Consider the following 72,089-nt stretch of genomic DNA (forward strand, 5'->3'; position numbering starts at 1 on the left):
AGAAAAATGCTGGCCAAAATATACTGACCCTGACCTTGAACTTTGACCCAAACACTAACCCTGGCACTGACCCAGATCAAACCTTGACCTAGGTATTTTTTCTTTATTTTTTATTTTATATTTTATATTTTTATTTATTTTTCAAAGGATAGAGAGATACAATGTACCTCTCTCCTCCATTCATAGAGAGAAAAAACGGGCGAGCTTCAGTGACTGATCACTGTGATAGCCAGACGCTATCACAGTGATCAGGTACCTGGAATTGGGAGTTCCAGGTCCAGGGGCGGACTGACCATTTGGAAACTCGGGCACTGCCCGAGGGCCCAGGGTCAGTAGGGGGCCCCATGAGATGCCCCTGGTACCTTTTTCATAGGCTTTTTTGAGTTTGGGCAAGGACACAGGGGCCCCATGATCCCCTATTGCCCGGGGGCCCCATGAGTTGTCAGTCCGCCCCTGTCCAGGTCCCGATCATTAGTACGGCACCCGGTACTCACGGTGAGACCCCGGTCTCTGTGCTGAGAGCTCGCCGCGTGCTGTGCGCTCCCAGCACAAAGGGAGATACACTAATGTGCGGCGCCGCAGCATAAAGCCCAGTGCAGTGAGGCCACATATTTGTGTGAGGTTGGCATGAAGGGGTTCATCGAGATCTAAACCCTAACAGGATGACGTTTAGGTTGCTTTCACGCTGATGGTTTTTTTGCTGCGTTTTTTATCTTGCTAAAATTGCAATCCCTTTAAATCCTATATGATTATTTACACCACTTGGCTGCTGTGTCTTTTGAAAAATTCTGCACGCTACATCTTTGGTGCGATTTTTAAATTAAATTGATTGGACGTGATTTTGAAAGGCACACACCTCTCTATAAAAGGCCTCACAGCTGACAATGCATACTGTATCAGAAAAAAGAGCAACAGAACTATAATGAGCTAAAAAAGGCACAAAATAGAATGATCGCTAACAGAATAATAAGAAACAATGGTAATAGACCTAATGGTACCGAGCAAAGTCCATCCAAGGGGAAAATACACAGCTCAGAAAAATGAAAGGAACACTTTGAAAACACATCAGATCTCAATAGGGAAGAATCTCCTGCTGGATCTCTATACTGACATGGACGGGGTAATGTGTTAGGAAGGTAAGGATGCCCCATTGTTTGATGGAAATTAAAATGATCGACCTACAGAGGACTGAATTCAAAGACACCCTGAAAATCAAAGTGAAAAAATGATGCAGCAGGATAGTCCATTTTGCTGACATTTCATTGCAGCAACTCAGAATGGTCCTCAGTAGTTTGTATGGCCCCCACGTGCTTGTATGCATGTCTGACAACGTCGGGGGAGGCTCCTAATGAGACAACGGATAGTGTCCTGGGGGATTTCCTCCCAGATCTGGACCAGGGCGTCATTGAGCTCCTGGACAGTCTGAGGTGCAACCTGGTGGTGGTGGTGGCTGGACCGAAACATGATATCCGAGAGGGGTTCTATTGGATTTAGGTCAGGCGAGAGTGGGGGCCATTCAGTGGTATCAATTCCTTCATCCTCCAGGAACTGCCTGCATACTCTCCCCACATGAGGCCAGGTATTGTCGTGCACCAGGAGGAACACAGGACCCACTGTACCAGCGTAGGGTCTGACAATAAGTCCAAGGATTTCAATGGCAGTCAGAGTGCCATTGTCTAGCCTGTAGAGGTTTGTGTGTCCCTCCATGGATATGCCTCCCCAGACCATCACTGACCCACCACCAAAACCGTCATGCTGAACCATGTTACAGGCAGCAGAACGTTCTCCACGGCTTCTCCAGACCCTTTCATGTCTGTCACGTGATCAGGGTGAACCTTCTCTCATCTGTGAAAAGCACAGGGTGCCAGTGGTGGACCTGCCAATTCTGGTGTTCAATGGCAAATGCCAATCGAGCTCTATGGTGCCGGGCAGTGAGCACAGGGCCCACTAGAGGATGTCGGACCCTCAGGCCTCCCTCATGAAGTCTGTTTCTGATTGGTTAGAGACACTCACACCAGTGGCCTGCTGGAGGTAATTTTGTAGGGCTCTGGCAGTGCTCATCCTGTCCCTCCTTGCACAAAGGAGCAGATACCGGTCCTGCTGATGGGTTAAGGACCTTCTACGGCCCTCTCCAGCTCTTCTAGAGTAACTGCCTGTCTCCTGGAATCTCCTCCATGCTCTTGAGACTATGCTGGGAGACACAGCAAACCTTCTGGCAATGGCACGTATTGATGTACCATCCTGGAGGAGTTGGACTGCCTGTACAATCTCTGTTGGGTCCAGGTATGGCCTCATGCTACCAGTAGTGACACTGACCCTAGCCAAATGCAAAACTAGTGAAAAACAGTCAGAAAAGAGGAGTAGGGAAATAATGTCAGTGACCTCCACCTGTAAAACCATTTGTCAGGGCAGGAGCCGAGGAACGGACAGGCAGGCCTAACAATGTAACGCACTGGCTGACGACAACCACCACCCACAGACCGAAGTCCCTCAGGGCGCGGAGTCTAAGTCCCAGGCTGCCCTTCACCAGGGCCCCTGATGGTGGGGATGGACTTGACGCAGCCAGGAACCAGGTCGCAGCCCCCGAGACACCTCAGCTACGGTAATGGCCGCCGCCAACGGCGTGTAGCTGGTGGAAGAGACAAAAGAGTAGTCAGACAGGCCGGGGTCAACAACAACAGGACAAGACAGTACAGGACAGCAGACGAGAATCACAGGTCACGAGCCGGGTTCAGCAACAGAGGGTCAGATCAAAGGAGAATACAAAGAATAGTCAAGTCACAAGCCGAATCAGATACCAGGAGAGTCACGAGAGTCAGAACAGAGTAATAGCAACACAAAGACACAAGACACAAGTGCAAAGAGCATGTGCGGGCCACAGGCTTATATGTCATCAGCCACGCCCCTCTGGGGGATGGACCTCAGAGACCTGAAGGCATAAAAGGATTCCCACCATGCACAGCAGAATCCAAGATGGACGCCAGCACATGGAGTAACATAACCTCAGGGAAAAGGTAGGACCTTGACAGTACCTCCTCCTCAAGGGCCCCTCCCCCTCCGCGGCTCAACAAATGGTTTCTGAGGAAAGCGGGTATGAAAAGCGCGGAGGAGGGCAGGAGCATGGACATCCGTGGAAGGAACCCAGGATCGCTCCTCAGGACCATAACCACGCCAATGAACCAGGAACTGTAATCGACCGCGCACCAATCGAGAGTCCAGGATCCGGCTCACCTCATACTCCTCATGACCGTCAACCCGGACAGGACGGGGCCGAGGCAGAGAGGTAGTGAAGCGATTGCAGATCAGAGGTTTCAACAGGGAAACATGAAAGATATTGGAGATCCGCATCCCAGACGGAAGGGCAAGGGCATAGGCCACCGGATTCACTTTGCGGAGAATGCGGAAAGGACCGACAAAACGGGGAGCTAGTTTGGGTGTAGGCACCCGAAGATTGAGGTTGCGAGTAGACAACCACACCCGATCGCCGACCTGGTATGAAGGAGCAGGCAACCGTCTGCGATCAGCCTGGAACTTCTGGCGCTGAGCTGAGTCCCTCAAGGCCCTCTGGATCTGCCCCCATGAAGAACGCAGGGCAGCAAGATGGTTCTCCACAGCCGGAATGTCCTGTGATGAGAACCTCTCAGGTAATACCGCGGGTTGGAACCCATAGTTGGCCATGAAGGGAGACATCCCGGAGGAGGAGTTGACCGCCGAGTTCCTGGCAAACTCTGCCCAAGGCAGGAGATCGGCCCAATCGTCCTGATGGTCTGAAATATAACACCGAAGGAATTGGAATTGTGGAATTGGGATGAGACAGTATCGGAGCCGACGCAAAGGCAGATTTCAGAGCCTCGAAAGCTACGATGGCCTCGGATGGCCACTCGTGAGGATTACTGCCCTTCTTGGTTAGGTCTGAGAGAGGCGTTGCCAGCGTGGAGAAGTTCCTGATGAACTTCCGATAGTAGTTGGCAAAACCCAAAAAGCGCTGAATGGGCCGAAGACCATTGGGACGAGGCCACTGCAGAACCGCCGAAGCCTTCTGAGGGTCCATGGAGAATCCCTCCGCAGAAATGATGTAGCCTAAAAAGGCAACTTGGGATCGATGGAATTCGCACTTCTCAAGTTTACAAAAAAGTTTGTTCTCACGTAATCGTTGCAGCACCTGCTTGACATCCTGGATATGGGACTCCATGGAGGCAGAGTAAACCAGGATGTCATCCAAGTAAACTACCACGCACTGCTGCAACAAGTCACGAAGGACATCATTTATGAATTCCTGAAAAACTGCGGACGCGTTACACAACCCGAAGGGCATCACCAGGTATTCGTAGTGACCGGTTCTGGTGTTAAACGCGGTCTTCCACTCATCCCCCTGTTTGATCCGTACGAGGTTGTACGCCGCCCTAAAGTCAAGTTTGGTAAAGACTGTTGCCCCCTTAAGGCGGTCGAACAATTCAGTAATCAAGGGAATTGGGTAGGCATTCTTAGTGGTGATTCGATTAAGACCCCTATAATCAATGCAAGGCCTCAATTCACCACCCTTCTTCTTTACAAAGAAAAAGCCCGCTCCTGCTGGGGAAGTAGACTTACGAATGTGCCCCCGGGAAAGCGCATCCGCAACGTACTCCTCCATGGCCTTATTCTCCGCAACCGAGAGAGGATACACCCTGCCACGCGGAGGAGTGGCACCGGGTTGCAAGGATATGGCGCAGTCGTAAGGACGATGAGCAGGTAAGGCACCAGCGCGTACCTTATCAAACACGTCCTGGTACTCCCCATAATCAGTGGGCAACGCAGAGTCCGAGGAGGCACACAGCACCTTAACCGGCCCACGGATGCACCCGGCCCCACACTGTGGAGACCACGAGAGAATCTCGGCTGTTTGCCAATTGAAGGTTGGATTGTGCATCTGGAGCCAGGGATACCCCAAAACCACCGAATAGTGCGGAGAAGAAATCACCTGGAAACAGGCCAACTCCCTGTGAACAGCCCCAATAGCTACTTCAACTGGCATAGTCTCGTGGGTAACCTGCGGTGGTTGCAGGGGCCTGCCATCTATCGCCTCGAGAACCAATGGGGTAACTCGAGCCTGCAGGGGAATGGAGTGCTGGGCAGCAAACGAGCTGTCTATAAACAACCCGCCGGCCCCAGAATCTACCAACGCCTGGGCCGTCACCGAGCCCTCCGCCCAAGAGAGGACAACGGTGATCAGTGGCTTATCTCTGCGGAACGCCGGGGACGAGGAGACTCCACCCAAGATCTGTCCCCGACAGGATCTCAGGTGCGAGCGTTTCCCGGACGGACCGGACAGGACTGCCGAAAGTGCCCACCAAGACCACAGTACAGGCAGCGACCCTCCCGACGCCGAGCGGCCCGCTCTCCCTCGGAAAGGCGAGCAAACCCCAGCTGCATGGGCTCACCACCAGACAATCTATCCCCAGGAGGCGTGGGAGGAGAGGGAGGAACGGGTGGGACAGAAAACGCAGGTGCCAGTCGATTGGAAGGCCTCCGCAGGTGTTCCTTGAGTGAAGGCCTCTCCCTGAGCCTGGTGTCAATCAGGATCAGGAAAGAGATGAGCTCCTCCAACACCACAGGCAGTTCCTTAGCTGCAATCTCGTCCTTCAATGTGTCAGAAAGACCATGGGAAAACGCAGCCACCAGAGCCTCATTGTTCCAACCGACCTCTGCCGCCAGGGTACGAAACTCTATGGCGTACTCGGTCACGGTCCGTGAACCCTGATGCATGGTCATGAGCAGCTTGGCCGCCGAGGCGGAACGAGCCGGTACGTCGAATACCCTACGGAAGGCATCGACAAAACCGGAAAAATCTTGAATCACCAGGTCGTTCCTCTCCCATAAGGGATTTGCCCAGGCCAAGGCCTTGTCTGAGAGTAGTGAAATTAGGAACCCAACCTTTGACCTCTCAGACGGAAAGGCGTGGGGTATTAATTCAAAATAAATACCCACCTGGTTGAGGAACCCACGACACTGACTCGGCTCACCCCAAAGCGCTGTGGAAGAGGGGCAGAACCAGTCATACCTCTGGGTGCCGCTGATGTAGCCGCCGAGGTGGTGGACGCAATAGGCGGAGAAGCAGCGGGAGAGACCACCGGAGTGACTACCGGCCTAATAGCACCAGGAGCAAGGTGTGCAGTGCGTGCAAGCAGAGTTTGCAACGCCTGAGCGAACTGATCCAACCGGTGATCCTGTTGATCGAGTCTGGCGACTAGCGTTGGGAGCGAAGGCGTGCCTGCACCGTCAGGGTTCATGGCACTTGTGTAATGTCAGGGCAGGAGCCGAGGAACGGACAGGCAGGCCTAACAATGTAACGCACTGGCTGACGACAACCACCACCCACAGACCGAAGTCCCTCAGGGCGCGGAGTCTAAGTCCCACGCTGCCCTTCACCAGGGCCCCTGATGGTGGGAATGGACTTGACGCAGCCAGGAACCAGGTCGCGGCCCCCGAGACACCTCAGCTGCGGTAATGGCCGCCGCCAACGGCGTGTAGCTGGTGGAAGAGACAAAAGAGTAGTCAGACAGGCCGGGGTCAACAACAACAGGACAAGACAGTACAGGACAGCAGACGAGAATCACAGGTCACGAGCCGGGTTCAGCAACAGAGGGTCAGATCAAAGGAGAATACAAAGAATAGTCAAGTCACAAGCCGAATCAGATACCAGGAGAGTCACGAGAGTCAGAACAGAGTAATAGCAACACAGACACAAGACACAAGTGCAAAGAGCATGTGCGGGCCACAGGCTTATATGTCATCAGCTACGCCCCTCTGGGGGATGGACCTCAGAGACCTGAAGGCATAAAAGGATTCCCACCATGCACAGCAGAATCCAAGATGGACGCCAGCACATGGAGTAACATAACCTCAGGGAAAAGGTAGGACCTTGACACCATTCCTGTTTTGGGGGTTGTCTCAATATTGCCCATCTAGTGCACCTGTTGTTATTTCATTAACACCAAAGCAGCTGAAACTGATTAACAACCCCCTCTGCTACTTAACTGACCAGATCAACATCCCAGGAGTTTCATTGACTTGATTCTATACTCTGATTAAAAAGTGTTCCTTTAATATTTTTGAGAAGTGTGTAAATGTCCATCCACTTAGGACAAGCCTCTTAAAAGGAGTAGAAGCGATCTGCAGTACATGCAAATAAAAGAGGAAAAATACAGAAGCGCCTCTAAGTGTAGACGTGATACAAATGTATTATTAAAAGCAATTACGGTTGTCAACTCACATTTGAGTAGTGTAATAAAGGCATATCATATCTGTCACCGGCGGAGAGTCCCTGCCTGTCATTCCACAGTGCGCATGCTTGGAAACGCGTTGCAAGATGCTCAGTGACGTCACTACGCTCAACACTGCGGTCCATGAATGTTCCAGCCCTTGATCTTGGCTCTCCATTATGTTCAGCCGGCTTTCTGTATCCAGACGAGGAGGAATGGTGACGTCAGTGTCTTTTGCAGCGACTTTCCGCTGGCGATGATATGATATGCCTTTATTATTACTACTCAAATGTGAGTTGCCAACTGTAATGCAGGCCATACATGGTTCAAATTCCGAACGATTTTTCGTCTGAAAATGGGAAATGTCATTCGCTCGGTAATCCGATGGTGCCATCAATGATTTCGAAAATCGGCCTACCGAGTCATAAAGTTCACCCCATATAACAGGCGAAACTTCTGTTCCTTCCAGCTCACGGCTCATGCGCATATTCTTTTAGGAAAAACGATCGTACGATTTGACCATCATTGAGTTGAAAATCGGTAATTTTTCACAAATTTTCTAACATGCCCGATCACCGAAAAGTGGAGGAACCACAAAAATCGGCTGGTGCCATTGACCCACTAACAGAGTGAAAATCAGCCGATTATTCTTAGGTCCGATTTTCGGATGAAAAATCAGTCGATTTTCGACCCACGTATGGCCGGCCTAAGGCTCCGTTCACACCTATGCAGTTTGCTTTTTGTCCCTTTTGCATTGCTTTTCGCAGTGCATTTTGCATTTTTCTACATGCATTTTTGAGGTGTTTTTACAGCATTTGGCATTTTGTTCAGCTTTTTTTCTTTTTTTTTTTTTGTTAAAGTAGAATTTCTTTGGTTGCTAGGCAGAATAAAAATGCAAAACGCGGCAAAAAACGCACTACCATGCATTTCAGCAGCTCCATTGAACTCTATTGCAGCACAAATGCTGCTTTGTGCTTTTAAAAAAAGTCCCCGACCCTTTCAAAAAACGCAGCAGCTCAAAAAAGCATAGATATGAGCATGTTCCATAGGAAACCATGTTATGTCATGGACCGTAGTGCGTTTCTGCAAAAAGCACTTAACAAAATGCATTCGTGTGATTGGAGCATAACTGCTTTTAACAATAAATTTGTATCACATCTACACTTAGAGGCGCTCCTGTATTTTTCTCTTTTCCTTGGAAGTCAAAGAAATTGCCTGCAGAGCTCAGAGACCGGATTATTGCGAGGTACAGATCTGGGGAAGGCTACATAAAAAAAAAAAAAAGCACTGAAGGTTCCCCAGAGCACAGTGGCCTCCATAATTCTAAATGGAAGAAGTTTGGCACAACCAGGACTCTTTCAAGAGCTGGTAGCCCGGCCAAACTGAGCAATTGGGGGAGAAGGGCCTTAGTAAGAGAGGTGACCAAGAACTTGATGGTCACTCTGAGCTCCAGAGATCCTTTGTGGAGATGAGACAAAGTTCCAGAAGGACAACCATCACTGTGGCCCTCATCTGGCAGAGGGGTTAGATGGAAGCCTACACGTGAGGAGGGCCCTGATCCTGGGAGCTTACAATCTAAGACATGATGGGATTTTATTTATTTATTCCAGGTACTTATATAGCGCTGTCATTTTACGCAGCAGTTTACATATATATTGTACATTCACATCAGTCCCTAACCCTCAAGGGGTGTACAATCTAAGGCATCTATAGTGAATGCAACCAGAAAAGACAAAACATACTGCTCTCTCTGCTTCTGCTCTATTTCTCACAAAATGTCTCAAATAAATCCTGTATAATAATAATAATCATGAGCATAATGCGGCGCGTTCTACCATTTTTTCCTTCACGCGAAACCTGGAACTGACTGCTCTGGTCCATTTGAATACATGGAAAACGCTTTGCATGCATTTTTGATGAGGGCTCTGGACAGCATCTGGATATGGACCAGGCCAAAAAACGTGTCTAAACGCAAATCCGCATAAATGAGTTTACAAGTGTTTGGCGTTTGAAACGCCGATAAACTCTACTCCTGAACACGATTTTTTGTGTTTACAAGAAAATGCCTTCAAACTCACCTGCCTGTAAACGACTGTAAACGACGATGTGTACATGGACACATAGGAAAACATTAGGGAGAGTTCAGGGGCTGCTGGAAAAAAAAACGGTCAACTGCGCCTAAAGTCAGTTTATCAGCTGCAGAGAGCCTGGCACCGACCAAAACATTCCCCCCCCACTGTGGAGAGAGCATAACACCGACCAATAACCCCCCCAAAGGAGAGAGCTTGACACTGACCCTAAACCCCCTGTCAGGTTTCCATTGCTATCCGGGGCTCCATTAGGGGTTTCCCTGTTATTTCCTGTCCGTCTGCTCAATGTTTTTCTGGACATGACGTGAGGGGAATTCCATCTGAAATACAATCAGAAGTAAAAATGCTTTGTAATGCTGATCATGGGGAAGGAAGTCTCCAGATTTCTGTGTGTTTGCTCTTACTTCCCTCTCCCGAAAGACCATGGTCAGTGACAGAGGGAAATCTTTCTTAGGCTAGGATTAGGCTCCATGTACACGGGGCGTTTGGAAAACTCTTCTGAATGATGGAAACTGACTGCTGGAAAACGTAGGTTAAAAAATGTGTGTTTAGCTGCGTTTGCATAATGCGTTTATGAGCATTTTTTAACCACCTCCCGTCCGGCCGTTGTATATAAACGGCCTCCCCGCACCCTGCTTGTGCGCGCTCCCTGGGAGCACGCAGCATCGCGATCCGGTGCCCGCTGTGTCCTCCGGACACAGTGAAACACCGATCATCAGACGGGACCTCTGTACGAGGTCCCGATCATGTGATCACTGATTGAACAATCAGTGATCACATGCAAAGTAGTAAGCAAGATGTCACTTGTGACATCATTGCTTACTACGTGTGAAATCTGAATGATCACAGAGGTCACATGGTACAGGGCTATTCACAACAGCCTTGTACCATGTGACAAGCTGTGACCAATCACAGCTCACTCAGTAGTTCCCAATGGCTGCAAGAATGCAAACAGAGAGAAAGAGAAATGATTGCTTTTACATCCTATATGGGTGTAAAAGCAATCAGTGTACAAAAACAAAAAAATTTCATCACCCCCCACAAGTAGTACAGTGTCACCATGGTGACACTGCACTGCTAGGGTGACAGTATGTAAAAAAAAAAAAAAACAACAAATAATAAAAAAATAAAATAAAAATGTAAAAAAAATGTTTAAAAATTATAATTTTTGGTTATAAACTAATTTGGCTTATTTTTTTTTTTACTAAAAAGATAACGGAATAAATTTTGGCCAAGATTTATGATTAAATATTATTTATTTGCAAAATTTTATAAGAAAAACTTTTTTCAAAATTTTTGGACTTTTTCATTTACATAGCAAAAAAAATAAAAATCCCAGTGGTGAATAAATACCACCAAAATAAAGCTTTATCTGTCTAAAAAAAATGCTAAAACATTCATATGGGTACAGTGTTGCATGATCGCGCAATTGTCATTCAAAGTGTGATAGCGCTGAAAGCTGGAAATTGCCCTGGACAGGAAGGGGGTGAAAGTGCCAGGACTGGAAGTGGTTAAAGATAACCTCAGGAGACCTTCCCAAATGCACAGAATGCACTGAAAAACTGTAAAAAAATTATTTCAGACATTTTGAGAGAAATAGAGAGAGCAGAAGCAGAGAGAGCAGTATGTGTTGAGATGACTTGTCTTTTCTGGTTGTATTCACTATGGATCCCATCATGAGCAGAATGCGGCACGTTCTACCATTTATTCCTTCACGCACAACCTGGAACTGACTTCACTGGTGTACCGGGTCCATTTAAATACATGGAAACCGCTTTGCATGCATTTCTGATGATGAAAAAAGTCTCTGGACAGCATCTGGATGTGGAACAGTTAAAAACCGCTTCTAAATGCAACGCTTGCAAACGTGGTTAGCCGCGTTTGAAACGCTGATAAAATCTACTTCAGAACGCAAGTTTGGTGCATTAAAAAAAAAGACTGTAAACTCAACTGCCTGTAAATGACTCTGTCAGGGGTGGACTGACAACTCATGGGGCCCCCGGGCAATAGGGGATCATGGGGCCCCTGTGTCCTTGCCCAAACTCAAAAAAGCCTATGAAAAAGGTACCAGGGGCATCTCGTGGGGTCCCCTACTGACCCCGGGCCCTCGGGCAGTGCCTGAGTTTCCAAATGGTCAGTCTGCCCCTGGACTCTGTGTACATGGACACATAGGAAAACATCAGGGAGAGTTCAGGGGCTGCTGAAAAAAAAAAGCTGAACAGCTCCTGAACGTCAGTTTATCATCTGCAGTGTACATGAGCCCTTACACTTGCGGCCCCCCTTAGGCTACAGAGGCAGCGGGCGGGAGTATACACATACTGTAATGGCAGTACCCTGAACCGTGGCAAAAATGATCATCCCTATAACGAGACCTATTCCACTGCTGGTCCTGCAACTGCTTGTGACATGGGGGTACAGATATTTAGGGGTTAAAACAGGCAGTGAGGAGGCAACATAATGCTTCCTCCCTGCCTGTCAAACCCCCTATGAAAAGCAACCCCCCCCCACAGATCGCTCTTCAGAGGGCTAATGCATGTATAAATAGCTTTATATATCAATATTGTACCGCGCTCCAATATATACAACTATGAGTGCTATAATAATTTATAAATGGCTGAAGTGTATCACCAATAATTCAATAATATTCTAAATCCATAATACTTAAATCCATAATTGATATAAATATATAAATAAATTAAAAAAGAATCAATTAATATTTTTAAATGAGTGCAAAAACCTAATAAAAAGTGAAAATATGAAATATGAAAAATGAAATAAAATGAAAAAAATTTAGAATGGGAATGACAGTTCAGTTCATACGAATTGAGATGGTGTTGTAGTTCAATCTAATCTGCGTGGTAGGTCAATGTTCATGGCATGAACCTCTCTCTCCTTCCTCCTCTCCTTTCTCCTCAATACAGCCTTCTCAATAAGGACTTTCTCCTCTAGCTGCTTGACTTATTCCTCCATAGCCGATACATACAGAGAAGGGAAAAAGAAACATAGTGTCTTATCCTGGGTAACAATTGTTTAATGAGCTTCTGATCTCCCACTCACATGGTATAAATAAAAGTAGCGCTTTGTATAAAATATATCCAAATCCTCCTACAAACAGCCTTGCAGGTGTGTGTGTCTTCACTCGATATACTCGCCGTTCCTCTGTGGATGCGTGATGACGTCACCGCCCCTCCCCAGGCGGTACAATATTGATATATAAAGCTAACATCCATACACCTGGAGAGGGTGTAATAAGTACCTGGCGATCTAATATCTAGTTAAGCACGTAATTAATTAATTAGTAGTTCACATATTCATCATTTATAATTATTTTTACACACGGAATCAATTGCTCTAAAAGTAAGAAAACTTCTAGTGGCTCACAAGTATTTAATCAATTTGCATTTTTTACATGTATAAATAGGACCTAACAAAGCCCCAGATAGAGAAAAAAAATCAACAAGATTTATATACATGCCAAACGATCCCCGCAGGATGGATCGGCTCTGTGGATTGGGGAGCATAATGGATCGGAGTCCGATCCATTATGCTCAATCCGCAGATCTGAACCATCCTGTGGTGATCATCGTCATGCAACCTATACGGGGTGACACCAGACCCGCTCCACGAAAAGGTAAGTTGTAAAGCAAGCTGACGATCCCCGCAGGATGGATCAGATCTGTGAATCGGAGAGCATAATGGATCGGAGTCTGATCCATTATGCTCAATCCACAGATCCGATCCATCCTGCGGGGATTGTCGGAGGGGGTGTCACCAAGTGTTATCGCAGCGGGTGACACCAACTCTAGAGACGCCCCTGGTACAGTGTCTGTTTTTATTAGCACTGATCACTGTATTAGTGTCATTGGGATGTCAGTGGCAGTTTGCACCCAATGCAGAATGCCCGCCGCAGTCCCACTATAGGTCGCTGACCGCCGCCATTACTAGTATAAAAAAAAATTGAAATAAAAATTTCAGTCTATATACCGCCATTTGTAGACACACTAACTTTCAAGTAAACCAATTAATTTTCTTTTTTCAGCAAAGACATGGAGCAGAATACATTTTGGCCTAAATGTATGGCAAAATTAGGTTTTTAAAAAATGTTTTTTTACTGGATATGTTTTATAGCAAAAAGTCAAAAATATTGGGTTTTTTTTTTTTCAAAATTGCCAGTCAAAATCGCTTTTTTTGGTTATAGCGCAAAAAATAAAAACCGCAGAAGTGATCAAATAACACTGATAGAAAGCTCTATTTGTGGAAAAAAGGGACATAAATGTAATTTATGTACAGCGTTGCACGACCGCACAATTGTTAGTTAAAGTAATGCAGCGCCGTATCGCAAAAAATGCTCTGCTCAGGAAGGGGGGGGGGGGTAAATCCTCTGGAGGGCAAGGGGTTAACCTTACCAGATGAAAGCCAAACTCTCAGCGCTGCCCACTTGTGATCAGGGGCGGACTGACCATTTGGGAACCCGGGCACTGCTCCAGGGCCTGGGGTCAGTAGGGGGACCCATGAGATGCCCCTGGTACCTTTTTCATAGGCCTGTTTGGGTGTGGTTTGAGTTTGGGGAAGACACAGGGGCCCCATGATCCCCTATTGCCCGGGGGCCCCATGAGTTGTCAGTCCGCCCCTGCTTGTGATACATAAATTGTGCAAATAACACACCACAAAACACAAATGAACTCAATATAAAAGTTCATGTAGGATCCGTGTCCAATGTAGTGTCCTCAGTGCTACACTGGTGCAAGGACAAGACATGGTGCAGTCTTTAAAGCATTAATGTGCAGTTGCTTCTGTATACCTGGTGCAGAATCACCGTGCTCCCCTCCAATGTTCCCACACTCACCTGTGGACTCTTCTGCAAAGCATTGAGAGTCATAAACACTTGGGTTGCAGGTATCTCTGATACACACGTCATATGGAACTTACCTTGGAAATTCCCATCGTAATATTTATCATAGCAACCTTTCTGTTTTTGCTTTCCGAGAAAAGGAGTTTATGCGTCGCACAGCCTCAGTATAGAGCAGGTTCAAAGTATTATTATATCATTATTATTATTATACAGGATTTATATATTATTATTATTATTATTATACAGGATTTATATATTATTATTATTATTATACAGGATTTATATTATTATTATTATTATACAGGATTTATATAGCACCAACAGTTTGCTCAGCACTTTACAATATAATGGGAGACAATACAGTTCAATACAAGAGGGTTAGGAGGCCCTGATCCTGGGAGCTTACAATCTAAGAAGTAATACACTTCTCCACATTCCACCACTCCTCCACTTTAGTAGCAGAAATCAGTGACTGGTTCCACCAGCTGGATGTGACATCAACAGTTGTCTCTTCTGAAGATGCCCTGTGGGAGGAGCGAAACGCGTCAGAGGAGACAACCAGGGACTTTACATCTGGCTGGTGGAACGCGCACTGAGGCAATGCATCAGGTCTTGCATTTTTATTTTTTTTTATCACTTAAAATTTTATTGAATTTCAACAAAGAAGTGATACAGAGTAGTAAAAGCATTTGGGCGGCACAGTGGCTTAGTGGTTAGCACTTCTGCCTTGCAGTACTTGGGTCATGGGTTCGATTCCTGACCATGGCGCCTCCTGCATGGAGTTTGCATGTTGTCCCTGTGCTTGCGTGGGTTTCCTCTGGGTACTCCGGTTTCCTTCCACACTCCAAAGACATGCTGGTAGGTTAATTGGTTCCTGTGTAAATTGTCCCTAGTATGTGTATGTATGGATGTGAGTTAGGAACCTTAGATTGTACACCCCTTGAGGGTTAGGGACTGATGTGAATGTATAATATATATATGTAAAGTGCTGTGTAAATTGACAGCACTATATAAGTACCTGTAATAAATTAAATAAATAAAATTTAGAACAGCTGTAAATACATGTCTGAATAGAAGGCATACAGGTAACAAGGTAACAGGATGCACATCAGTAAGGATTACTGTGCACCCTAACCTGAGTATCAAGTAGGTAAACCACATAAAAAAAAGAAAAAAAAAAGACTACAGGATATACGATACCTCAATGCAGGCCGTATGTTGCCATGATGTGAACCTGGATGGGGATAATCAAATGACCTTCACCAATGATATTTCAATATCAAGCAGGAGCTATCTGAGAAGAGGGTCACTGGAGAGGTCATTTAGCCAAGGTGACCAATTTGCTAGAAATTTGGGGATTGTTAAATGTGCTTTGGATAACATATTCCGTGTTTAGATTTTGGTTAAGAATGGAAATAAGTTGTGGGATATTTGGTGGGATCTGATTTTTCCAGGTGCATACAATAGATGTGCTGCTATCAAAATATGTGTGATAATGGAATGGTACTGTCTAGGCCAGGGGTCTGCAACCTTTAAGACATAAAGAGCCACTTGGACCCGTTTCCGAGAGGGAAAAAAAGACTGGGAGCCGCAAAACCATTGCAACATTTAAAACAAATCCGACACTGCATATATTGCAAAAAACGCTCTGGTCATGAAGGGGGTTTAAGGGCCCAGTAAGCAAAGGGTTAATCAGGGCCACAGTGTATCGTCATAATCACAATCATAGCCTTAGGTCAGTGGTGGGCAACCTTTTTTTTCGACTGAGCCAAATCTCGCCAAAACCACGATTGAAATTTATTTTGAGAGAAACATTTTTAAAACTGAAAATACATCCCCCATATAGTAATTCATCCCCCATATAGTAATTCATCCCCCATAGTAATTCATCCCCCCTATAGTAATTCATCCCCCCTATAGTAATTCATCCCCCGTAGTAATTCATCCCCCCTATAGTAATTCATCCCCCCTATAGTAATTCATCCCCCCTATAGTAATTCATCCCCCATAGTAATTCATTCCCCATATTGTGTGAATTCACTTACCTTTGCTCCGCGCGTTCCTCTCGCTGGGTTCCCGCGCCGTTCTGGTCTTCAGGGTGGACTGTGAGAGGAGAGGAGTTCGTCACGCTGCCCCGCCTACATCCGGGCTGCCCCGCCTACATCCTGACAGCCAATGTTTGCCAGCGGGCGCCCGGCACACAGAAGATCTGCATTAAAAGAGCCGCGGCTTGCCGACCCTATTGCCTGTCACCTGGTGGGCAGTGTGCTCCGGAGCCGCAGGAAAGGTGAAAAAGAGCCGCATGCGGCTCCGGAGCCGCGGGTTGCCGACACCCGGTCTAGGCCATTGGTCCAGGCCAATTCCGAGCAGCTCCAGTTTGGGTGTAAGATCTTTGATTCTTTTAATTAAAGACTGTACATCAATCCAAACGGTCTTGCATTTTTACCTATTATTGCATCTGTATTCAAGTGAGTGTAACCAATTTTCACGTGTCTTCAGAAGAGTCAACTGGTGCCATCACGTCCGGCTGGTGGAACACGCACTGATGCACTGCATCTGGTCTTGTGTTTTTACCTATTATTGCATCTGTATTTAAGTGAGTGTAACCAATTATCATGTGCTTTTGGAATTACACTACGAGGGCCCCACTTGCTATCCATTTTTCATGTGAGAGATACCCCAGTCACTGCATTCTGCTACTATAATGGAGGAGCGATGGAGCAGTACAGAGCCTAAATACAGATGCAATAATAGGGTGTCTTCGGAAGAGATAACTGTTGACATCACATCTAGCTGGTGGAACCAGCCAGTAACTTCTGCTACTATACTGGAGGAGCGGTGGAAAGTGGAGAAGTACAGAGCTTAAGTACAGATGGAATAATAGGGTGTCTTCAGAAGAGACAACCGTTGACATCACATCTAGCTGGTGGAACCAACCACTAAATTCTGCTACTATACTGGAGGAGCGGTGAAAAGTGGAGACGTACAGATCTTAAGTACAGATGCAATAATATGGTGTCTTTAGAAGAAACAATGGGTGACGTCACATCCGACTGGTGGAACGCGCACTGATGCAGTGCATCCGGTCTTGTGTTTTTACCTACTATTGCATCTGTATTTAAGTGAGTGTAACCAATTATCATGTGCTTTTGGAATACACTACGAGGGCCCCCTTGCTATCCTTTTTACACATAAGAGATACCCCAGTCACTGTATTCCGCTACTATAATGGAGGAGCGATGGAGCAGTACAGAGCTTAAATATAGATGCAATAATAGGGCGTCTTCAGAAGAGACAACCATTGATATCACATCTAGCTGGTGGAACCAGCCACTAAATTATGCTGCTATACTGGAGGAGCGGTGGAAAGTGGAGACGTACAGAGCTTAAGTACAGATGCAATAATAGGGTGTCTTCAGAAGAGACAACCATTGATATCACATCTAGCTGGTGGAACCAGCCACTAAAGTCTGCTACTATACTGGAGGAGCGGTGGAAAGTGGAGACGTACAGAGCTTAAGTACAGATGCAATAATATGGTGTCTTCAGAAGAAACAATGGGTGACGTCACATCCGGCTGGTGGAACGCGCACTGATGCAGTGCATCCAGTCTTGTGTTTTTACCTACTATTGCATCTGTATTTAAGTGAGTGTAACCAATTATCATGTTCTTTTGGAATACACTACGAGGGCCCCCTTGCTATCCTTACATTTTTGGCCTGACACCTAAAAAATATTGAAGCCATATACAGCCAGGTTGCATTTGCAGAGAGGGTGGACAATGGCAGCCCGTAATACTTTGAACCTGGCCTATACTGAGGCTGTGTGAAGCATAAACTCCTTTTATCGAAAAACGAAACTGAAAGGTTGTGTATAACTTTAGCAAACAATGAAAGATATTATGATAGGAATTTCCAAAACACTTTAAAAGTATTGAAGCCAGATGCAGCCAGGCAGCATTTCCAGAGAGGGTGGACTATGGCAAGCTGTATTACCTGCCCTGTACTGAGGCTGTGCGAAGAATAAACACCTTTTCTCGGAAGGCGAAAATGAAAGGTTGCATACAACTTTCTTAGGCAAGCATTCACCATGATAAATATTATGACGGGAATTTCCAAGGCAAGTTCCATATGACATATAAATAAGGTGCACTGGAGATGGGACTGATGTGAGAAGACATCTCAGAACAATGCTGCACTGGCTGTTGAGCATCTTTGCCCCTTCACTGAGTGAAGATGAAATTAAAAAGGCCGATCAATGCAAACAGCGAACCCTGAATATCCTCAATGATGCTCTGAAGAAGAAGGATGCAGTTTTGGTGGATAATCCAGCTACATTCACTGACCAGGAAAAGGTTGATGGCTTTCCATTAATCAGCACAGATCTTGTGAAAGACCTGCACAGCCAACTCCAAAAGGTGACATTTAGGAGAGGGAGATTCCAAGGGATGGATGCTTATGTGCATCCAACTAATGAAGGTGGAATTGTATATCTGTGTCCACAGTTTTGGAAACAGCATGAGTTCCTGCAACTCAATTCTCGTCCAGACACCCTCATCCATAGCATCTCAGTGTTACTTGGGTATGGAAATACCATTGAGAAGAACACAGAAAAAGTTAAAAAGTCTCAACAACACAAGCTGTGCCCTATTTCAGCGAATATCATTCATATAGCTTTTTCATTTCTCATGGAGCATACGGGGTCTTACAACTTTGGCTTCTATTCCTGCTGTGGGGAGACATCCAGGGATACCGTGTGTAAGAAATCCAAAATGAGTTCTTTATTACGGTGTTTTTATATCGAGAAAGCCTCTCATTTAGGCAGAGAAGACGGTGAATTGGCTAACGATGCTAAACAACGAACCCTGAATATCCTCAAAGACGCTCTGAAGAAGAAGGACAGCCTGCTGGTAGGCGATCCAGAAGAATTTGGTAAAGAAAAGAACTTTGGGTTGTTTCCATTAATCAGCACAGATCTGGTGAACGATTTGATGGGTGAACTCCAAAAAGTGACATTTAAGAGGAACAAAGATCCAGAGAGTGAAACAAAAACAATTGCCTACGTGATTTCAGGTTCTGGAGATAGAACTGTGTATCTGAGTAAACCCTTTTTTGAGCAGCAGGAGTTCCTGCAGAAGAATTCCCGCCCAGAGACCCTCATCCATGAGGTCTCCCACTTTCTGGGCTACGGACACACCATTAGGGAAAATGAAGAAAAATTGAAAACATCACAACAGCATAAACTATGCCCTGTTTCAGTTCACAAAATTGAAGTTGCATTTTCATGGCTTATGATTCATAGGGGGGAGTACGCCAATGGCTCATATTCCTGCTGTGGGGAGACATTCCGGGACACTGTCTGTGAGAATTCAGCCATGGCACACAAATTAAGGTATGTGTCTTTTGAGCAAATTAGTCCGATCACCAATCTCCTAGACATGTGCATGCCAGAGATGTTAATTTTGTTTCAAGTGCATTCGTTAATTGAAGAATTTTGTTTCATCATATTCGTTATGTTGATCCGATTAGTTTTCTGCATGCGTTACATATATTCATTGGTCCAGGTGGAATTGAAAATTTTTGTAGTGTTTCCGGGGGATTGCTAGATAGTCCGTATCAGGGGTGGACTGACAACTCATGGGGCCCCCGGGCAACAGGGGATCATGGGGCCCCTGTGTCCTCGCCCACACTCAAACCACACGTATTGCAATACATGTCTAAACTGGCCAACTGACATATTAGTGTCCATTCTTATTATCAAGGTCAAAAATCCCAATCACCGCCGTGCAGGGGCGGACTGACAACTCATGGGGCCCCCGGGCAATAGGGGATCATGGGGCCCCTGTGTCCTTGCCCAAACTCAAAAAAGCCTATGAAAAGGTATCAGGGGCATCTCATGGGGCCCCCTACTGACCCCGGGCCCTCGAGCAGTGCCCGAGTTCCCAAATGGTCAGTCTGCCCCTGGTCCGTATATTAGCAAATTGGACGGATTCAGTATATACGGACACTAGTCCAACCCACCAAGAGAAATAGCATGAGCTGATTAGACAATATTCACTGAATCGTGTGCATTCGAATTAACAAATGGGACGAAATTCGGATTCATTTGTTATGCAAACCCAAATTATCGAACATATTTGAAAATTTAATTAATTTAATTTAATTTAATTTATTTCCCCATGGGCCCAAACTATTATTGCATCATGTGACCGCATCTGAATGAAGCAAACGCATTTGTTAACTGCTTCGTGCCTAAGGGTAAAACAAATCTGAATGCCTAAGCACAATTTTGCAACTTTGACATGTGTTAGTAAAACTGTACATATCATCACAACTACCTCAGGTGAATTACACCTTGTTTTTTCAGGACAAATTGGGCTTTCATTTGATGGTAAATGGTAATAGATAGCTCCTGATTTTTTTTTTATCAAAGGAAAACTGGCCCAAAATAGTAAAAAAAAATATTTTTTTAAAATGTATTTTTTGCTATTACCATAACCTACCACCAAAGAAGAGCCCAAAATAAATTCTACTGCTCGTCGCAACCAGGGGTGTCAAACTGGTGGCCCTCCAGCTGTTGCCAAACTACAAGACCCATCATGCCTGTGCCTTTGGGAGTCATGCTTGTAACTGTCAATCTTGCAATGCCTCATGGGACTTGTAGTTTGGCAACAGCTGGAGCGCCGCCAGTTTGACACCCGTGAATTTGCAACGATACCACATATTTGTATGTTATTTGTTGTTTCTACCTGTAGTACAGCCCAGAAACAATAGTGTGCATTTTGCTTTTTTTTTTTTATCCTACCTAAAATACACTGACACTAACTGACACTGATACTACCTTAAAAATGTAAAAAAAAAAAAGAAAAAAATCCTGACAAAAAAAAATAATTTAAAACTGAACCTAACCTTTGACCCAAACACTAACCCTGGCACAGATGTTTTTATTCGGATACAAATAGATACATTGTTGCAACCGTAATACTTTTTCATGTCAAATATAATAGTGGACTGGAATTTTTCTTCTTTTTCTTCTTCTTTTTCCTCTTCTTCTTTTCTTCTTCTTCTTCTTCTTCCTCTTATTCTTCTTTCTTCTTTCTTCATCTTCTTCTTCACCTTCCTCTTCTACTTCTTCTTTCTTCTTCTTCCTCTTCTACTTCTTCTTTCTTCTGCTTCTTACTTCTTCTTCTTCCCTGGATTTGGGAGTTCTGGGTCCCGATCATTACTATGGGACCCAGGGGTCTCAGTGAGACCCCAGTCTCTGTGCTGCAAGCGCACAGTGTGGCGCGTTCCCAGCACAAAGACAGGTACGCAAATATGGGACTCCACAGTAAAAAAGCCCAGTCCAGTGGGGTTGCATATTTTCTTGCGGTCTGCACCAAGGAGTTAATTTTGTTACAACTTTTTTTTGGCTTTGTTGACATTTGTTACCCACTATGGGCCTTTGATTCAGCAATTACTTTATCAGTACATAAGATAAGTATGACTTACAGTATGTCTTTTTTTTTTTTGCAAGACAAACATTGTTTGTAAAAATGATTTAATTTTTTATACAATCTTTAGGCAAAAAAAATCATAACAGAAAAAAAAAAAATGTATAACCTATTTTACCTTTGTTAGTTTTAAAGCAACTGTAGATATAAGTATGCAAGTTATTCTTTGATTTTTTTATGACACTAAAATTACTTTTCGGGTACAAAACATGATAAAGTTTTTGTACAAATTAAAGTTTTTCTTTTTAATTTTGCACTTTTTTTTAATGCATCACTAAACCCCCCCCCCAAAAAAAACACATTGTAACAAAAACAATAGGTTGAATATTAATGATCAAAAAATATTTATTAAATAAAAATACACAGAAAAATGATAGCTAAGGGGAGACGGGAGGAAGGAGTTAATTAGGATTGATAATGGTTAACTAATAGTTCATACGGGCTTAAATAGGAACTTTTTTTTATACTTGTAAGGTTGCTTTAAGTGACATCATACCTAGATTTAGGGCCGGTTCACAGTATAGAAACACAGTCCAGATGCATTCCAGATACGTTTCCGCATGCGTGTTTTTGACATGTTCCGGTGTGTTGTTGATGCATTTTTTTACATGTTCCAGTGCTTTTTTTTATACATTCCAGTTGATTTTTTCCCCCTCTCTTTGTCTTCAATCTAAATAGGGACATGTGTGTTCCAGTGCGATTTTGGTGCATTTTGATGCATTCTGGTGCATTTTCGATGTGTGTTACCGCGTTCCAGTACAGTTCTGTGCAGAAAAAATGCAGCCTGTTCTACTTTTTTTTCTGCAAGAGGAACGCACCGGAACTGCAAGTACTGATCAGGGGCGGACTGACCATTCGAGCACTCGGGCATTGCCCGAGGGCCCGGGGTCAGTAGGGGGTGCCATGAAATGCCCCTGGTACCTTTTTTATAAGCTTTTTTGAGTGTGGGCAAGGACACAGGGGCCCCATGATCTCCTATTGCCCGGGGGCCCCATAAGTTGTCAGTCCGCCCCTGGTACTGATGTGAACTATGGTATGATGTCACTTAAAGCAACCTTACAAGTATAAAAAAAGTTCCTATTTAAGTCCTTATGAACTATTAGTTATCCATTATCAATGCTAATTAACTCCTTCCTCCCCTTAGCTATCATTTTTCTGTGTATATTTATTTAATATCTATTTTTAGATCATTAATATTAAACCTTTTGTTTTTGTTACAGTGGGTTTTTTTTTTGGGGGGGGGGTTTAGTGGTGCATTAAAATTGAGAAAGAAAAACTTTAATTTGTACAAAAACTTTATCATGTTTTGTACCCGAAAAGTAATTTTAGTGTCTTTTTTTTTTTAAAAACTCAAAGTAATTTGAGTTTTTAAAAAAAATCAAAGAATAACTTGCATACTTATATTGACAACCATATCACCTACTTTCTGTGCGTTTTGGATACAGAATAAAGCAACTGAAGCGCATGTAGTGTGAACGGGACCCTAAAGGTTACCCCATTTGATGTGCACACGAACAATACATAGTAAATACAACAAAGAATAATATTGGATCGTGGTATATCCCAGCGATATTCAAGCATTGTTCAGAAGCTTTGTCTACACAATTGTAGTTGCAGCTGTTGTTATGACAAAGTTCCAACTGCCATTTTACCAGCCAGGATTTGGCACCATTAGAGACTGGTGGTTGGCAACAGACAACAGGACATATAACCCGGACACTCCATTAAGGGCGTACCCATGACCAACGTCCAGGCAGATGCAACCCAAAACAACTTCATTTTCTTCTATTTGGCCTGTTACGGTTAGTTAATGACATAAAAAAAAAAATCAATATGCATTAAAGCTCTGTCTGTACTAAGATGCTGTACTCCATTATTAAAAATGATCCATACTTTTGATGCTGTTTCTGCTGTGGGTTCCCCCTATCTGTTCCACCGCTGGATGCACAGCCCTGACAGTACAAGAACTTTGGAGGGACTTCCTCAGAGATGGCAAATAAAAGAAAAAAAAAAAGTGACAGGGCTAAGATCATCCCTTACTGTATCCAAAATATAGAAAAAAAAGTTTTACCAGGGTTTTAACCAGGCTTGCACCGATACCTGAGCATTTCCACGAGTATTGTTCTTAAAAAACTGGTATGGGTGCATCTGTAGTTTTAGAGTGTTACTAAACCCCGGACCCTGCATTCACTATATCTGGTCTCCCCGGACCCTGCATTCACAATATCCGGTCTCCCTGGACCCTGCATTCACTATATCTGGCCTCCCCGGACACCGCATTCACTATATCTGGTATCCCCGGACCCTGCATTCACTATATCTGGTCTCCTCAGCCCCCGCATTCACTATATCTGGTCTCCCTGGACCCTGCATTCACTATATCTGATCTCCCCGGACCTTGCATTCACTATATCCGGTCTCCCCAGACCCTGCATTCACTATATCTGGTCTCCACAGACCCTGCATTCACTATATCTAGTCTCCCCGGACCCTGCATTCACTTTATCTGGTCTCCCCAGACCCTGCATTCACTATATCTGGTCTCCCAGGACCCTGCATTCACTATATCTGGTCTCCCCGGACCCTGCATTCACTTTATCTGATCTCTCCGGACCCTGCATTCACTATATCTGATCTCCCCGGACCCTGCATTCACTATATCTGATCTTCCCTGGACCCTGCATTCACTATATCCAGTCTCCCAGGACCCTGCATTTACTATATCTGGTCTCCCTGGACCCTGCATTCACTATATCCGCTCTCCCCAGACCCTGCATTCACTATATCCGGTCTCCCCAGACCCTGCATTCACTATATCCGGTCTCCCCGGACCCTGCATTTGCTATATCTGATCTCCCCGGACCCTGCATTCACTATATCTGGCCTCCCTAGACCCTGCATTCACTATATCTGGTCTCCCCAGACCCTGCATTCACTATATCTGGTCTTTCCGGACCCTGCATTCGCTATATCTGGTCTCTCCGGACCCTGCATTCGCTATATCTGGTCTCCCCAGACCCTGCATTCACTATATCTGGTCTCTCCGGACCCTGCATTCGCTATATCTGGTTTCCCCAGACCCTGCATTCACTATATCTGGTCTCCCCGGACCCTGCATTCACTATATCTGGTCTCCCTGGACCCTGCATTCACTATATCTGGTCTCCCCTCACCCTGCATTCACTATATCTGGTCTCCTAGGACCCTGCATTCACTATATCTGGTCTCCCCGGACCCTGCATTCACTATATCTGGTCTCCTAGGACCCTCCATTCACTATATCTGGTCTCCCCGGGCCCTGCCTTCATTATATCTGGTCTCCCAGGACCCCGCATTCACTATATCTGGTCTCCCCGGACCCTGCATTCACTATATCTGGTCTCCCAGGACCCCGCATTCACTATATCTGGTCTCCCCGGACCCTGCATTCACTATATCTGGTCTCCCCGGACCCCGCATTCACTATATCTGGTCTCCCCGGACCCTCCATTCACTATATCTGGTCTCCCCGGACCCTCCATTCACTATATCTGGTCTCTCCGGACCCTGCATTCACTATATCTGGTCTCCCCGGACCCTGCATTCACTATATCTGGTCTCCCCGGACCCTGCATTCACTATATCCGGTCTCCCCGGACCCTGCATTCACTATATCTGGTCTCCCCGGACCCTCCATTCACTATATCCGGTCTCCCCGGACCCTGCATTCACTATATCTGGTCTCTCCGGACCCTGCATTCACTATATCCGGTCTCCCCAGACCCTGCATTCACTATATCTGGTCTCTCCGGACCCTGCATTCACTATATCCGGTCTCCCCGGACCCTGCATTCATCATATCCGGTCTCCCCGGACCCTGCATTCACTGTATCTGGTCTCTCCGGACCCTGCATTCACTATATCCGGTCTCCCCGGACCCTGCATTCACTGTATCTGGTCTCTCCGGACCCTGCATTCACTATATCTGGTCTCTCCGGACCCTGCATTCACTGTATCTGGTCTCCCCGGACCCTGCATTCACTATATCTGGTCTCTCCGGACCCTGCATTCGCTATATCTGGTCTCCCCGGACCCTGCATTCGCTATATCTGGTCTCCCCGGACCCTGCATTCACTATATCTGGTCTCCCCGGACCCTGCATTCGCTATATCTGGTCTCTCCGGACCCTGCATTCACTATATCTGGTCTCTCTGGACCCTGCATTCACTATATCAGGTCTCCCCGGATCCTGCATTCACTATATCTGGTCTCCCCGGATCCTGCATTCACTATATCTGGTCTCCCCGGATCCTGCATTCACTATATCCGGTCTCCCCGGACCCTGCATTCACTATATCTGCTCTCAGCAGAGCACTGGTTAAAGGTTTATTATCAGTGCAGATGTCTCCTTTGACAGTTGCCGATGATCAGCAGTACTTTTCTCGCATTGTGACAGCTGATAAGTGGCAAGTGTATGTACATGGTGGTCAGCTGTGATTGGATACAGCTGATTACGTGGTAAAAGGCCTGTGTAATTGACCTTTCACCATGTCATGTGATCAATCACAGCAATCACAGACAGCGCCGGGTGCGGGACGCGTTCTGGGAGGACGTCCCATGACGCCCTCCCAGAACTGGATGACTGTGCCGTAGCCATCATTCGGCAATAGCGTGCTGAGGAAGGGGTTAATAAAACACAAACACATACGTTAAGAATAAAGTTTATGGATTTCTCTCAAAGTAAATCCACGTCGATCATAATGACTCGTCACCCACTGACCTGCATGTGCTGCCCTCCCCCAAACGACAATGGTGTCACCGGAAATAAGTGCACTGGAACAGCGACCCCATTCAGGACATTATATTTCTGTTTTCTTCATCAGATCTCTAAGGAAGATAAACGATGGATCGAGCAGTACTGAGAAGCCATTCGATTTTGCTGAAATAATAAGGTGAGTGTTCTTGTCAATGCAGAGATCTGTAACAGGTTTCTTCCATGAAAAGCTGCAGCGGGGGCAGATATTTTACATTTGTTTATTTATTTATTGCAGCTACTTCTATAGCGCTGTCCATTTACGCAGAGCTTTACATATGTATTGTACATTCACATCAGTCCCTAACCCTCAAGGGGTGTACAATCTAAGGTCCCTAACCCTCAAGGGGTGTACAATCTAAGGTCCCTAACTCACATTCATATATACACATACTAGGGACAATTTAGACAGGAGCCAATTAACCTACCAGCATGTCTATGGAGTGTGGGAGGAAACCAGAGTACCCGGAGGAAACCCACGCAGGCACAGGGAGAACATGCAAACTCCAGGCAGGTGGTGCCGTGGTTGGGATTCGAACCGACGACCCCAATACTGCCAGTCGGAAGTGCTAACTATTTAGTCTTTAAACTGTTTGCATTAAAAATACATAAAGTCTATCGATCTTCATATGTTCTTTCCTTTTTCTTTTTCTTTTGGTTAATGCATAAGTACAATTTGAAACATTATTGAGAGTTATGTATCCCACGTATCTTTTGAAAATCTTTTAATAAATCGTTAATTACCAACAAAAAAATCCATTAAATCGTATAATAAAACATATTGTATTGCGATGTGTTACTTTGTGTCACTTGTATCCGCTTGAAGCAGACTTGTAATGAAAGATCCATAGAGGCTTTCAGTACTGACCTCTCCTTCTGAAAATGCTACTTACCTGGCAGTCATTATCATTCACCTGCTTCAATGCACTTAGGAATATTTAATAAAACCAGAGAATGCAAAATCTCTGCAAAGAAACCAATCAGATTCCAGGTATTATTGTCAAAGTTTAATTGAAAAAGTTGAACTTAGCAGCTGATTGGCTGCCATGCAGAGCTGCACCAGATTCTGAGTGCTCCAGTTTTAGTAAATCTCTCCCATTGTGTTTTTGGTTCATTGGATCTGGCTTTGCTTCACTGTTTTTGCTGAGCGCAGGGAAGTCATCTGAGCTGGAACATGCCCTATTCTGACATTTGGTCCCAAACTGGGCCAATCGGCCCGGCTCAGGGGAACACTTTGGATATGCTGCTCACAGGGTTCAGAGAGACATAAACACACTGTGGGCTCATTTACACTTGCAGTTGGGAGTGGATGAGCCTCCTTTTTATGGTCTCCCAACTGCTGCTCTTGAGCCATGGGCATAGCATCAGGGGTCACAATTGTGACCCTGCTCATGCTCCAGGGGGGCCCATGCTGTCTCCCTGTCACTATGGCGTGCAAAGCAGAATCTGGAGCAAAGCATAAGCTCTGAGCTTTTGGCTCCATTTTCAAGTCCTGAGCTGGAGAGTAGCGGAGGAAGGACAGCAGAGGCTGTTGGGAATGTTGCTAGATGGGAGGGGGCTCAGGTAAGGATTGGGGGGGGGGGGAGCGCTGCACACAGGTTTTTTACCTTCATGCATAGAATACATTTAGAACCACTTTACGCTTTGACAATAAAACCTGGAAGCTGATTGGCTTCTATGCAGAGCTGTACCAGATTTTGCACTCTCCAGCTTTAGTAAATCAACCCCATGGCTGGTAGGTAGATTTAACACGCTGTGCTGCTACACCCATGTGGGACACTTACACTGCAACCTGCCAATCAGATGAGGCTGTCCAAAAGTCAACAATGGAGGCTCCCACGTTGGTCGTTTTTATGGCCCTCATGGTGTTATATTTATGATCTATTCTCTTTCAGACACCTCAGTGAAATGAGTGACTTCAGGAGTTGCTTCGGGATGATGTTGCTGCTTGAAGAGATAAGGTGAGTCCAAATGTAGATGGAAATTTGTGTATATGTTTTTCTATATGTGCAGCCTTCGTCTAGACGTGTGCTTAGATTGACAGGTGGATAGACTTAAAGGAGAAGTTCACCTGTCAGGGCTCCAGGGTGTGACCAGAGGTATGTGACTGACGCAGGAAAACAGTGGGCAGTGGGCTCCGAGTCAACTGGCATGACCGCGGGCACTGGGTCAGACATTGGATCGTCTGGCTGGACAGCGGGCATCGGGTCACCAGGCATCAGGTCATTTGGCCCGACAGCGGGCACCGCGTCATCTGGCAAGGCAGTGGGCTCCGAGTCAACTGGCATGACCGCGGGCACTGGGTCAGACATTGGATCGTCTGGCTGGACAGCGGGCATCGGGTCACCAGGCATCAGGTCATTTGGCTCGACAACGGGCACCGCGTCATCTGGCAAGGCAGTGGGCTCTGAGTCAACTGGCATGACCGCGGGCACTGGGTCAGACATTGGATCGTCTGGCTGGACAGCGGGCATCGGGTCACCAGGCATCAGGTCATTTGGCTCGACAGCGGGCACTGCGTCATCTGGCAAGGCAGTGGGCACCAAGTCACCAGGCACGACAGCGGGCACCGGGTCATCAGGTACCGGATTGTCTGGCTCGACAGCGGGCATCGGGTCACCAGGTATGACAGCGGGCACTGGGTCACCAGGCATCAGGTCATTTGGCTTGCCAGCGGGCACCGCGTCATCTGGCAAGGCAGTGGGCACCGGGTCACCAGGCATTGGATCGTCTGGCTCGACAGCGGGCATCGAGTCAACTGGCCTAATAGGATCATCAGGCTGGATCAGTTCATCATGCTGGGTGGAGGCATCAGGCTGAGTGGAGGCATCAGGCTGGGTACAGGCATCAGGCTGGGTACAGGCATCAGGCTGGGTACAGGCATCAGGCTGGGTACAGGCATCAGGCTGGGTACAGGCATCAGGCTGAAGTGCGTGTGCCGAGGCACCAGGCTGAACCACGGAAGGCAGGTTCTCAGACGGCAGGCTCACCGGTTTGGATACTGGCAGGATGGTATTGGTTGGAAAGAATTTTTGCTTTTTTCTGGTTTTAACTACTGGAGCACTGCAAGTAAACGCAGGTCTGCAAACGAATGGAGCAGCTGGAGACAGAGAAGAGCTGGAGGATGGAACAGGAGAGGGAGCAGTTGCTACAGAGGACTTCTTTACAGGGTTAAAGGCAGGATAGGTGCAGCGAGTGGGAACAGGGTACTGACATGCGGTAGATAGCAGGGCAGGAGGAGCTGTTGGGAATGCAGGAATAGAGCTTTGAGGAAATAGATTAGAAGCTGGACTGGGTTTTTGTAGGCTGACTGAGGCTGGGTGCAACAAATCTGTCCATGTCTGCAGTATGGGTTGAACAAAGCTCCGCTTACACAAAGCCTGTCTGGTCAATGACTGCACTGCGTTTATACAATCTCTTAGTATCTGTGGTGAACATGCAGCATAATGCTCCAAGAAGCAATCCACATCATCCTCTAATAACCATACCAGGGACTCTACCTGGTCGGCACTAAATGGCGGCAAAAATTCATCCCTGCATTCGGGGGTACCAGATGAAACCAACTCCGCACAAACCTGAATCAATGGCTGCACCTCAGAGAATTCTGTGCCCTGATCTACTAGAACATGAGCGAGCCATATACATTCTAGCAGTTCATCCCTGGGATACTCCTTCAGAGTCTGATAAGCATACTCCCTGTCATCAAACACTAGCAGATATAAATACACAACCTCATCAAGATCCATCCTTCCCATCAACAAACCAAGATGGCTTCCCTGTGCAGCCACTTCTGGTCAGGATTGGCCTTGGTGTAATGTCAGGGCTCCCGGGTATGACCAGAGGTGTGTGACTGACGCAGGGAAACGCAGGCTTCAGATATGTTATAAATATAATTTATTAACACTAACAAAAACATAAACGCATTGCAATACTAAAACATACACAGTGCAAACGAACCAAACCACCCACAGATAACAGTACATACAATGCAAGCGTCGTCAGGCAGGCCGGGATTATCAACAGGAGGTCAGAACGTATGGGGTTAAGCAGGAGAATGGTCAGACAAAGCCAGGGATCAGGAGCAGGAGAATGGTCAGACAAAGCCAGGGATCAGGAGCAGGAGAATGGTCAGACAAAGCCAGGGATCAGGAGCAGGAGAATGGTCAGACAAAGCCAGGGATCAGGAGCAGGAGAATGGTCAGACAAAGCCAGGGATCAGGAGCAGGAGAATGGTCAGACAAAGCCAGGGATCAGGAGCAGGAGAATGGTCAGACAAAGCCAGGGATCAGAGCAGGGTCAGCAACGAATCAGACAGGAACAGGAACAGGGAGCAGGAACAGGATACAGGGCCCAGGAGAAACACACACCAAGGCAGAGTCTGCAGGTCTGGCCATCCCTTAAATACATCAGTATAAGCAGTTTCAGGTGTTTAGCTGGCTGCAAGGTTGAGTCTCTGATTGCTGGGAGCACCCGCTGGCCAGCCCTGGTACTACAGCCCATAAGGCAGGTGAATCCCACCATTGCTGGCCAGTCCATTCCTGACATCACCTTCTGGACAAAAATAATAAATGCACATTTGTTTACAGGTAAAAATATGTGCGTTTATTATTTTTGTCTGCAGGAGCCTGGAAAGCATTGCACCAGCGATCAGTAGATCAGTGGTGCCATGCAGATCTCCTGCAGACCTGTCAGAATATCTGCTTGCCGTATGGGATGTATGGGATGTACTGGATGTACGAGATGTACGGGATGTACGGGATGTACGAGATGTACGGGATGTACGAGATGTACGGGGTGTACAAGATGTACGAGGTGTACGAGATGTATGGGATGTACTGGATGTACAAGATGTACGGGGTGTACGAGATGTACGGGATTTACGGGATGTACAAGATGTACGGGGTGTACGAGATGTACGGGATTTACGGGATGTACAAGATGTACGGGATGTACGGGGTGTACGAGATGTACGAGATGTATGGGATGTACTGCATGTACAAGATGTACGGGATGTACAAAATGTACGGGATGTACAAGATGTGCGGGATGTACGAGATGTATGGGATGTACTGGATGTACGGGATGTACAGGGTGTACGAGATGTACGGGATGTATGGGATGTACTGGATGTACGGGGTGTAGGAGCAAGCAGATATACTGACAAGAAGCTTCAATGAACTTCCATGGCGCTCCACATCAGGACTTGCGGAAGTCCATGAATGAATGCTGCGGCCGTGTGAATTGCGCGGTCATGCAGCGCTGCACCCAAATGAAATTTGTGTCCTTTTTTCCCCACAAATAAAGCTTTCTTTCAGTGGTATGTGATCCCCTGGGCATTTTTTATTATTTTGTGCTATAAACAAAAAAAGACCGAACAATTTAGAAAAAACCCAATATTTTTGACTTTTTGCTATAAAACATATCCAGTAAAAAAAATTTAAAATAAAATTTCTTCATAAAATTAGGCCAAAATGGCTGTGCAGGGAGAGAGAGCAGCATGTCCATACTGACAGGAGAGAGATCTGTGTTGTTTACACACAGATCTCTCCCCTCTCGGCCCTGCTGACAATCACCGAGTCCCAGCCAGTACCTGGTGATTGACATATCCAGCAGCCAATAGTAGCGCGGGTAGGATGGCGCTCGCACATCCCCTATGCGGATATGCAAAATCTCATATATTTATGTGACTTTGTGCAGCAGAGCCGCCCTTTAGCAGTATATCTGCTGTGGGACGGCTCTTAAGTGGTTAATAGAACAGCCCTCTGGAACTTGTATTTCTGAACAGCAGGACTTGGCTGATCAGCAGAATGTCTGGGACTACATTTCCCAGGAGAGGTAGCGTGTGGGTGGGGGCATATAAATATCAAAGCCCGAGAGATTGTCCAGGAGAGTGCGGAGGGAAACAGAAGAAGGAGGAAGTGTGCTGACGGCTGAAGCTCTGAACTAGGCTGCAGAGCCAGGATTGGAGGGAGAGAGGGAGCAGAAAGAACCCACTGACCACATGGGCTGCCATGCTGCCAAGAAGGCCACCCAGACAGCAGGAGACAGAGCGGGACACCAAGTCTGAACCAAAGGGCCGTGGGCTGTTTCTGTCCATCAGGAAAGACGGATCGCGGCAATCCACCAAACCACATTGATTGGGTGAAAAAGACCCATTCATTCACTGACAAAGTGAACATGGATAGTTCATCACTTCAGTTATCTACCTGCAGATAGTTGTGAACATTTCATACAGTTACCCCAGTCTCGGCCTAGTTATACCATTGTTGGAATTCACATGCAGTTCAGCTATCATCCAAAATGATTGCAGGGCTTACAGTTATAGTCCAAGATACAGCAGTGCCAATAGAATCAATAAGTCCCCCTCCCTTTCTATAGAGCATAATTCCTACTACTGTTCATTCTTTTGCCTTTGACATCCAGGAGAAGTTATCTCCATAGACATGTATGCCAATTGTTGCTAGTTTGCACTAACTCTTTACCATCAATCAGGGAAGTGTTAGCTCTTCTCCTTTTCCCTCACTATCTTTGATGTGACTATCCTGAAGAACTATCATCCACCCCCTAACGCAACCTCACACCAATTGGGCCCCAACAATCGCGCAGAAGATATTATGGAGCGCTTAAAGGGGACACTGCTAATTATAACTGAGATTTCTCTTTCATTCACACTTAATCCTTGTTATTTAGGTTTGAAGACCAGCAGTGAGCTTATCCGTTATTGATGGCATGGGCCTTTAAGACTAGGTTCACATCTGTGTGGGTGGTGCCGCTGTGGATCCGCACAAAAATCTGTGCATCCGCACCACCCACACAGAGGAATGCGGACCAGCACTGGAAAACGCAACCTTACTGGGAATCGAGGTTCCTGCGCGGGCTGCGTTTTCAAAAGAAGTGCAGGGACTTCTTCCCTGAGTGTCACGGGGCACGGGAGTCCATTCAAATGAATGGGCTCTTGTGCCCGCGCAAAACACGGCCCAAATGGCCGCATATATGTGAACCGGACCTACAGTTGCAAGAAAAAGTATGTGAACCCCTTGGGATTACGTGGAGTTTTGCATGAAGTGGGCATAAAATGTGCTCTGAACGTCATCTAAGTCACAACAATAGAAGAACACAGTCTGCTGAGCATAATACTACACAAACATTAGATGTTGCCATGGTTTAATTGCACATAACATGTAAACATTCACAGTGCAGGGAGGAAAAAGTATGTGAGGCCCTAGCTTAATGACTTCTCCCAGAGCTAATTGGAGCCAGGAGTGAGCCAACCTTGACTCCAATCAGTGTGATGATATTGGATGTGTTGCTGACAGCTGTCCTGCCCTTAAAAAACACACACCTGTTTTGGGTTTACTGGTTTCAAGAAGCACTGTCTGATGTGAACCATGCCTCGCAGAAAAGAGCTCTCAGAAGACCTACGATCAAGAATTGTTGACTTGCATGAAGCTGGAAAGGGTTACAAAAGTATCTCCAAAAGCCTTGATGTTCATGTGTCCACGGTAAGACAGACTGTCTACAAATGGAGAAAGTTTAGCACTGTTGCTACTCTCCCTGGGCGTGGTCGTCCTGTAAAAATGACTGCAAGAGCACAGCGCAGAATGCTGCATGAGGTAAAGAAGAATCCCAGAGTGTCAGCTAAAGACCTACAGAAATCTCTGGCACATGCTAACATTTTTGTTGACACATCTACAATAAGGAAAACATTAAACAAGAATGGAGTACATGGGGAGGACACCACGGAGGAAGCCATTGCTGTCCAAAAAGAATATTGCAGCACGTTTGAAGTTTGCAAAAGAGCACCTGGATGTTCCACAGCACTACTGGCAAAATATACTGTAGACAGATGAAACCAAGATTGAGTTGTTTGGGAAGAACACACAACACTATGTGTGGAGAAAAAAAGGCACAGCACACCAACATCAAAACCTCATCCCCACTGTAAAACATGGCGGAAGGAGCATCATGGTTTGGGGCTGCTTTGCTGCCTCAGGGCCTGGACGGATTGTTGTCATTGATGGGAAAATGAATTCCAGAGTTTATCAAGACATTTTGCAGCAAAACGTACGACCATCTGTCCGCCAACTGAAGCTCCGCAGAGGATGGGTGATGCAACAGGACAATGACCCAAAGCATACAAGTAATTCAACAAAACAATGGCTGCAACAGCACAGAATACACCTTCTGGAGTGGCCCAGTCAGAGTCCTGACCTCAACCCGATTGAAATGCTGTGGCATGACCTTAAGAGAGCGATTCACACCAGACATCCCAAGAATATTGCTACACTGAAACAGTTTTGTAAAGAGGAGTGGTCCAAAATTACTCCAGATCGTTGTGCAGGTCTGATCTGCAACTACAGGAAATGTTTGGTTGAGGTTATTGCTGCCAAAGGAGGGTCAACCAGTTATTAAGTCCAAAGGTTCACATACTTTTTCCTCCCTGCACTGTGAATGTTTACATGTTATGTGCAATTAAACCATGGCAACATCTAATGTTTGTGTAGTATTATGTTCAGCAGACTGTGTTCTTCTATTGTTGTGACTTAGATGACGTTCAGAGCACATTTTATGCCCAATTCATGCAAAACTCCACGTAATCCCAAGGGGTTCACATACTTTTTCTTGCAACTGTACTTGGTTCATAGTTCATGTCTGACGTTTACAACCACATTAACAACATTTCTCTATATGTCACTTTTTCTATACAAGTAAAACAAAAAATGACATTGTTTCCCCCAAGAGGTCCCCCTAATATTACCAGACCCATCAGATCTGGTACAGATTTTAAGGGGGTCCCCCTCAGACCCTAAGCCCTGGTTTACACTGATGCGGTGTGGAATTTTCAGTGTTTTCAGTGCGAATTCCGCACTGCATCAGAATCGCACCCCATTCATGGGAACCACTGCGGGTGTGTATGTTAACAACACCCCGAAACCGGTCTGCAAAACGTGATGCGATCTGAAGAATTGGATCGCATAGGTGTGAATACCCATGCGATCCGATTCTAGTGCGGACCTAAAAAAGGGTCCTGCATGTTTTTGGTGCGGGTGAGGTGTGATTAGAGCCATACATAATGTATGGCTCTGATCGCACCGCACACAAATCGCATGTGATTTGCACAGGAAAGCGGTACGGTTCCTATGTGAATCCATGCGATATACCACATCGCATATATGTGAACCTGGCTTAGTCTGAGCACACAGCCCAGCAGGCCACATGTGCTCAACATGGTGGTGGTGGGGGGGTCCTGGTCGTGTAAGTGGAATAGGCTGGTGACATCATTGGTTGCTAACAAGCATTGAGCTGTCATGTAATACCACTATTATATGTGACGTTCGGCAGGGGCGTCCCTGGGGTTGGTGTCACCCGGTGCGATAACACTTGGTGTCACCCCCTCCCACGATCCCCGCAGGATGGATCGGATGTGCGGATTGAGCATAATGGATGGGACTCCGATCCATTATGCTCCCCAATCTGCAGATCCGATCCATCCTGCGGGGATCGTCGGCATGCAACCTATATGGGGTGACACCGGACCCACTCCACGAAAAGGTAAGTTGTAAAGCAAGCCGATGATCCCCGTAGGATGGATTGGGACTGCGGATTGGGGAGCATAATGGATTGGACTCCGATCCATTATGCTCAATTTGCAGATCCGATCCATCCTGCAGGGATCATTGGCTTTCTTTACACCTTACCTTTTCGTGGAGCAGGTCCAGTGTCACCCCGTGTGGTAGGTGTCACCTGGTGCGGAGCGCACCCCCTGCACCTGCCTGACGTTCGGCTCTCTCCAAACGAGTAAATATTTCTCACCACATTTTCAATGTTTCTCACCACATTCAGTAAAAGTATGCTCTGAATCTCATATTTTAACTTTGTCTTCCTACACCAATGACTTTTTACAGCCTGTTATTCATTATGGAAGATTTCTTGGTTAAACTCAACAGCATCACATCAAAGGCGGGCACTGATCTGGACTCTTCAATGCTCGCACTTCCAGGTGGACACTGAACATATCAGAGATTGGACAAAATAGCTAATGGACGCCTGAAACCCATAAACACCCACAAGAAAGAAAAGTTCTGCCTGCGAAACTCTGCTGCTCCAACTGCTCAACTAAAGTGCACAAAAGTTCCCCTTTTTAATATTGGATGAAATTATGTAACTTGTATTGTATTCCTGAAAACCATACAATTCAGGGCTCTTTCACACGGGGCGGACCCTGTTAGCGGATCCTCTTGCTCAGTGGGGGATCTCTCCACCAATCCCCGCTGAGCAAGCAGATGACAGCTTTGTGTCCGCTCCGCTGCTGCAGAGCAGACACAGAGCTGCTCACTCTCCTCAATGGTTGGATTGAAAATGGACCGCCTGTCCGTTTTCATCCGATCTGACGGACGGAAGGGGAATTGGATCCCTGTCTGTCCCTTTTTGGCGGGTCGGATGTCAGCGGGTGTAAACGGACACATGTCCGTTTATACCCGCGGCTCCATAGAGGAGAATGGAGGCTCCGATTGGGTCTGCCTGAAAAACGGGCAGGTAGACCCGATCTGAACTTTCATGTGAAAGAGCCCTTATACATATGTGTTATATGTAGGATTGCAGTGACCTATGTTCAGAGATCACAATTACATAGATAATTATTGTTATTATTATACAGGATTTATATAGCGCCAACAGTTTGCTCAGCGCTTTACAATATAACGGGAGACAATACAGCAACAATACAGTTCAATACAAGAGGGATAGGAGGGACCTGATCCTGGGAGCTTACAATCTAATAGGGAGGGGCTAGTGGTACAAAAGTTAGTAATTGTGGGGGATGGACTGGTAGGAAGAGTAGAAGATTCCAGTATTAGCTGAGGGCAGGATGGGCTTCCTTGAAGAGATAGGTTTTCAGAGATAGCCTAAAAATGAGCAGAGTAGGTGATAGTCTGATAAATTGGGGTAGAGAGTTCCAGAGGATGGGGGAAGCTCTGGAGAAGTGCTGGAGACGAGCATGGGAGGAGGAGACAAGGGAGCTAGAGAGCAGGAGGTCGTGCGAGGAACGGAGAGTACGGTTTGGGTGATATTTGGAGACAAGATCGGTGATGTAATTTGGGGCGGAGATATAAATGGCTTTATATGTTATTGTTAATGTTTTGAATTTTATCCGTTGGGCAATGGGAAGCCAGTGGAGGGATTGGCAGAGAGGGGTGGAGGACACTGAGTGGAGGCCAGTGGAGGGATTGGCAGAGAGGGGTGGAGGACACTGAGTGGAGGCCAGTGGAGGGATTGGCAGAGAGGGGTGGCGGACACTGAGTGGAGGCCAGTGGAGGGATTGGCAGAGAGGGGTGGCGGACACTGAGTGGAGGCCAGTGGAGGGATTGGCAGAGTGGAGGGATTGGCAGAGAGGGGTGGAGGACACTGAGTGGAGGCCAGTGGAGGGATTGGCAGAGAGGGGTGGAGGACAGTGAGTGGAGGCCAGGGGGGGATTGGCAGAGAGGGGTGGAGGACACTGAGTGGAGGCCAGTGGAGGGATTGGCAGAGAGGGGTGGCGGACACTGAGTGGAGGCCAGTGGAGGGATTGGCAGAGTGGGGTGGAGGACACTGAGTGGAGGCCAGTGGAGGGATTGGCAGAGAGGGGTGGAGGACAGTGAGTGGAGGCCAGGGGGGGATTGGCAGAGAGGGGTGGAGGACACTGAGTGGAGGCCAGTGGAGGGATTGGCAGAGAGGGGTGAAGGACACTGAGTGGAGGCCAGTGGAGGGATTGGCAGAGAGGGGTGGCAGATACAGATTACAAGTACTGGATCAACTGTGGGTACAGGATTGTATACTTCTTTTTTTTCTTTTTAGTTGTTGAACCAGACTAACTATGTAATATAAGTAATATAAGCTGGCCACACACTTTTTGAAATTTGGTCGCCAATTTTGGGGTCTGGGTGTGTCCTTGTGGTTCTTCCTGCTGACTCCTCGCAGCCCTATAGGACACAGCATTGACATTGTGGGCAGCAGTGACAACTGCAACTACTGATTACATTATCTAGCACCTAGATGTGTTGGATAGTAGTGACACATGGAGATTTTTGGAAAACACATTTCCTGTTCATGATATGTGTCTGCTGTACCATGTACATGTATAAAAAAGTTTCCTGTTTTCTTTTGTGTTGCTTTCTTTGTGTGAAATCCCTGCTGTTCCTGCCGGTCCCTCTGCTTTTCGATTAAGAACTGGCAAGACAGCACAGCATGGTCAGATTTCAGAACTCAGCCTGCACAACCATTCAATGGGAGGACCTGTATGCTGCTGTTTCAAGGCGAGGGTTCACATATACTTTAAAGTGGTTGTTTAATTAAAAAAAAAAACCCTGCAAGACCATGGCATAATGTATTAGTATGGATCACATACCTGCACATTATGTGAAGCTTACCTTAAAACGAAGCCCTCCAGGGGTACGCTGTCACCGCTGAGAGGACTTCCATCTTCACCTGGTCCTTCTTCTGGGTTTGTGGCTCCGGCAGCTTGAATGGCCGGGCCATAATGACGTCACTCCCGGGCATGTGCATGGGAGTCACTTTTTATGGCACACAGCTCTTAAGGAACGGCACGGGCATACTACTCCTTCAAAGGTGCTGGTGTCTTACAGGTAAACATCTGAACGGTGCACGTCTAGGAGATAATTCCAGTACATACAAGGTAAGCACATTGGCTAAATGGTTAGCACTTCCACCTGGCAGTACTCGGGTCATTGGTTCAAATTCCAACCACGGCACTACCTGCCTGGAGTTTGCATGTTCTCCCTGTGCCTGCGTGGGTTTCCTCCAGGTACTCCGGTTTCCTCCCACATTCCAAAGACATACTGGTAGGTTAGTTGGCTCCTGTCTAAATTGGCCCTAGTATGTGTATGTATGAATGTAAGTTAGGGACCTTAGATTGTACGCCCCTTGAGGGTTAGGGACTGATGTGAATGTACAATATATATGTAAAGCGCTGTGTAAATGGACGGCGCTATATAAGTACCTGAAATAAATATTTATAAAACTATAAAAAAGTGTCAGCACTCAGTAAAAAAGAAAAGCTGATAGCAAAAAGTGTTCATACACCAAAATAATACATAAATACAATTGTTTGCAGCGATAATAAAAAATAAATAAAACAATAACACCCGTGACAAGTGTGTTAATCAAAAAAGGAATGAACAGTCCAGCAATATCAAAATATTTAATGACAGTCTTCTCCTCTGTAACTTTTCTTCATATAGTGACTTGAATAGTGCTTGACCTCCACCTTAAAGTGTTACCAAACCCACAACAGTACAATCAGTCTGTATATGCAGTACAGCATGCTTGTTATACTCACTGTGGAACCTAAGGGGTTAATCCTCCGCATTGTGTAAAAAGGATGTTAGATCCTGTCTTCTCTGCCCCTCCTCTTGTTCAAATGTCCACCTGATACAGACTGAATTCGTAGTCACATGCACATGCTCAGTTTGGTGTGTGTTGCTAGAGAGGCATTTTTTTTTCTTGGGAGGGCGCATGTGATCAGCACAGGGACAATCAGCACTGTCCAGACAGAGGTCAGGGGTTCTGCATCCTCCACAAGCAGAAAGAAATCTCCTCCTACAAGCTTTAACCAGGTGGGACCTCTGGTGTATCAAAATCCAATTGTACAAAATCCAATACAAAGATTACCTCCTGATGATGTGCATTTGTGCAAAACAGCTGTAGAGAGAGATTGTATTTTGATACGCCAGAGGTCCCGCCACCACTCTCATGTGAGTTTGGCGGCTAAACATGTAAGTGAATTCCTTTTGGTCGGATGTTTTAAAATATGTCCATCATGTTATTGGTTGTGGATATCCGTTTTTAATAAAATGACTACACTATAAGATCTTTTTTTATTGTTGATGGTCTTCTGTGGTCTCAACTTGCTAAGAGTGGTGGAGAGATATTGACTTGTTTGGAGCATTTTTTCTTGGAGCAGGGGTGGACTGACCATTGGGGCACTGCCCGAGGGCCCTGGGTCAGTAGGGGGCCCCATGAGATGCCCCTGGTACCTTTCACATGCTTTTTTGGGTGTGGTTTTGAGTGTGGGTGATGACACAGGGGCCCCATGAACCCCTATTGCCCCGGGGCCCCATGAGTTGTCAGTCCGCCCCTGTCTTGATGGAGAGGAGCTTCATTGTTTAACCACTTCCAGTCCGGACACTTTCACCCCCTTCCTGTCCAGGCCAATTTTCAGCTTTCAGCGCTATCACACTATGAATGACAATTGCGCGGTCATGCAACACTGTACCCATATGAATTTTTTTGCATTTTTTTGAGATAGATAAAACTTTATTTTGGTGGTATTTATTCACCACTGGGATTGTTATTTTCTTGCTATATAAAGGAAAAAGTCCAAACATTTTGAAAAAAAAGTGTTTTTCTTATAAACTTTTGCAGATAAATAAACTTTCTTCATAAATCATGACCAAAATGTATTCAGTTATCTTTTTAGTAAAAAAAAAACCCAAATTAGTTTATAACCAAAAATTATAATTTTTAAACTTTTTTTTACTTTTTTATATTATTATTTATGTTTTTTTTTTTTTACATACTGTCACCCTAGCAGTACAGTGTCACCATGGTGACACTGTACTACTTGTGGGGGGTGATGAAGATTTTTTTTTTTTTTACACTGATTGCTTTTACATCCAAGGGTTAAATATGCGCATAGCAAGCTTATTAAAAATATTTTACAACACAACATATATATATACACACACAATAGGAAAATATATATACATAAATATTGAATTACATATATGTATCTGTGTGTACCTTTTGCGGTCCAAGGTGCCACAAAATGAAAAGGCACTAGAAAACAAATGGTATGTTCAAAGATTGATGGAGAACCCTAGACTGGTATGTCCTACAGGCCCATGGGTAGACCATTACTGGGAAGGAATAGTGGGCTAAAAAGGAGGAAAAAAGGAAAAATCATATATAAAATATAATGACAAAACAAATCCACATATGTAACTACCAACAAGATCATACCGGTTACTCAACATCACCCCACATAAAGGCAGTGGATTAGGTATATTCAAGTAAATATCAGGAGTATAAAGTGACAGCAAAAGCCCCTAGTGAGAGAAAATATCATACAAGGCTTACCTTAAACCAGTGTTTCTCAACTCCAGTCCTCATGGACCCCCAACAGGTCATGTTTTCAGGATTTCCATTATTTTGCACAGGTGATTTGATCAGTTTCACTGCCTTAGTAATTACCACAGCTGTTTCATCTGAGGGAAATCCTGAAAACATGACCTGTTGGAGGTCCATGAGGACTGGAGTTGAGAAACACTGCCTTAAACAGTAGTGAATTGTTGAATGTATGGGCCAGATGTATGTCTATATGTCCGCACTAACAAGAGGAATCAGGGAAAGCAGGACATCAATCCCTGAAAGCAAATGCCATGCAATAAAAAGAACCATGTGCACCAAACAATGCTTCCAACACCAACACAATGCAATAAAGCAACCCAGAACTCCATTAAGGTAGACTCACCATATAAACCTGAGGACAGAGTGCACGTGCCGCATGGCCTCAACAAGCAAACGGGCAGGAAACCCATTCAGGAGCTACCCCTTATATTTCCCTCCCTCGGTAGGTGGTACTAACTGGTGGCTGCCCACGCCATCCGGGTGGGAATCAAGAAGAGGATTCCAAAAGCAGGGTGGTGTGGGAAGGCACCTGCTCAGTAGAGTGAATTGGCTGCTCCCTATGCCATCCACACAGCCGCACACTTCCGGAAAGCACTGTGGACTGCATACAGTTGACCAGAAGTGACACGGCTTCAGAATGACATCATATCTGGGTCAAGCAACAGAATTAATCACTGGAGCACAAATAGGAAGTACAACACATCAGCCACGAACCAGGATCTACGACCCTGCACCCCACATAAAACAATAAACCAGACCCAATGGTTGAAAACACGTGGTTGCACACGCCAACCACAAAAACTTAGTCCCCAATCATAATACAATGGGACTGAAATTGATCCAATGGGCAGAGGACATGGGCTGGCAAAGAGGACATCCAGATGTCCTGTCCTATGTTATACCAGTGAAGGAACTGCCTACCAAATAGAATCACTCCCTTGGTGGCCCCGAACATTGCATAATCACGCTTGCTTGCAAATGAGAAACATCTCTGTAGCCCCACCAGCAAAATAGAAACTCCATCTGAAAAAGATAAATGGTGAGAAGCGGCTTGTCTGACATGACTCTAAGACAAATCAAAATGTAAGGTTGGAGTTGATATACAGTTACTTGAAAAAGTATTCATACCCCTTGAAATGTTCCACATGCTGTCATGTTACAATCAAAAATGTAAATGTATTTTATTGGGATTTGATGTGATAGACCAACACAAGTGGCACATCATTGTGAAGTGGAAGGAAAATGATAAATGGTTCTCAACATTTTTTTACAAATAAATCTGTGAAAAGTGTGGCAGCATTTGTATTCAGCCCCCCGGAGTAAATACTTTGTAGGACCCCCTTTCGCTGCAATTTCAGCTGCAAGTCTTTTTGGGGACGTCTCTACCAGTTTTGCACATCTAGAGAGTGCAATTCTTGCCCATTTTTCTTTGCAAAGTAGCTCAAGCTCTGTCACATTGGATGGAGAGCGTCTGGGAACAGCAATTTTCAAGTCTTGTCACAGATTCTCTATTGGATTTAGGTCTGGACTGTGACTGGGCCATTCTAACACATAAATATGCTTTGATCTAAACCATTCCATTGTAGCTCTGGCTGGATGTTTCGGGTCATTGTCCTGCTGGAAGGTGAACCTCCGCCCCGGTCTCAAGTCTTTTTCAGACTCTAACAGGGTTTCTTCTAAGATTGCCCTGTATTTGGCCCCATCCATCTTCCCATCAACTCTGACCAGAGCACCTTCTTCCACATTTGCTGTGTCCCGCTCATGTGTCTGGCAAACTGCAAACGGGACTTCTTATGGCTTTCTTTCAACAAAGGCCAGATTTGTGGAGTGCACGACTAATAGTTGTCCTGTGGACAGATTCTCCCACCTGAGCTGTGGATCTCTGCAGCTCCTCCAGAGTTCCCATGGGCCTCTTGGCTGCTTCCATGATTAATGCTCTCCATGCCCGGCCTGTCAGTTTAGATGGACGGCGATGTCTTGGTAGGTTTGCAGTTGTGCCATACTCTTTCCATTTTTGGATGATGGATTGAACAGTGCTCTGTGAGGGTTCAAAGCTTGGGATATTTTTTTATAACCTAAACCTGCTTTAAACTTCTCCACCACTTTATCCGTGACCTGTCTGGTGTGTTTCTTGGCCTTCATGATGCTGTTTGTTCACTAATGTTCTCTAACAAACCTCTGAGGGCTTCACAGAACAGCTCTATTTATACCGAGATAAAAGTACACACAAGTGGACTCTAATTATGTGAATCTGAAAGCAATTGGTTCCACTAGATTTTAGTTAGGGCTATCAGAGTAAAGGGGCTGAATACAAATGTATGCTACACTTTTCACAGATTTATTTGTAAGAAATGTTGAAAACCATTTATCATTTTCCTTCCACTTCACAATTATGTGCCACTTTGTGTTGCTCTATCACATAAAATCCCAATAAAATAAATTTAAATTTTTGGTTGTAACATGACAACATGTGGAAAATTTCAAGGGGCAAGAATACTTTTTCAAGCCACTGTATATATGGTGAGGTTGCATATACAGCAGTGAGGTGAGGTGAAAGAAATATACGTATACCGGGAGGTCACCACCCTGAGTGAGAATATAAGAGAGAGGGAGAAAAACAGGGAAATCTAGGATGACCCATCGGTATATGTATAGATAGATAAAGACAATAATACAGATTTAAATGTATAAAATTGCATTACAGTTTTTATTCAAACAGAAAATAAAAACAAATTATAGTAAAAAGATCATATTATACAAGTTACACTTGTTGGTGAAAAATTACGCGATTCGTGGTTGCAACCGCTTTTTCAGACTTTTACGCTCAAGTGTGTCAAATATTCATAACATCTCTATAGGTAGAAAAAATATATATGAGATCCACTTACATGCATAGGCACATAACATGAATAATCAAATTCTCAGCTGGCCTATAGAACGAGCAGAATGAACACACAGCACCAAGAGAAAAGGGGAGGGAGAGTGTCAGGGCTCCAGGTATGACCAGAGGTGTGTGGACTGACACAGGGAAACGCAGGCTTCAGATATGGTATAAACAATATAATTTATTAAGACTAACAATACAAAACGCAGTGCAAATCTAAACCTAAACACAGTGCAAACAAACCAAACCAAACCACCCACAGATAACAATACATACAATGCAAGAGTCGTCAGGCAGGCCGGGTCAGTAGCAAACGGGCAAACGGAGTACCAGGAACAGGTGGGAGAGTGGTCGGGGTCACAAGCTGGGTTCAGTAACTCACGGGCAGCGCGGTGCAGAGGGTCAGGCAGAGAATGGTCAGGGTCACAAGCCAGGGATCAAACAGGAGAGTCAGCAGAGGTCAGGATCAGGCAGGGTCGGCAACAAGTCAGACAGAAACAGGAACAGGAATACAGGATACAAGATACAGGGGCCCATGGAAAACAGACACCAAAGCCTTGACTGTGAGTCTGGCCATTCCTTAAATACAACCCCTGCAATCAGCTTCAGGTGTTTGGCTGATTGCAGGGGTGAGTCTCTGATTGCTGAGAGCACCCGCTGGCCAGCCCTGGTACTGCAGCCCACAAGGCAGGTGAGTCCCACCATTATTGGCAAGTCCATTCCTGACAGAGAGAAAACACTTTTCCTTCCATTTTTGGTAGCACATGTAGCAGAACAATGGCGGTTTTTCATTTGATACTATACATTTGTAGTTGTAAGTACCTCACATATGTTTTGGATCTCTAGGTCAATATGGAGTATGGTATTGACTGTTCTATTTATGTGTTTTATCTCATCTCCTTTAGAGAGGCTATCTTAAACCAAATACCAGACACATTTGTCTCTTATTTCAATCTTTACCCACTTCCCGCCATGACCCATCACCATTCCGTTTGCAGACACACCATTCATCCTAAGCTGATAAGACCCCTCCCTTCAACACTTCCGTGCTACAAAATCCCCTTCCTTCATCCTGTCTATTATGCACTGGTGCTTTTTTTTTGTATCAGATCACAAACTTTCCTCTTTCATTTTAACCTCCCACCTACTTTCCCATACCCCAGTCCTAATGGAAACAACAAAGATATAATTCAACAACAGTTTTTTGTTCTGATTGGTTCTCCATGGTTCTCCTTGAAAAAGCTTGGTGGTTAATGCAGGTCTTTGGGAATTCACTGGTAGGAGGGAACACAATACCAGGCCACGTCCAAGGAACAATGGATAGGAAAGAAGCTGAATATTGTCACTGAATAAAGGGCAGCCATACAGCATATAACAGATTCAGTTATAGTAGCTCATGGAAGGATACTGGTGAAGGGACTCCAACCCCTACCATGCAAACCCATCCACAAGACTACATCATGGCTAGACTCATCCACCTCACCAACCGCTCCACCTTTGCCACCCCTCTCTGCCTATCCCTCCACTGGCTCCCGATTGCCCAACGCATCAAATTCAAACTGCTCACTCTGACCTACAAAGCCATTCACAACACTGCCCCTAACTACCTCACAAACCTTATTCCCAGGTACCACCCTACCCGTACCCTTCGCTCCTCACAGGACCTCCTTCTACCTTGCTCCCTGGTCTCCTCCTCCCACGCACGACTGTAAGACTTCTCCAGGTCCTCCCCCATCCTCTGGAACTCACTACCCCAATCCATCAGACTGTCACCTTCCCTCCTCACCTTCAGGCGCTCCCTGAAAACCCACCTCTTCAGGGAAGCCTACCCCACCCTCACCTAACAGCCGTTCTCCTTCATTCCTCCTACCACTCCATCCCCCACAGCCACTTCCTCCTGTACCACTACCCCCTCCCTCCTAGATTGTAAGCTCGAAAGAGTCGGGACCTCTAACCCCTCGTGTGCTGTTTGATGTTGCTGTACTGTTTCATGTATTGTCCCCCCCCTCTATTGTACAGTGCTGAGCAAACCCTTTGGCGCTATATAAACTCGATGTAATAATAATAATAGTAATCATGAGACTAAGGAGGATCACCGACACAACATATGGATCCGTTAGGAGAGCAACCTATATGTTATCAGTACCATGGGGCAAAGTTGGGTACTGGCAGGGGCGGACTGACAACTCATGGGGCCCCCGGGCAATAAAGGATCATGGGGCCCCTGTGTCCTTGCCCAAACTCAAAAAAGCCTATGAAAAAGGTACCAGGGGCATCTCATGGGGCCCCCTACTGACCCTGGGCCCTCGGGCAGTGCCTGAGTTTCCAAATGGTCAGTCCGCCCCAGGGTACTGGAGCCTTTTTTTACTATAAATTCTCAGCTCATCAGCACAACTGCTTGCTACTAGAACCAGCTGCAATCTCATGCTGTACAAAACCATATTACTCTACGGTGGTATTATGATCTGTTTTCATTTCTCACAATTCTACATTTTTCTTAAAGATATCCAATTAATGCAAATAAATCCAAATTTAATGCTGTTTTGTAGCATCTTAAGGTAATCACTTTCTTTTCATTTAACCTGGAGATCAGTTGCTACACTGTTTCAATCTAGAATACGGATATTAGCACATTGTAGTCTGATGGTTCTGTGAAACCATCAAAGTAATTTATATTTTTATAGCTTTTGATTTTTCTGAATATGGTGACCATGATTATTATTATTAATAGATTAACAACTGCTTTATTTTTTTTATTATTTTATTTTATTTGAATACTTCATTATATGGCAATTATTACATTTGCAAGCATTTATAATGTCTACTCTACATTTGTATTTATCTAAGACAGAAATTCTCAGGTGCTATGGCTAATTGACATCCCTTCCGATGGTACCTGCATTTTTCAAGGTCCAACCTCACTTGGCAGAGCCAGCGTCATGACGTCAAGGTGTGATAGATATTTTGGGCCTACATTAATTTTTAATATTATTCTGATAGGGGTCTCAATTCCTGTACCTTATTTACCATCTGTTGCATCACCTCAACACCCCCCTTAGGTTTCCTGTAGAGGCCCTGGAGCCATCATTTACAACACCTCCTAGGGAGTAACTGGCTTCAAAGGTGGTATGCTTCCTGGACATTAGCCCATCCTAAATTCCATCTGATGAACTACAGTAACAATATTTTTTACTTTCTGCTAAAAAACATATCCAATAAAAAAAAACAAATTTCTTCAGAAATTTTGGCCAAAATGTTATCTGTTACATGCCTTTGGTAAAAAAACAAAATTCCAATAAGTGTATATTAATTGGTTTGCTTGAAAGGTATAGCATCTACAAACTAAGGTATATAGATTGGATTATTTATTTTTTTATCCTACAAATGGCGGTGATCAGCAACTTATAATGGACTGTGATAGTGCGGCGGGCAAGGAAGGGAGGAAGGGGTGGGTAGAAGGAAGAGAGGGGTAGGTAGAAGGAAGGAGGGAAGGAAGGGAGGGGTGGGTGGAAGGAAGGAAGGAAGGGTGGCTGGGTGGAAGGAAGAAAGGAAGGGTGGGTGGAAGGGAGGAAGGAAGGGAGGGAGGAATGGAGGGGTGGATGGAAGGAAGGGGTGGGTGGAAGGAAGGAAGGGTGGGTGGAAGAAAGGGTGGATGGAAGGGAGGGGTGGGTGGAAGGAAGGGGTGGGTGGAAGGAAGGGAGGGGTGGATGGAAGGAAGGGGTGGGTGGAAGGAAGGGGTGGGTGGAAGGAAGGGAGGGGTGGATGGAAGGAAGGGGTGGGTGGAAGGAAGGGCGAGTGGAAGAAAGGGTGGATGGAAGGGAGGGGTGGGTGGAAGGAAGGAAGGGTGGGTGGGTGGAAGGAAGGGAGGGGTGGATGGAAGGAAGAGGTGGGTGGAAGGAAGAGGTGGGTGGAAGGAAGGGTGGGTGGAATAAAGGGTGGATGGAAGGGAAGGGTGGGTGGAAGGAAGGGGTGGGTGGACGGAAGGGTGGGTGGAAGAAAGGGTGGATGGAAGGGAGGGGTGGGTGGAAGGAAGGAAGGGAGGGAGGGGTGGGTGGAAGGGAGGGAGGAATGGAGGGGTGGATGGAAGGAAGGGGTGGGTGGAAGGAAGGAAGGGTGGGTGGAAGAAAGGGTGGATGGAAGGAAGGGGTGGGTGGAAGGAAGGGGTGGGTGGGTGGGTGGAAGGAAGGGAGGGGTGGATGGAAGGAAGGGGTGGGTGGAAGGAAGGGAGGGGTGGATGGAAGGAAGGGGTGGGTGGAAGGAAGGGGTGGGTGGAAGGAAGGGTGAGTGGAAGAAAGGGTGGATGGAAGGGAGGGGTGGGTGGAAGGAAGGAAGGGTGGGTGGGTGGAAGGAAGGGAGGGGTGGATGGAAGGAAGAGGTGGGTGGAAGGAAGAGGTGGGTGGAAGGAAGGGTGGGTGGAATAAAGGGTGGATGGAAGGGAAGGGTGGGTGGAAGGAAGGGGTGGGTGGACGGAAGGGTGGGTGGAAGAAAGGGTGGATGGAAGGGAGGGGTGGGTGGAAGGAAGGAAGGAAGGGAGGGAGGGGTTGTGGAAGGAAGGGAAGGGTGGGTGGAAAGAAGGGAGGGGTAAGTGGAAGGAAGGGAGGGGCGGGTGGGTGGAAGGAAGGGGTGGGTGGAAGGAAGGGAAGGAGGAGTGGAAGGAAGTAAGGGTGGGTGGAAGAAAGGGAGGGAGGGGTGGGTGGAAGGAAGGGAGGAGTGACAGGAAGGGAGGGGTGAGAGGAAGGAAGGGAGGGGTGGGAGGAAGGAAGGGAGGGAGGATGGGAGGGGTAGGTGGACGGAAGGAAGGGAGATGGGAGGGGTGGGTGGAAGGAAGGAACGTTAGATCAGACTCAACATGCCTCATTCAGATGTATCAGAGTTGTTGGCTGCTCTGTGTTCAGTTTCCCGCCCACAACTCCTCTGAAGCTGTACAGACTGGAGTGTGGGCGGGCACTTGGGGAGGCAGAGCAGATCCAGCCTCTCTCCCCTCTTCTCCTATTGGTGCAGAGGATAGAGGGGCTGGGCAGTGAGAAGAACACAGCGGCGGGGGACACGGTGGCGGTGGGAGGGAGAGGGGGCCAGAAAGAAAACTGAACCATTTGGTGCAGCAGTGGTGGTGGTGACAAGCAGCGATCTCCTGTATGGCTTTCAATAAAGCAGCTGGAAGCCGGTTCTCCTTCTCTCCCTCCCACAGTTTCCAGCTGCTTTATTGAAAGCCATACAGGAGATCGCTGCTTGTTACCACCACCCCTCCGACACAGCCCTAGTCCTGGCACTACTCGCCGGCCCCACCTTCTTCCCACTTGCGGGCGAGTGGAAATTTCGAGGGCTGCAGCCTGCAGGAATGGTTGTCAACGCTCCTTTTGGGGGGGTCAGACCCCCCCTTATCTACGCCCCTTTAACCGCTCAGTGTCTGCTACTCCTTTTTGCTAATCCCTCCACTGGCTTCTGCTCACCCAATGAATTAAATTCAAAATACTAACAACTATTTACAAAGCCATCCACAACAGCCCGCAGCTACATCACTAACCTATTCTCTAAATACCAACCTAATTGCTCTCTTCGTTCCTCCCAAGACCTCCTGCTCTCTAGCTCTCTCATCACCTCCAGGACTTCCTCCAGGACTTCCCGTGCCTCTTCTATCCTATGGAACTCTCTACCCCAATCTGTCCGACTATCTCCTACTCTGTTTGCTTTTAGACGATCCATGAAAATCTTCCTCTTCAGAGAAGCCTATTCTGCTCCCAACTAACAACTGGAGTTTTGTTTCCACCATCAGCTCATCCCCCACAGCTATTACCTTTTGTATCTCTTGACCCTCCCTCTTAGATTGTGAGCTCTAATGAGCAGGGCCCTCTGATGGCTCCTGTATTGAATTGTATTGTAACTGTACTCTCTGCCCTTATGTTATAAAGCGCTGCACAAACTGTTGGTGCGATATAAATCAATAATAATAATAATAATAATAATAATAAAATGGAGGTTGTTAGGGCGAGGTCTTTAAGACTGTAAATATGTTCCTGTGTCTTAAGGTAATCTTTATTGAGTCAGTAAAAGTTGCAGTCTGCCTTTCTCAGAAAGCAATGTGAAAATGAAAGGTAGTTGTATAATGTTTCAAATAATAAAGCTGAAATTGAAAGTACTGTAGTATGAGCAGGAAAGGACAACCAAGAACAATGCTGGAGTGGTTCCTTACGATCTTTAATTTTGCTTCACTTACTGAAGAGAATAAACAGGCCAATGAAGCTAAACAACGAGCCCTGAATATCCTCAATGACGCTCTGAAGAAGAAGGACCACCTGCTGGTAGATGATCCTGAAGAGTTTGGTGACCAGAAGAAGTTCAAATCCTCTGTTTTAATCAGCTCAGATCTGGTGAAGGAACTGATCAGTCAACTGCAAAAAGTGACGTTTAAAAGAGGAAAAGTACTAGGAGACACAGTTGCTTATGTTTATCCAACGACAGAGACAGGAGTCATATATCTGTGTCCACAATTTTGGAAGGAGCTAGAGACCAGGTTGCAGCCGATGACCCTTATACATGAAGTCTCACACCTTCTGGGCTATGGACATACCATTGAGGAGAATGATGAAAAAGTGAAAACATCTCAACAATATAAGGTGTGCCCTGTTTCAGTCTGGAATATTGAAATGGCATTTTTAGTTTCCATGAAGCATGATGGGATTTACACAGATGGCTCCTATTCTTGCTGTGGGGAGACATCCCAGGATACTGTGTGTGAGAAATCTTTCATGGGTAATAACCTGAGGTACGTGTCCTATAAAACAAATGATATAAGTTAAACCTTTTGTGATCAGCTATCTCTGAATCTTTGATACCCAGACCACATTTAGCAGCACTGGTTTATTTGAGTATTACTGTGACCAGATTGTCAGTTTGAGAGTGTAATTGAGGAAATAAAAAACTTACATTTGTACACATTCCTAGTTCTTTAGTTTATAATGGCACACTACATTGTGCACAGGACTTATAAAGTATGTACAGTATAGCCAAAAGTATGTTTCCTTTACATAAAGTATGGAAGGATTAGAACCCCTGTTAATTTTTGATTGCTGTGTGCAGGGGCGGACTGACAACTCATGGGGCCCCCAGGCAATAGGGGATCATGGGGCCCCTGTGTCCTTGCCCAAACTCAAAAAAGCTATGAAAAACGTACCAGGGGCATCTCATGGGGCCCCCTACTGACCCCAGGCCCTTGGGCAGTGCCCGAGTTTCCAAATGGTCAGTCCACCCCTGGCTGTGTGTTTCCCAGGTGGTTAACCACTTCCATACCGGGCACTTTTACCCCCTTCCTGTCCAGGCCAATTTTCAGCTTTCAGCGCTATCACACTTTGAATGACAATTTCAAACTAAAATTTTATCATTTTCTTCACACAACTAGAGCTTCCTTTTGGTGGTATTTAATCATCACTGGGGTTATTATTTTTTGCTAAATTAACAAAATAAGACCGAAAATTTTCTTTGTTTCTGTTGTAAAAGTTTGCAAATTTAGGCCAAGATGTGTTCTGCTACATTTCTTTGGTGAAAATAACCCAAATTAGTATTTATTATTTAGTTTGTAGGAAAGTTATAGAGTTCACAAACTATGGTATAGATCTGAATATTGATCAATCCTGAACTACTGATGGCCAATCTAATTTCTTGAGGTCCAAGAATGTCAGAACAGTACAGATATCCCCCAAATGTCAGAACAGTACAGATATCCCCCAAATGTCAGAACAGTACAGATATCCCCCAAATGTCAGAACAGTACAGATATCCCCCAAATGTCAGAACAGTACAGATATCCCCGGACTGTCTATTGCAAAGTAGACAGTCCAACGTATTTCATAGCAGGCATGGCGAGTTTTTTGCGGATCAAGCATAATGGATCAGAGTCCGATCTATTATGCTCCCCAATCCGCAGATCTGATCCATCCTGCGGGGATTGTCAGCTTGCTTTACAACTTACCTTTTTGTGGAACGGGTCCGATGTCACCCCGTATAGGTTGCATGCCAACAATCCCTGCAGAATGGCTTGTATTTGCGGGTTGGGGAGCATAATGGATCGGACACTGATCCATTATACTCAATCCGCAGATCCGAACACTGGAAGAAGCCCCAGCTCAGCTGCTACACTGGCCCCAGACATCTTCCTCTGTCCTTTCTTCCTCCTCCTCTATCGCCCTTTCCTCAGCTGAAGGATTCATAATGTGGTGGCATCCACAGAGATAATACCGGCCTGTGCTGAGCCCAGGTGCCCCTAGGTGGCAATGCGCCCTAGGCGGCTGCCTAGTTTGCCTAGTGCAAACCCCACCCATGCATATACACCATCCAGCAGCAACAGCAGCTGATAGCATCTCATAGAGTTTGATGAGTTGCCGGCAGAGGGGGGCTGGATTGCACACCTCTGTCCTCTGCCCACAGCTAAACGCTAGGATCCCATGCCCCTGGGCTAAACACCTAGGGTGCTTGGGGCCTTAGTCCAGTGAGTAACAAGTCACAAAATGTGCATGATTGTATCACCTTTCAGGCAGCAATTGAGACTGATCTGGTTTCAGTTTTACCACTTACCGTCTGGAAGATTCCCCCCCCTTATCATGATCAGACCATTTTTTGCTATACGGCGTTGCGTTACTTTAACTGACAATTGCACAGTTATGCCATGTTGTACCCTAATTTGATCACCATTGTGGGGATTTTTTGAGCTATAAACAAAAAAAGACCAAAACTTTTGGGAAAAAAACAACATTTCTTTTACAAAATGTGTCTCATTTAAAAAAATATTATAAAATAACATTTCTTCAAGAATTTAGGCCAAAATTTATTCTACTACGTTTTTGGTAAAAAAAATAAATCCCAATAAGTGTATATTAATTGTTTTGCTTGAAAATGATAGCATGTACAAATGGTGGTATATATACTGATTTTTTTTTTTAATAGTAGTAATGTCTGCGATATAGTGGGACTGTGACAGTGCAGTGGGCATTCTGACACTAGCTCCCCCTGGGGGGAACTGACTAACTGCCACTGACTTCTCCAGTGACACTAATACAGTGATCAGTGCTAATAAAAGGCACGTGTCACCATGAGCATAGCGGTAGGGGTTACAGGGGTTGCAAATGCGATCCCGCCCATGTTCCAGGGGGCCCCTGCAGCCTCCCTGTCAAATCAGCATATCCCAACAACTTCACAAAATCCAAAAGCCTGGCTCGGATCTTGATTCTGTCTCACAGCCAAATGGTGAAATGGTTCCGGTACTGCTCTTCCACTTTGCACTCCAATCCACACTCCTCCTCTCTCATTGGCTGGGAGAAGCTCTTAAGTTTTGGTACCATTTGTGAGTCCTGAGCTGGAGAGGAGCTAGAGGAGAGAGGATGGGAAACGTCAGTGCTGACAACTGGCGTGGATCAGGCACCAGAGCTGTCACAGGTCTGAGTGAGCGAGGGAGGAGGAGGAGAGCACCCCCCCCCCCAGTGCCAGGACAGTGTCACTGTTGAGATAACACACTTGGGTCCATGCAGGACTTATACAAGGGTGGGGAGGGCACTGGATTGTGAGCATGCAGAGGAATCTGTCCACCGCTCCATGCCTGACTTCTGTTACCACGAAAGCCTCCCAAAAACTGCTCCTGTACCCAGGGCTGCTGTTAGAAACCACGGGGCTCCATACAGTAAATGTAACAGGGCCCCCAAATAAACACAGTTAATTTTGCTTCAGTTATGAATGAACACAGTGAGTGATCACTACCAATCACCGTTGTGTTCATTCAGGAAAGGAAGGGCTGGTAAATGTGACATATTTATGGACCCTTCCCACACTCTCCATCCTATTGATCCCATTGTATTCTTGCATCTGCCTGTGGGAAGGAGAGGAGGACAGCCGGCGGCACTGCAGGGGAGGCACACGGGGGGGGGGCTTGGGCAGCATGGGAAAATGTATGATGCACTGGGAGGGTGCTGCAGAGAGAGCCATACAAGGGATCAGTTCCAGTAATTGCCCCCCCCCGCCTCTGCTGTACCGATCACTCTCCCTGCTCACATCCAATTCACCCTGATGCTTGGGCCCCCTGCTAGTCTGGGCCCCATACAGGAGGACCAGTAGTACCCCCTTACCCATGGCCCTGCCTGTACCCTTTGCTTGCCTCTGGATGGGAGAAACTCTCTCTCCCCTAGGCTTAGCTGCCTGTCCGCCCCCCCTCTTCCCTGGACTGTTCTGCCATGTATACTGTACAAAGGTAACGGAACCGACCCAGTCTGCGCTTGGGTACTTCCGTTAGACTACCGCTTCCCCATCCGAACATCGACAACAGACAACACAGCAGACCATACAAGACTACATGACACCAGTCTTGAAGTAATCCACAAAGTAGACTAGTTTATTTTAACACAGATACAAGATATATGCACTCAAGGCTCAAGGGAACAATCCCCCCTCCCTGCATAATGACACAGGGTGGGGCAATCTACATTTAGTAAACAGAGACACACCAACAGACAGTCCCATCAGGAGGGAGGGCTGCTGGAGACACCCCCCCCCCCCCGCACCAAGCCAATACACATAAACACATACATCCCATAATAGTTTACTCCCAAGCAAGACACACAATAGAACAATGGGATGCAACACATAAAACCAAACAATCCACAACCCCCCACCCCACCTATACATGTCTACACAATATTAGGACAGATCATCCTGTACCCCTAACAGGCACAGGGTGACGAACACATATTAGGGATATGGGGAGCTGAGACAGAGGTCTCCCCACCTCTCCAAAGTGAGCTGGGTTCCATGGGCCCCCCACCCAAAGTGCTGTAAACCTGCCCAGCTCCTTGGCGGGGCAGGCATAGTGAAAGAGAAAGAGAAATGATTGAATGTGCGAGGAATTACCGGGACTTTTCAGCTTCTACATATCTTTTGTGAAATAACCTGCGTCAAAGAAATGACACACAATCAAACAATGCTGCTGCTCAAAAGATGAAAAAAAACATCAAAGCACAAACAAAGAATGTTTTCTTTGCACAGTTTTCATTCTTTGTACATAGATATGTGTGTGGAATACATCTACGGAGAACCTGAGAAGTCCTGGTAATTTCTAACATATTCAAAAATTTGAGCATTAACAGCAAATAGTGTATTGTCAAATTATATCCCAACTCCAGGAAAGTAAAAAAACCTCCAGCCTTGCATTGAGTGTGTTTCTTTTGTCTGTTTCCATGCTCCAACCAGGTCCGCTGCTCTCTTCCCCTAAGTGTTTTCTGCAGCGTTTTGCATTTGCAGTCCATTTAACATGATTTCCTATGGGACAGGTTCACATCTGCGTGTTTTCACCCCATGCATTTTTTGGACAGGATCAGGGACTTTTTTTGAATGCAAAAAGTTGTGGTTTTGGTTCTATAGATTTCAATGGAAAAGCTGCAGAAAAGCATGTATTGCATTTTTGATGCGTTTTAAATCTGCCTAGCAACAAGAAAAAAAAAAGCATAAAAAACAAAGGTGCAATAACGCAAAACGCAGTGCAGAAACAGCTCAAATGCAACCTGCGTCGGGGTGAACCTAGCGTTCCTCCTCCCAAACCTCAGCTGCATCACATACTACACAGGAACATTAACCCTGTATGGTATGATGAGGAGTGTGACCACAACGTACACTGGGGAACCAGTCGCAGCACTGGAGGAAGCCTGCTGAAGCAAGGAATAAAGTGAAGCTGGGTACACACAGATCAAAATTCAGTTTAGCAGGGACCAAATTTCGATCTATGTGTAGCACTCCCTGTTAGGCAGAAGCAGGGGCGGACTGACCATTCGAGCACTCAGGCAATGCCCGAGGGCCCGGGGTCAGTAGGGGGCCCCATGAAATGCCCCTGGTACCTTTTATAGGCTTTTTTGGGTGTTCTTTGAGTGTGGGCGAGGACACAGGGGCCCCATGATCCCCTATTGCCCGGGGGCCCCATGAGTTGTCAGTCCGCCCATGGACAAAAGGCAATCCATAAACCAGCTTCTGTCAAATGGGACTGCTGGAAAACCTTGTTTGATCAGTGGCTTGCAGCCAATCAGCTGTGGCGCTGATCAGCAGGGACTCTCTGTCCCGGTGTAGGGGATTTCTCTCTTCACCTTACTTGTGGGGATGCAGGAATCCTTTTAGTGTTCTTTTTTAATTCAATCCACTAGCTGAACTAAAGAAAAAAAAAAACTATGCATGTGTTCCAGCTTAAAGTGGAGCTCCACCCAAAATGGGAAGTTCCACTTTAAGCCTTTGGGCTTTGGATTTGACAGGTACTCACTCCCACTTCCCCTGTGATCGCCTAAAGCAATCGGAAGTGGAAGTTGTCCTCCCAACCTCCCCGCCCGTAGTCTTCTGGGACACGTGACAGGTCCAAGAAGACCACAGGGCCATTCACAAAGCTCAGCGCTTCTTGCGCATGTGCAGTGGGTACCCAGCTATGAAACCACAAGCTGTCACAGTCGGGTGCCCACACTGAAGATGCTGATGTCGTGGAAAGCAGACGGCCGGTGAAACCAGCTGTGGGGAGGACACCGTTGGATCGAGGGACAGGTAATCGTCTGTATTTTAAAAGGCAGCAGCTACAGTTTCTGTAGCTGCTGACTTTTTTTTTCATTCAACTGGAACTTGGCTTTAAGTATTTATTCCTTGAAGCAGTATTAAACCCAAAAGCAAACATTTTTTATACTGCAGCATACCGATTCTTAGATGTGATGGCTGCATTCATTTTCTTTTTTTAGGCTCTTTCTTTCTTCTATTTTCATCTGGTGAACTGGCCAGTAAGTCTGTTGTTTTTCAAAAGAACAAGCTGCACTGCAAATGTATCAGATAGAGGGATGAGACAAATCATTTACCATTGACAGGGGTGCTTACAATGTTCCAGTTTTTATTTAATTATGTACTGGTATAGCATCAGGGGACGCAGGGGTCACAATAGCAACCCTACCCCATGCTCCAGGGGGCCTGTGCGGCCTCCCTGTCACATTCATTTTACATCTGGACAGGAGGGGCGGCAGTATATACAGGACCTGTCCAGCCCACCCTCCTATCCACATCCACCCTCCTATTCCTATCTCTCTTCTGCCTTCTGCCTCTCTTAACCGCCTCTCTGACACTATCCACTTTTAGGGTAGCCTAAATTTATATTTTTACAGTGACATTTGTTTTATTTATTTATTGTTTTTTCTAAGTTTTCCTTACTATTTAGTTGACCCTTACTCATTGATCTCATAGAAAAAAGGGCTCTGAACCCCAGTGATCATTGATCTTTCATGTTGTTCAGATAGATCTCCTCCTCTCAAATTCTGACCCTACCATCTGAATGTCGCAGCAACCACTCTGCCCATTCTCCTCTGGCGTCAACAAGGCATTTTCATCCACACAACTGCCACTCACTGGATATTTTCTCTTTTTCGGACCATTCTCTGTAAACCCTAGAGATGGTTGTGCGTGAAAATTCCAGTAGATCAGCAGTTTTTGAAATACAACTCAGACCAGCCCGTCTGGCACCAACAGTCATGCCACGTTCAAATTCACCTAAATTCCCTTTATTCCCCTTTCTGATGCTCGGATTGAAATTCAGCAAGTTGTCTTCACCATGTCTACATGCCTAAATGCATTGAGTTGCTGTCATGTGATTGGCTGATTAGCAATTTGTGTTACAAAGCTATTGAACAGGTGGACCTAATAAAGTGACCAGTAAGTGTATTTTAACCTGTCTGGCCCATGTATATAAATACAGGAGCGGGTGGCCGTTTATAAACATACTCCCCACTCCCCGCCTGTGCATACTCTCTGGGAACACCGATTGCTGTACGGGACCTCTTTGTGAGATCCCGATCATGTGATCACCGATTGGCCAACCAGTGATCACATGAATAGTAGTAAGCAAGATGTCACTTCTGACATCTTTGCTTACTACTAGTGAAATCTGTGAATGATCACAGAGGTCACATGGTACAGAGCTATTCACAACAGTCTTGGTCCATGTGACAAGCTGTGACCAATCACAGCTCTCACAGTATTTCTCAGTGGCTGCAAGAATGCAGCCAGAGAGAAGGAGAAATGATTGCTCTTACAGCCTTTATGGGTGTAAAAGCAATCAGTGGGAAAAAAAAAAAAATCTTCATCACCCCCCACAAGTAGTACAGTGTCACTTTGGTGACACTGTACTGCTAGGGTGACAGTATGTTAACAAAAAAAAAAACAAATAATAATAAAAAAATAAAATAAAAATGTCAACTTTTTTAAAAAAAATTATAATTTTTGGTTATAAACCAATTTGGGTTTTTTTTTTTTTTACTAAAAAGATAACTGAATACATTTTGGCCAAGATTTATGAAGAAAGTTTATTTATTTGCAAAATTTTATAAGAAAAACACTTTTTTTTCAAAATGTTTGGACTTTTTCATTTATACAGCAAAAAAATAAAAATCCCAGCGGTGAATAAATACCACCAAAATAAAGTTTTATCTGTCTCAAAAAAATGCTAAAAAATTCATATTGAAATCACACAGATAAATGGGGATGTGTTGTTTTAGTAATGATTGAGGATCAGTGCCTGTCTTTACTTAATTGCACTTATTTCTGTCTTTGATTGCATTCAGAAAATGTACCCTCACTTTTTATTCCTTTCACAGCAGGATGAGAACTGAGGGAAATGATGGCTACTAGGACCGAAGGGCACAGACAGGAAAAAAATTCACAAAGGATCTCCCTAGTCTACTAAAAGTGTTTTTGTTGCTGCTCCTCTTCCCATAATCTCTCACAATTCCATGACCCTCTGATTCCAGCCACCAGGACAAGAAATGAGAGAATTGTCTCATAACCCACAAACAGTAACAAAAACATGAGATGGAGTTGTAACCCTTTTCCACTACATCCAAAAAACAAAAAAAGTGTATTTTCTGGGGTTTTGTATTCTGCTTCTAAAAATCGCAGCAAAAGCGTGTCTGGAATGGTTACAATATCTTTTCCCGGAAAGTCAAAGGTGGATGTGTACAACAACAAAATGCACCTTTTCTCAGAAAGTGAAAGATGGTTGTATAATTAGTCATTATCACATAGGTCATTTCCATGAGAAATGGGTAAGTCTACAAGACATACAATACATAAACAAGCTGAAATAAAGAAGAGGTCAGTATGAGTTGGAAGGGACAACTTGGAACATTGCTAAAGTGGCTGCTGACAATGTCTGATTCCTTCTCACTGACTGAAGTGGAAATTAAATTGGCCAATGAAGCTAAACAGCGAGCCCTAAATATCCTCAATGACGCTCTAAAGAAGAAGGATAGCCTGCTGGTAGATGATCCAGACACATTTGGTGGGAAAAAAAAGCCGAGTTTTCTTCCATTATTCAGCACAGACCTGGTGAAAGGCCTGATTGGTCAACTCCAAGAAGTGACATTTAAGAAGAACAAAGATCCAAAAATGGAAAAAGGCATTAATGCGTATGTGTATCTAACCACTGGGACTGGAATCATCTACCTATGTCAAGAGTTTTGGAAGCTACCTGAATCCCTAGCAACTAGATCCCGTCCGAAGACCCTCATCCATGAGGTCGCACACCTTCTGGGATATGGACATACTATTGAGGAGAATGAAGAAAAAGTGAAAATGTCACAACAGTATAAGTTATGCCCTGTTTCAGTTCAAAACATAGAAGAAGGATTTACAATTTACATGATTCATTCCGGGACTTACACCAATGGCCAATATTCCTGCTGTGGGGAGACATCCCGCGACACTGTGTGTGAGAAATCCTTCATGAGTCGAGTATTAAGAGTTGGTGTCTAGGAATCTTAGTCGGTAATGGAACACTCAGTCCTTTTAGATGCAGACTAGCATAAACCTCACTCTACTCATCTTTCTATTACAGAACAATAATTATCTTCCTCTTGGTGACAATCGAAGTAATTAGATCTGAAGATGTTCATGGAATGGACCCTGATTGGTTCTCCTTCCTTCCTCCCCTCTTAAACTTTTTTCATCTTTTCCTTTTGGTCCCGTACAGAACTTTATTTTGTTTAAAAGTTATTCAGGTTTAATCATTTTGTTACTCAAACAAATGTGATATATTATTTACTTTCTGTATGTATAGACTATAAGAAATTTGATACACCACTAGAAAACATGGCTTTCCTTTGCGATGGACGATTTACTTTGCATACCTTGCATAGCAAAATGACAACAATATGTGTATCTCTGCATTTCTCTCCTTATCATTGAAAAAGAGAAAAAAAAAACAATTTTCTTGTTTAAGTTGGTATATTTTCAGAGAGTTATCACATGTTTTCTTTGAAGTATTTCTCAGTGGCTTGCCTGTTTTTATTGCTTGTAAAATGCTTGTTCTTCCACATTTTTTTCACATTCACAGTTCTTTTGCTATATCTTTTAGTCAATGTAGAGCACTGTGCAAAATTTCCCTAGAGATCGAGTAGATTAACTACCATATGGCCTCTGAGCAGGGGCGGACTGACAACTCATGGGGCCCCCAGGCAATAGGGGATCATGGGGCCCAAACCCAAAAAAGCCTATGAAAAAGGTACCAGGGGCATCTCATGGGGCCCCCTACTGACCCTGGGCCCTCAGCCAGTGCCCGAGTTTCCAAATGGTCAGTCCACCCCTGCCTCTGAGTAATGACTAAGGCTCCATGTACACGGGACGTTTGGAAAACACTTCTGAACAATGGAAAACGTAGGTTAAAAAACGTCTGTTTAGCTGTGTTTGCATACCGCGTTTATGCGTGTTTGCGTTTAGAAGCGTTTTTTAATCATAACCTCAGGAGATCTTCCCAAATGCCCAGAATGCACTGAAAAACAGTAAATAATAAACTATTTCAGACATTTTGAGAGGAATAGAGAGAGCAGAAGCAGAGATATCAGTATGTGTTGAGTTGACCTGTCTTTTCTGGTTGTATTCACTATGGATCCCATCATGAGCAGAATGCGGCACGTTCTACCATTTTTTCCTTCACGCACAACCTGGAACTGACTGCGCTGGTGTACCGGGTCCATTTGAATACATGGAAAACACTTTTCATGCATTTCTGAAGATGAAAAAGGCTCTGGACAGCATCTGGATATGGAACAGTTAAAAAGAGCTTCTAAACGCAATTAGCTGCATTTACAAGGGTTTGGCGTTTGAAATGCTGATAAAATCTACTTCTGAACGCAAGTTTGGTGTGTTAAAAAAAAAAACGACTGTAAACTGCCTGTACATGGACACATAGGAAAACATTAGGGAGAGTTCAGGGGCTGCTGAAAAAAATGCAGAAAAAATGCAGAAAATGCATCAGCTGCAGTGTACATGGAACCTTAAAGGACAATAGAAATAAATAAAATGTAATTCAATATGCATCCTGTTAAATTATAACTAAAAGCAAAACTTTCTTTTGGTTTTGGATTTGGATAGAGTGGAGAGGGATTAGAACCCCTATAAGGTTTTATTGCTGTCTGTGCCCCTCTTAGGGAGATTCCCCCTCTGTATTTGTCCTGTTTACCATTATCATTGAAAGTGAAAGTAAAAGAAAATCCCAAATTTTGGGTTGTCCCCAGAAAAGTAAGAGGGGAAATTTTCCAATGAGGACATTAATACTGGTGACCTGGGGGTCCTCAAGAAATTCTTTGTATTTGCACGGATTTTCTCTTGCTTCCTGTTTTGGCTATGGAACATGAAGGGACAAAGAGGTAAAAAAATAAATCTTACAGGGGTTATAACCCTCCCTTACTCTATCCACACAAAAAAATTTCTGCCTATAGTTCTGCTAAAAGTTAATTGTAGTTAAAGTTTTTGTTTAAAAAAAATATTTTTGTCTAATATAATTATTCTAATAAAATAAATTATTATTATTATATTATATATTATTATACAATTCTTGTTTTCCAAATAAACATTTCATACAGAGTGTATTTTTTAACTGTTTATTAAGGTTTTTCAAATGTAATACAATAAGATGACATTAGTGTGGGCATAACAGTCAGATTAAAAATGGACCTGGCATTGTAAACATCAAATAAGTACAGGGAACGCTGCAGTGAAGGATCACACAAAAAAGACACCATAATGATCACTGGTGAACGAAAGGTCAAAATGAAATATGCAAAAGATTCTTGCACTGTGGGAGGGCGGATCCTAAGGGCACAGTGTATGTGGCTGCCTGTTTCCGGGTTTAGGACATGCAAGTGCATCCAATCCCACACACACACATACTGACTCCCGCTGTGATTGGACACAGCAGAATTTTGTCAGCAGGTCCTGGACAATGATTCATGGCCAGGACCTGCTGATCATCTGTGCCCAATCACAGCCCAGAGCCCTTTGTTGATAAACAACACAGGGCTCTATAGAGAGGGAATGGTCTCTTTGTTTCTTCCTTCTGCAAAGCAGGGAGAAGAAACAAACATATTTTTGTAAAAAGCAGCAAACATTACACACATTAACACTTGTTAGGCACACACGTAATCACTTGCTTACCCTGAGATTTTAACCCCTTCCCAGCCAGTGTCATTAGTACAGTGTACAGTGTTATCACTGATTTATTTATTTCAGGTACTTATATAGCACCATCAATTTACGCAGCTCTTTACATATATATTGTACATTCACATCAGTCCCTAACCCTCAAGGGGTGTACAATCTAAGGTCCCTAACTCACATTCATACATACACATACTAGGGCCAAAACAGTCAACAAAAGTAAACAAAACAGCAATCACCGGGTGCCGGTGGGCAATCACCGGGTGCCGGAGGGTAATCACCAGCTGGGACCCGGTGATTGACAGCCACGGCCTCAAATGATGAGGTGGGTAGGGCACGTACGCTCCCTACCCGGTAATGCAAAATCACGTATATATACACATGATTTTGCACACCCCTGCCACCCTGGGAAAACGGATAAAGTGGGAACTCCAGCAGTCAGGAGTGGCAGCATTGATTTGAAAAGGACCTTTACTAACAGTAATCTCTATAGGTCTCTTGTAACATGCCCACAGTCTGTGACTGTCTCCTACTGCATGACTTCAGTCTCCAAGCACTCCTGTAGTACATCCAGAATCTTTGGAATGCATACATATACAAATAAATAAAATATATAATAAATGTGGTATTGTGAAGACATCAGGAATCACCTTTGAGGCTTAATATGCTTTCTAAGTTGATACATTTTAGTCAATTCTCCTTTATTAAAAATGTCCTACTGCTGAATCATACACTATATTGCCAAAAGTATTGGTCCAGCCCTCCAAATCATGTGATTCAGGTGTTCCAATCCCCTCCATGGACACAGGTGTATAAAATCATCACCTAGACATGCAGACTGCTTCTACAAACATTTGTGAAAGAATGGGTCGCTCTCAGGAGCTCAGTGAATTCAAGCGTGGTCCCGTGATAGGTGGTCTCTGTTTTTTTCATCAGTTCAGTCACGTTTTTTTACAAGAAATAACGGATCAGTTTGCATCAGTTTTTCATCCATTTACATCTGTTTTTCATCCGTTTTCATACTTTTTTTGTCCATTTATATCCATTTTCATGCTTTTGTTTTCCGTTTACATCCATTTTTCATCCGTTTTCATCAATTTACATGTTTTTTTTGTCCGTTTACATCTGTTTTTATCCGTTTACATCTGTTTTCATCTGTTTACATTCATTTTCATCAGTTTTTTGTCCGTTTACAAACCTTTACATTCATTTTTGTCCGTTTACATCCATTTTTCATCTGTTACATTTTTTTAAAATAGGGGTTTCTTCCGTTCAAAAAAGCGGATGATAACAGATGCAGACATTTACATCCGCTAAAATAAAAAGTCCTTCCCAGCGTCCAAACAGTGAGTATCCCCTATAACCATATGTGGGCTCTCCTTCTTTTTCAATATCCTTCAGTGTGCAATTCTCACAAAGAAAATCTTCATCTTCAGCTTTGCACTCTCAAAAAAAATGCACATAAACACACATAGTGCATTATCCTTAGCACACTGACAACTTTCTCAACCACTTCCCGTCTGGCCCATGTACATAAACGTCTGGATGGGAGCAGTGAAGGAGCGGGTTGCCGTTCATAAACGGCGCCCGCATTTTCAAGATGTCCCCGCTCCCTAGGAGCATGCAGCACCGCAATCCTGTACCCACTGTGTCCTCCTGTAAACAAAGTCTGTAGACAAACACTATAACAGTAGTAGTAAGCCACACACGACAAACCCCCCCCAAAAAAATATCCTCCCTGCAAGTTAAGAGCATAATGTATTAGTGTGCATCCCATACTAGCACATTATGAAAGACCTAAAGCGGAGTTCCACCCATTTTTTAAAGTTCCTCTGATGACATGGTTCATGTATTGTGCAGCATGATTTGAATTCAATTTTTTTTTCTTAATGTAAATTTCTTAAAATCGTATTTCAGGACTGCACTTCTGGTCCCGGCCGCCTAGGCTAGGGGTGGGCAACTGTGGCCCTCCAGCTGTTGGTGAACTACAAGTCCCATCATGCCTCTGCCTTTGGGAGTCATGTTTGTAACTGTCAGTTTTGTAATGCCTCATGGGACTTGTAGTTCTACAACAGCTGGAGGGCCACAGTTGCCCACCCCTGGCCTAGGTGATGATGTGTTAAGGCCATTTGCAACATCTCCTGGGATGTCTTTTTCTGTATCCCAGGAGTCCTTTGGGTTCCAAGTGACTGAATATCGCATTACTTCGAAACCGGTGACGCAAATGTGTGGAATTTGGCAGCATTTTACCGGAGTCCAGTGTGGGAAGGAAGTGTAAGATTTGTGCTGTTCAGGGGCGGACTGACCATTTGGAAACTCTGGCACTGCCCGAGGGCCCGGGGTCAGTAGGGGGCCCCATGAGATGCCCCTGGCTTTTTTGAGTTTGGACAAGGACACAGGGGCCCCATGATCCCCTATTGCCCAGGGGCCCCATGAGTTGTCAGTCCGCCCCTGGTGCTGTTCTAATTATTGTTGCGGGGCTTGCTCCATTTCCAGACCTCACTTGCCTTCCCCCTTGTGCGATTTGATGGACAGGTTTCCATAAGGGGGCGGGAACTTCCACTGTCCCCGCCATTGTTATGGCAACCTGTTCTATACAAGTAGCGCCGAGCAGTGTCATTACTGCGCAGGTGCGAGATTGAGTGTTGCATGCTGGGATAGCCAGCAGCACCAACTCCGGGAAAAAAAAGCCTTGCTGGCTTCAGATGCCCACAGCCATCATGGCGCCTGCCTGCTTCCGAGATCCAGGTAAAAATTTACATATTTAAAACGAATTAGAAGTCTATAACTTTATCCAATTGTTAATGTTCTCGAAAAGGCAAGCTTGGGTCAACTTTAAAAAAAAATTCTTCTGGGGACTGGAACTCCGCTTTAACTAAAAACAAAGCCCTCCAGCGATCGTTGTACAGGACCTCTGTGTGAGGTACCAATCATGTGATCACTGATTGGCCAATCAGTTATCACATGAATAGTAGTAAGCAAGATGTCACTTCTGACATCATTGCTTACTATGTGTGAAATCTGTGAATGATCACAGAGATCACATGGTACAGGGCTATTCACAACACCCTTGTACCATGTGACAAGCTGTGACCAATCAATGCTCACACAGTATTTCTCAATGGCTGTAAGAATGCAGCCAGAGAGAAGGAGAAATGATTGCTTTGACAGCCTTTATGGGTGTAAAAGCAATCAGTGTAAAAAAAAAATCTTCATCACCCCCCACAAATAGTACAGTGTCACTATGCTAGGGTGACCATATGTAAAAAAACCAAACAAAACACAAATAATAATATGAAAAAAAAAAGTAACAATTTTTTTTTTAAAAATTATTATTTTTGGTTATAAACTAATTTGGGGTTGTTTTTTTTTTTTTTTACTAAAAAGATAACTGAATACATTTTGGCCAAGATTTATGAAGAAAGATTATTTATTTGCAACATTTTATAAGAAAAACACTTCTTCAAAATATTTGGACTTTTTCATTTATATAGCAAAAAAATTAAAATCCCAGTGGTGAATAAATACCACCAAAATAAAGTTTTATCTGTCTCAAAAAAATGCCAAAAAATTCATATGGGTACAGTGTTGCACGACCGCGCAATTGTCATTCAAAGTGTGACAGCTCTGAAAGCTGAAAATTGGCCTGGACAGGAAGGGGGTAAAAGTGTCCGGACTGGAAGTGGTTAACGGCTTGCCTGTGGGTAAAATATATAAAAAAGAAACTTTACTACCCCTTTAAATGGTTTTGTTTACAAATACATTGTAACAACGTTAGTGTTACAATGTATTTCTCATTAGTTCTTTTTCATGACCTGCTTGCTGAACCTTTGATGTTGTTTCCAGCAAAAAGCACATTACATAGAGATCAATAATAATGCACAAGGCACCGCACCTGATTTATTGGAAGTCCAATAAATCAGGTATTTTATGGGAACTTACTGAATACCATTCCTAAAGAAAATTAGGTGTTTTCCAGCAACAATAGGGAAAAAGTATTCACTAAGTCTAAAGTATAAAAATTTCCCACCTTACATCATACATGTACTGTACATGTTTTTTTCTACTGTTCTCATCTATTGCACCACTAATTAAGTGGGGTTCATGTATACTGTATATGGTGTTCTTGTTTCTAGTGCCTGCCTATAGTTTGTATTAATGTTATGTGTTATCAGCTTCTTCTTCAAAGTGTAGTAGTTCAGATTCATGGTGGTACTAGGACTAGAAAACAAATTTGGAGTTTTAGTTTTGCTAGCTAGACAAAAGAAACCAAAGCTAAATCCCACATCTGTAAGCCCTCCTCAATGGCCGACCTCATCGTAGGCTATCCCCTCTTCAGTCTATCATGAATGCTGCTGCCAGACTTATCCACCCTACTAACCGTTCTGTATCAGCCACCCCTCTCTGCCAATCCCTCCACTGGTCTCCATTCAATGTCCTCCACCCCTCTCTGCCAATCCCTCCACTGGCCTCCACTCAGTGTCCTCCATCCCTCTCTGCCAATCCCTCCACTGGCCTCCAGTCAGTGTCCTCCACCCCTCTCTGCCAATCCCTCCACTGGTCTCCATTCAATTTCCTCCACCCCTCTCTGCCAATCCCTCCACTGGCCTCCACTCAGTGTCCTCCACCCCTCTCTGCCAATCCCTCCACTGGCCTCCACTCAGTGTCCTCCACCCCTCTCTGCCAATCCCTCCACTGGCCTCCACTCAGTGTCCTCCACCCCTCTCTGCCAATCCCTCCACTGGGCTCCCCTCAGTGTCCTCCACCCCTCTCTGCCAATCCCTCCACTGGCCTCCAGTGTCCTCCACCCCTCTCTGCCAATCCCTCCACTGGCTTCCCATTGCCCAATGAATAAAATTCAGAACATTAACAATAACATATAAAGACATTTATAACTCTGCCCCAAATTACATCACCAATCTTGTCTCCAAATATCACCCAAACCGTACTCTCCTCTCCTTGCATGACCTCTTGCTCTCTATCTCCCTTATCTCCTCCTCCCGTGCTTATCTCCAGGACTTCTCCAGAGCTTCCCCCATCCTCTGGAACTCTCTACCCCAATTTATCAGACTATCGCCTACTCTGCTCACTTTTAGGCAATCTCTGAAAACCTATCTCTTCAAGGAAGCCTATCCTGCCCTCAGCTAATAATGGAATCTTCTACTCTTCCTACCAGTCCATCCCCCACAGTTACTACCTTTTGTACCACTAGCCCCTCCCACCTAGATTGTAAGCTCCCAGGATCAGGCCCTCCTATTCCTCTTATATTGAACTGTATTGTTGCTGTATTGTCTCCTTTTATTTTGTAAAGTGCTGAGCAAACTGCTGGCACTATATAAATCCTGTATAATAATAATAACATTTGGCCAAAATATATTTGTTGCCATTTGCAGTCAAGTAGGGAAGGGCTGATCCTCTGTCTTTTCCCTATTGTGACACTAGGACTAAAAATAAAAGTAACAGAAAGGTGGGGAAATCAGAATAGGAAAGCACAGGCATCAAATAAAACTTACTTAGAGAATCTGTTCCTTCATTCAACTGGAAAGTGTTACTAAACCCACAACAGTACAATCAGTCTGTATATGCAGTAAAGCATGCTTGTTATACTCACTGTGGAACCTAAGGGGTTAATCATCTGCAATGTGTAAAAACGCTGTTTGATCCTGACTTCTCTGATCCTCCCCTACTTCCAGTGCCCCCCCCCCCTTATCTCCTGATAAGACATATTGTGTGGAGTCACTCTACACATGCTCAGTTTGGTGTGTATTGCTAGAGAGGGTTTTTTTGTTGGGAGAGTGCATGTGATCAGCACAGGGCCAATCAGCACTGCCAGCGGTCAGGGGTCCTGAATGCTCCTAGAGCAAAATTAATACTCCTCCTACAAGCTTTAACATGTGCTCGGCTGGACACTGATAGAAGTCACAAGACTACTATGTACTGCTGATGAGAAAAGGTATTTAGCGGTTTACATTTACTAAAATAATTGCATTTCCATGTTCTGTGTACTGTGGGAGACCAGATATAGTGAATGTAGGGTGCGGGGAGACCAGATATAGTGAATGCAGGGTGCAGGGAGACCAGATATAGTGAATGCAGGGTGCAGGGAGACCAGATATAGTGAATGCAGGGTCCGGGGAGACCAGATATAGTGAATGCAGGGTCCTGGGAGACCAGATATAGTGAATGCTGGGTCCAGGGAGACCAGATATAGTGAATGCAGGGTCCGGGGAGACCAGATATAGTGAATGCAGGGTCCGGGGAGACCAGATATAGTGAATGCTGGGTCCGGGGAGACCAGATGTAGTGAATGGAAGGTCCGGGGAGACCAGCTATAGTGAATGCAGGGTCTGGGGAGATCAGATATAGTGAATGCAGGGTTCGGGGAGACCAGATATAGTGACTGCAGGGTCCGAGGAGACCAGATATAGGGAATGCAGGGTCCGGGGAGAACAGATATAGTGAATGCAGGGTCCGAGGAGACCAGATATAGTGAATGCAGGGTCCGGGGAGACCAGATATAGTGAATGCGGGGTCAGGGGAAACCGGATATAGTGAATGCAGGGTCCTGGGAGACCAGATATAGTGAATGCAGGGTCCTAGGAGACCAGATATAGTGAATGCAGGGTCCGGGGAGACCAGATATAGTGAATGTAGGGTCCGGGGAGACCGGATATAGTGACTGCAGGGTCCGGGGAGACCAGATATAGTGAATGCAGGGTCCGGGGAGACCAGATATAGTGAATGCAGGGTCTGGGGAGATCAGATATACAGGGTCCGGGGAGACCAGATATAGTGAATGCGGGGTCCGGGGAAACCGGATATAGTGAATGCAGGGTCCTGGGAGACCAGATATAGTGAATGCAGGGTCCTAGGAGACCAGATATAGTGACTGCAGGGTACGGGGAGACCAGATATAGTGAATGCAGGGTCTGGGGAGATCAGATATGCAGGGTCCAGGGGTTAGTAACCTTTTAAGGTTCAACCGCTTCTCCTCCAATTTCATTGAGTGGCTTCTTAGCTTAGGATAGCCAATAAAACTTTCTGCATCCATTTTTGGCTAACATGGCAAAACCCACATGGAAGAAAAATATATTTGAAATATATTTTAAAAATATTCTTCCCAAATATATATCGAAATATATTTGAAATGCTACAATTTTGGCCATATTCAATATATTTTAAAATATTTGTCTATATATATATATACTGTATGTTTAAATGCGCTGCTATTACAAAATATATGAAAAATATAAATCTACATTTTTGGAATGCATTTACAAATATATGTAGAATATATGTTAAAATGATTTTTTTATATGTTAAAAAAAAAATCTGAAGAATATATTTAAAACATTTTTTTTAAAAGTATATATTTTTTAAATATATTCTTCGAAAAGGAATTTTGAAAAATATTTTTCATATATTTTCTAATAAAACGCATTTCAACATACATTATATATATATATTTATTTATTTATTTATTTTTATTTAAATATATTTATTGAAATACATTTTGAAATATATTGAATATGGCCACCTTTCACTTTTGAAAGAATATATTTGGGAAGAATATTTTTAAAATATATTTCAAATATATTTTTTTTCCATATGTGAATACTCTCGTGTTTCAGTTTTCTTTTCTTGGAAAGCAATGCAAAAGTGAAAGGTCGTTGTATAATTACGTAAACAATCATGAAAAAGTAACATCACAATGGGATTTTCCATGGATACGTCTATATCACATGCAGTATATAAACCATTTCTCATGGAAAGGAGATATGTGTAAGCAGTAAAGGACCCAGTCCAGAACAATAATGAATTTTGGTTCTAATTCACTTACTGAAGAGGAGAATAAACAGGCCAATGGAGCCAAACAACGAGCCCTGAATATCCTCAATGACGCTCTGAAGAAGAAGGACCACCTGCTGGTGGATGATCCAGAAGAGTTTGGTGACCAGCAGTTCAGATTATCTGCACTGATCAGCACAGATCTGGTGAAGGAACTGATCAGTCAACTGCAAAAAGTGACATTCAAAAGAGGAAAAGTAAAAGAAAATACAATTGCTTATGTTTATCCAATGAGGAAGACAGGAATCATCTACTTGTGTCCACTATTCTGGAAGCAGCATGAATCTGAAGGGACGGAGTCACAACCGATGACCATTATCCATGAAGTCTCACACTTTTTGGGTTATGAACACAGTGTTGAGGAGAATGAAGAAAAATTGAAAACTTCTCAACAATATAAGCTGTGCCCTGTTTCAGTTTGGGACATTGAAAGAGCATTTTCACAGTCCATGAATCATACAGGGAGGTACACAAACGGTTCCTATTCCTGCTGTGGGGAGACATCCCGGGACACCGTGTGTGAGAAATCTGCCATGAGCCATGAACTGAGGTACGTAGTAGTTAATGGATAACCAAACATATGCAATTATGTCTCCCTTTGATACAAATCATATATTTTAAAACAATTCCAAGTCTTTTCTGGACTGCTGCCTGATGGATTAAAAAATTGAACTATGGGTAAAATAAAAATGACATCTATGATGCGGTTTGTCCATAGCTTCAAAGAAAAACTATAGTAATACCTTTTATTCATTTTGGATAGAGTAATGGAGGGTTTTACCTGTGTCAGATTTTTTTTTATCCTTCTGTGTCCCATTGGAGAGATTTTTCTTCATTTCCTATCATTTCCTGTGGGCAGTATAGTGGCTAAATGGTTAGCACTTCTGCCTGGCAGTGCTAGAGTTGTTGGTTCTAATCTCAACTACAGCATCACCTGCTTGGAGTTTGCATGTTCTCCCTGTGCCTGTATGAGTTTCCTCCCACACTCCAAAGACATGCTGGTAGGTTAATTGGCTCCTGTCTAAATTGTCCCTAGTATGTGTATGTATGAATGTGAGTTAGGGACCTTAGATTGTACGCCCCTTGAGGGTTAGGGACTGATGTGAATGTATGATATATGTAAAGTTCTGCATAAATTGATGGCACTATATAGGTACCTGAAATCCATAAATATAGCTGAAACAGGAAGTGAGAGGAAAAACATGAGGTCAGCAGAAGAACTGTCCCCAC

The 72,089-nt window shown here is 44.9% G+C and overlaps 3 protein-coding genes across 3 annotated transcripts; all 3 read left to right on the forward strand.

Annotated features, from left to right (window-relative positions):
* The first annotated feature begins 18,167 nt into the window (after positions 1 to 18,167).
* LOC149441147 (uncharacterized) lies at positions 18,168 to 51,331 on the forward strand. The gene is made up of 6 exons (XM_089657703.1): positions 18,168 to 19,574; positions 26,538 to 26,606; positions 28,363 to 28,428; positions 36,373 to 36,467; positions 47,038 to 47,092; positions 50,677 to 51,331. The coding sequence occupies exons 1-6, from the start codon at positions 18,373 to 18,375 to the stop codon at positions 51,329 to 51,331; spliced, it is 2,142 nt and encodes a 713-aa protein (XP_089513829.1). The 5' UTR covers positions 18,168 to 18,372.
* Positions 51,332 to 59,212: 7,881 nt separating this feature from the next.
* On the forward strand, positions 59,213 to 62,380 carry LOC149441148 (uncharacterized). The gene has a single exon (XM_089657702.1). The coding sequence runs from the start codon at positions 59,676 to 59,678 to the stop codon at positions 60,327 to 60,329; it is 654 nt and encodes a 217-aa protein (XP_089513828.1). The 5' UTR covers positions 59,213 to 59,675; the 3' UTR covers positions 60,330 to 62,380.
* An 8,445-nt stretch (positions 62,381 to 70,825) lies between these two features.
* LOC149441149 (uncharacterized) lies at positions 70,826 to 71,431 on the forward strand. Its single transcript, XM_089657704.1, has one exon. It carries the CDS (start codon positions 70,826 to 70,828, stop codon positions 71,429 to 71,431), a length of 606 nt encoding a protein of 201 aa, XP_089513830.1.
* Positions 71,432 to 72,089: the final 658 nt, after the last annotated feature.

This window comes from Staurois parvus, unplaced genomic scaffold (assembly GCF_062004578.1).
Source record: "Staurois parvus isolate SC_StPar_1 unplaced genomic scaffold, SC_StPar_1.0 ptg001022l, whole genome shotgun sequence".
NCBI lineage: Eukaryota > Metazoa > Chordata > Amphibia > Anura > Ranidae > Staurois > Staurois parvus.

Coding starts and splice junctions, on each gene's coding strand:
- LOC149441147 (XM_089657703.1), top strand. CDS start 18,373: ATGCTGCACTGGCTGTTGAGCATCTTTGCCCCTTCACTGAGTGAAGAT. Junction 28,429..36,372: donor TTGCTGCTTGAAGAGATAAG/GTGAGTCCAAAT, acceptor GACTTTTTACAG/CCTGTTATTCATTATGGAAG. Junction 47,093..50,676: donor CTGTTTTGTAGCATCTTAAG/GTAATCACTTTC, acceptor AAAGTACTGTAG/TATGAGCAGGAAAGGACAAC.
- LOC149441149 (XM_089657704.1), top strand. CDS start 70,826: ATGAATTTTGGTTCTAATTCACTTACTGAAGAGGAGAATAAACAGGCC.
- LOC149441148 (XM_089657702.1), top strand. CDS start 59,676: ATGAGTTGGAAGGGACAACTTGGAACATTGCTAAAGTGGCTGCTGACA.